At 40.0% G+C, this 72,089-nt stretch overlaps 2 protein-coding genes across 15 annotated transcripts in view; both read left to right on the forward strand.

Moving 5' to 3' along the window:
* LOC128689763 (uncharacterized) overlaps positions 1-13,455 on the forward strand; it is a 34,324-nt gene extending 20,869 nt beyond the window's left edge. For 4 of the 8 annotated variants that reach the window (XM_070084639.1, XM_070084666.1, XM_070084647.1 and 1 more), the window contains exons 2-4: positions 121-257; positions 8,667-8,850; positions 11,230-13,455. In XM_070084639.1, the coding sequence (XP_069940740.1) occupies positions 8,781-8,850; positions 11,230-12,536 (1,377 nt within the window). In that variant the 5' untranslated portion in view covers positions 121-257; positions 8,667-8,780 and the 3' untranslated portion in view covers positions 12,537-13,455. Of the gene's footprint in view, positions 1-120; positions 258-8,666; positions 8,851-9,133; positions 9,409-11,229 lie in introns of those variants that run through there. The other 4 variants (XM_070084635.1, XM_070084682.1, XM_070084675.1 and 1 more) reach the window with 3 other exon arrangements.
* Positions 13,456-35,216: 21,761 nt separating this feature from the next.
* LOC128689769 (protein NDUFAF4 homolog) lies at positions 35,217-58,827 on the forward strand. Of its 7 annotated transcripts, none has more exons than XM_053778239.2 (6): positions 35,217-35,363; positions 41,624-41,784; positions 42,550-42,644; positions 48,480-48,572; positions 52,765-52,891; positions 55,455-58,827. In XM_053778239.2, the coding sequence occupies exons 2-6, from the start codon at positions 41,628-41,630 to the stop codon at positions 55,628-55,630; spliced, it is 648 nt and encodes a 215-aa protein (XP_053634214.1). In that variant the 5' UTR covers positions 35,217-35,363; positions 41,624-41,627; the 3' UTR covers positions 55,631-58,827. The 7 variants fall into 7 exon arrangements, with proteins under 7 accessions (XP_053634214.1, XP_053634207.1, XP_053634222.1 ...); XM_053778232.2 differs by having other exon boundaries at positions 35,241-35,363; positions 41,627-41,784; XM_053778247.2 differs by lacking the exon at positions 35,217-35,363 and adding an exon at positions 35,654-35,754 and having other exon boundaries at positions 41,627-41,784.
* Positions 58,828-72,089: the final 13,262 nt, after the last annotated feature.

Here is a 72,089-nt window from a genome sequence, read left to right on the forward strand (position 1 = left end):
ATCAAGGAATGTGAAAGGCGAAGACAAACACCAATGATTTTTTGAGTACCTGTATATTCCCACCACCAATATTAGATACAAATGTGTACAATATTTACAATGTATTCATTAACTCGGCAGATATCATTTGATGGATTGTGTTACAAGAGCGAAAAAGAATGAGTACGCTTGCTGGCAGTAGTTCATATACAACGATAAATCTCAGCATGTGTTAATCAGCCAGCAGCTAATGAGAGACTGAATCTCCAGACCTGAGTGTAAGTATAAAACCAGCTAGTCTGGAGTTCAACCCTTCACCCTTATTGGTTGATACTTATAACTGTTAGTTTATCCTCGATATAGGGATGGGGTCCTGACACCTTAACGACAATAACTTTCGGCTGTTAAGTGACTATGGGGAGAAATGCAGAATGTGTCGTTGCGTGATAAACACAGAATAAAAGTGACTTAGTACACGCATGACACAAGACTTATATATATTTTTAAGTGAATGGTGATTTTCTGTAATAAATTGACCCCTCCATTTCTAAGTGTTCGACTCACATTTCTATGATTATCTCTTCCAGTACCTTGGGCAGTATACATGGCCTATAATTCAGTGCTTTTTGTCTGACTCCATCTTTATATACTGGGACCATATTTGTAGTTTCAGAGCTGTCTAGTTATTTTCTCCTTTCTAGTCATACGGAACAAATCTTTACAATAGACTCATTCAGGTCTTCCACTCCTTTTGGCATCCCTGGTGCCATCAGGCCCCCATGGCTCTTGATGTGCCGCCTTTTTTAGTAGTTTTACTTCTTCCTTCTTTGATGTGTAATTTCTGTCACATTTCTGTGGGTTAGCACTCTCAGCAGTGCTTTCTAGCACTAACTCCGTTTCTTCACTGAATAACTCCTTAAATATTTTGCTTAATTTCTAGCAAAAAGTTTTATTAACTTCTGTGAGTACTCCTCCCTTATTCAACCTTATTCATTGGTATTGTACAGTCCTTGCATAGTCATTCCTACGCATTTTGCGTACACTGTCCAGCCTGTGTTGTTCACTGTGTGTGTACTCACCTAATTGTGGTTTCAGGGGTCGATACTCAGCTCCTGGCCCGTGTGTGTGTGTGTGTGTGTGTGTGTGTGTGTGTGTGTGTGTGTGTGTGCGTGAGTGAGTGAGTATGTGTGTGTGTGCGTGTGTGTGTGTGTGTGTGTGTGTGTGTGTGTGTGTGTGTGTGTGTGTGTGTGTGTGTGTGTGTGTGTGTGTGTGAGTGAGTGAGTGTGTGTGTGTGTGTGTATGTACTCACCTAGTTGAGGTTGCGGGGGTCGAGTCCGAGCTCCTGGCCCCGCCTCTTCACTGATCGCTACTAGGTCACTCTCCCTGAGCCGTGAGCTTTATCATACCTCTGCTTAAAGCTATGTATGGATCCTGCCTCCACTACATCGCTTCCCAAACTATTCCACTTACTGACTACTCTGTGGCTGAAGAAATACTTCCTAACATCCCTGTGATTCATCTGTGTCTTCAGCTTCCAACTGTGTCCCCTTGTTACTGTGTCCAATCTCTGGAACATCCTGTCTTTGTCCACCTTGTCAATTCCTCTCAGTATTTTGTATGTCGTTATCATGTCCCCCCTATCTCTCCTGTCCTCCAGTGTCGTCAGGTTGATTTCCCTTAACCTCTCCTCGTAGGACATACCTCTTAGCTCTGGGACTAGTCTTGTTGCAAACCTTTGCACTTTCTCTAGTTTCTTCACGTGCTTGGCTAGGTGTGGGTTCCAAACTGGTGCCGCATACTCCAATATGGGCCTAACGTACACGGTGTACAGGGTCCTGAATGATTCCTTATTAAGATGTCGGAATGCTGTTCTGAGGTTTGCTAGGCGCCCATATGCTGCAGCAGTTATTTGGTTGATGTGCGCTTCAGGAGATGTGCCTGGTGTTATACTCACCCCAAGATCTTTTTTCTTGAGTGAGGTTTGTAGTCTCTGGCCCCCTAGACTGTACTCCATCTGCGGTCTTCTTTGCCCTTCCCCAATCTTCATGACTTTGCACTTGGTGGGGTTGAACTCCAGGAGCCAGTTGCTGGACCAGGTCTGCAGCCTGTCCAGATCCCTTTGTAGTTCCGCATGGTCTTCGATCGAATGAATTCTTCTCATCAACTTCACGTCATCTGCAAACAGGGACGTGTGTGTATGTGTGTGTATGTGTGTGTGTGTGTGTGTGTGTGTGTGTGTGTGTGTGTGTGTGTGTGTGTCTGTGTGTATGTGTATGTGTGTACTCACCTAGTTGTGGTTTCAGGGGTCGAGTCACAGCTCCTGTGTGTGTGTGTGTGTGTCTTATCTTCCTCAGGAAGTGTTTTCCTATTATTATCAAGAGATACATGCGGATATCCTGCAGCGTCACGTAAACAATTTAATCAGTGAGAACGACAAAAATACTTGCGTTTTTGAAGCCATGTGTGCACATCTTTGTTTCTAAAAATACTCTGGGTGCCGTAACGTCGACGATCCCGCACAGTGCCACACACATCACGGACTTACAGTACATTAGTTATTGTATTCTCCTTGTTCTCATTCTTGTATATTTGTATTAATTAATAATGTTGTATCGTCACTATAAATTTATTTTTCAAAAGTACTCAAAATACTTAACAGACTTGACATTAATATTGTATTCACCTGGAACCGCTAAACCAGTATGGGTTATACAATCCTTGGAAATTGCAGGTTTAATCCAAGGAAGGAGAGGGTCGCTTTAAGTATACTTCAAAAATCCTATTAATGACAGCGTTCTTCAATTCAATTCAAAGTTTATTCTCTATAAGGATTACAATGCTGAGTTTACAGAATTTGGTTATTGTGTGGTTTACATGTAGTAAAATAATAATTACAGAGTGTACCACTAGACCACCTAGCATGGCTAGGCATTTCGGGCAGACTTAGTTTAATTCTTAATTTTAAAATATTACAAATTATGAGGTAAGTTGGTATTATGGCTGAGTGACTAAATACTAGTTTGTGAGTTTAGCAATGTGAATGTTTTTGTTTTGGCACAGTACATAGTTTCAGTATTGGAGTATCACAGGATTCATTATTTTAAGACTGAGATTAATATTTCTGTTTATGGTCAAATGGGTGAGTGAGTGTAAGTGTGAACCACCAGGTGGTATTCGTGTAGTTAGTTGACGGGTGCGTGTGAAGTATGACCGCTGTTTCAAGTTGCCCCTTTTTAAACAGTACCTCTGTATGGTATATCTGTATGGTATATCTATATGGTATAGCTGTATGTTATATCTGTATAGTATATCTGTATGGTATACCTATATGGTATATCTGTATGGTATATCTGTATGGAATATCTGTATGGTATATCTGTATGGTATATCTGTATGGTATATCTGTATGGTATATCTATATGGCATATCTATATCGTATATCTGTATGGTATATCTGTATGGTATATCTATATGGTATATCTATATGGTGTATCTGTATGGTATATCTGTATGGTATACCTATATGGTATATCTATATGGTATATCTATATGGTATATCTGTATGGTATATCTGTATGGTATAGCTGCATGATATATCTATATGGCATAGCTGTATGGTATATCTGTATGGTATATCTGTATGGTATATCTATATGGTATATCTATATGGTATATCTGTATGGTATATCTTGTATACCTATATGGTATATCTGTATGGTATTTCTGTATGGTATATCTGTCTGGTATATCTATATGGTATATCTGTATGTTATATCTGTATGGTATAGCTGTATGGTATATCTATATGGTATATCTGTATGTTATATCTGTATGGTATAGCTGTATGGTATATCTATATGGTATATCTCTATGGTATATCTATATGGTATATCTATATGGTATATCTGTATGGTATATCTGTATGGTACACCTATATGGTATATCTGTAGGGTATATGTGTATGGTATATCTGTATGCTTGTATATTGCTCAAGGTACCACATTACTGCACTCTGCGTAACTTTGTAAAGAACATAATTATTGCACGATATTCGATTAATCTTTTAAAAGTGCTGAACGGGGCCTAGAAGCTTCCAGCACTACACTGCTAGACGTAATGAGTCAGAGAGGCAGGGTTGGTTGTTCTAGGTGGGTTGTCTAGGGTTGGTTGTTCTAGGTGGGTTGTCTAGGGTTGGTTGTTCTAGGTGGGTTGTCTTGGGTTGGTTGTTCTAGGTGGGTTGTCTTGGGTTGGTTGTTCTAGGTGGGTTGTCTTGGGTTGGTTGTTCTAGGTGGGTTGTCTAGGGTTGGTTGTCCTAGGTGGGTTGTCTAGGGTTGGTTGTTCTAGGTGGGTTGTCTTGGGTTGGTTGTTCTAGGTGGGTTGTCTTGGGTTGGTTGTTCTAGGTGGGTTGTCTAGGGTTGGTTGTCCTAGGTGGGTTGTCTAGGGTTGGTTGTCCTAGGTGGGATGTCTAGGGTTGGTTGTTCTAGGTGGGTTGTCTAGGGTTGGTTGTTCTAGGTGGGTTGTCTAGGGTTGGTTGTCCTAGGCGGGTTGTCTAGGGTTGGTTGTCCTAGGTGGGTTGTCTAGGGTTGGTTGTCCTAGGTAGGTTTTCTAGGGTTGGTTGTCCTAGGTGGGTTGTCTTGGGTGAGTTGCCCTAGGTGGTGTTTCTAGGGTTGGTTGTACTAGGTGGGTTGTCTTGGGTGGGTTGTCCTAGGTGGGTTGTCTTGGGTGGGTTGTCCTAGGTGGGTTGTCTTGGGTGGGTTGTCCTAGGTGGGTTGTCTTGGGTGGGTCGCCCTAGGTAGGCTGTCTAGGGTTTGTTGCCCTAGGTAAGCTGTCTTGGGTTGGTTGTCCTATGTGGGTTGTCTCAGGTGGGTTGTGTCCTAGGCAGGAGGGGAGAGTGGTAGAGCCTCACTGGAACACTCAGCTGTAATAACAGACATGAGGCTCCAAAACGTTTACTTCCTCTTTCTGGGAATCCCTTCGAGGGAGGAACTTGGACGCTGATGTGGTCATTTTCCAAGAAGTGGACATATCCTTCCCTTCCTTGAACTGAACCTGATTGCTCCTATTCCTTATGAACCACATGTATGACCCCTTTGACCTCAGCGTTTCTTCCATAGTAATAATAAGAATTTCTCTACGAGGTGCTTCATCCTTATTGTTTCTTTGTTTTTGAGAACTTATAAACCCATATTAGATATATATATATATATATATATATATATATATATATATATATATATATATATATATATATATATATATATATATATATATATATATATATATATATATATTTTTTTTTTTTTTCAACAAGTCGGCCGTCTCCCACCGAGGCAGGGTGACCCAAAAAAGAAAGAAAATCCCCAAAAAGAAAATACTTTCATCATCATTCAACACTTTCACCACACTCACACATTATCACTGTTTTTGCAGAGGTGCTCAGAATACAACAGTCTAGAAGCATACACATATAAAGATACACAACATATCCCTCCAAACTGCCAATATCCCAAACCCCTCCTTTAAAGTGCAGGCATTGTACTTCCCATTTCCAGGACTCAAGTCCGACTATATGAAAATAACCGGTTTCCCTGAATCCCTTCACTAAATATTACCCTGCTCACACTCCAACAGATCGTCAGGTCCCAAGTACCATTCGTCTCCATTCACTCCTATCTAACACGCTCACGCTCGCTTGCTGGAAGTTCAAGCCCCTTGCCCACAAAACCTCCTTTACCCCCTCTCTCCAACCCTTTCGAGGACGACCCCTACCCCGCCTTCCTTCCCCTATAGATTTATATGCTTTCCATGTCATTCTACTTTGATCCATTCTCTCTAAATGACCAAACCACCTCAACAACCCCTCTTCTGCCCTCTGACTAATACTTTTATTAACTCCACACCTTCTCCTAATTTCCACACTCCGAATTTTCTGCATGATATTTACACCACACATTGCCCTTAAACAAGACATCTCCACTGCCTCCAACCGTCTCTTCGCTGCTGCATTTACCACCCAAGCTTCACACCCATATAAGAGTGTTGGTACTACTATACTTTCATACATTCCCTTCTTTGCCTCCATAGATAACGTTTTTTGACTCCACATATACCTCAACGCACCACTCACCTTTTTTCCCTCATCAATTCTATGATTAACCTCATCCTTCATAAATCCATCCGCCGACACGTCAACTCCCAAGTATCTGAAAACATTCACTTCTTCCATACTCCTCCTCCCCAATTTGATATCCAATTTTTCTTTATCTAAATCATTTGACACCCTCATCACCTTACTATATATATATATATATATATATATATATATATATATATATATATATATATATATATATATATATATATATATATATATATATATATATATATATATATATATATATATATATATATATATTATTTTGACCAGGAATGAGTGGCTAAAGGGGGCTTTAGGAGCACTCAGCGCGAACGAAAAATTTTTGTCGAAAAAATTCACAAACTGAGTTAATCTTATAGAAAAATAGCTTAACTCTCTGGCAACACAATGGTACCAGAATCATTGTTCTACGACATTCCTACAAGGAATTATGGTCATTTAAATACACCTAGGGTGACGTCACCACCCGCGACAGGTGTGCTCACCTGTCGTCAATTTTTTTTTTTTTTTTCCGTTTTTTTTTCGTGTATTTACTGTATTATTCTTTCTAAGATAATAATTGACGATTTGGCATCATAATACAGTGGGTGGGACTTATACGTAGAGTTCCAACCAACCAGGAACCTCCCGACACCATTTTGCTGACGTCATGGAAAATTCCAGTCTCGGGGTGGCCGGGGAATATGGCTCAATATAACGCTATTATAGCTTCTACGGCTTATTTATCTATCACAATTGATCTAATATGACATAATAAACAATATAAATAACAAAGAAGTATGGTAAATACTCCAGAATGAATAATATATGGAATATTCCCAGAGCGCTCCATCGGGAATAATAGATTCCCATTCTCAGAGAGGGGCTTACATTCTCTTTCTCTCACCTCCAGGGTCCTTATATTAAAGAAAACTAACATGGTTAACTATGATATACACTCGTAATGCAGTATAAGACTGAGAAAAATGTTATTTTCTCGAAAAAAAAAAAAAAATGGTGGTCCGGCTGTTTCGCGGATTATCTCGGAAGTAAGTTATTCACATATATGAGCAAATGTGGACGTTACTAATAGCAGGAATATAATGAAATTCACAGAGAACATAAAGGAAAGATTGTTTTACAAGGAAATGGATCGCTTTTTGAGATATCATAATTTGTTTTTGATTTTTGTGAGGGCAAAAGTCAGATATTTGGCTGAAAGTCAAAAAACATACAAAATTTATTTTTTTTTAAGAATGAAGAAAGGATAAATTAAAGAAAGGCAATCCACTAGAAATACAGTTTAGCATTGTTTTATGCGTAGATAATGCCAAAACAGCTTCTTCAAGTCCCACTTCGACGGTACCTTGCAATATGTATGATTATTAGTAAATAATTTTTTTCTCAGTTGTTTTTTGAGCTATCTTATTGAAACTTGGTCACATTACTATTGAAAGGTGCTTCTTTACGTACAAAAAAAATGAAAGAAATCGAACGAAAAATAAAAAAAAAAAATTTTAGGCCTGAATTCCCCCTAAAGCTCCCGCTTCACACACGGAGGGCCCGGGTTCGATTCCCGGCGGGTGGAAATATTTCGACACGTTTCCTTACACCTGTTGCCCTGTTCACCTAGCAGCAAATAGGTACCTAGGTGTTAGTCGACTGGTGTGGGTCGCATCCTGGGGGACAAGATTGAGGACCCCAATGGAAATAAGTTAGACAATCCTCGATGACGCACTGACTTTCTTGGGTTATCCTGGGTGGCTAACCCTCCGGCGTTAAAAATCCGAACGAAATCTTATCTCTTATCTTAACACTGCACTAGCCAAGGACTTGAACCTATGCTGCTTTGGCCTGCCTTATGGTGGGCAAAAACACATGTCCTAATCCATTGGACCATACGATCCTTAAGAGTAGCGCATCCAGCGGAAATGGATGTTGTACGCGCTACCCAAGGACACACGATGGTGTGGATGACTCTAGGCTAATTTCATTCTAGTCCCTGTTTGGTGTACTAGTTCATCGACCTGACTTACATGATGTAAATCAGGTCGATGAGCTATGTATGAGGAACAAGATCAGGCTGAGGAAGCAATGTAGGTGCATATACAAAGACTTCAGGGCAACTGTATTTATTGTATTTGGTTTCTCCTGGCTTTGTGAGATGTTAAAATTGAGGTGGAACGGATTCACATTCAGTGCAAGAATTTTTCTCACGCACATGAATTTTGTAGTAAATCAAATGGAAGCAGTTTCCCAGTTAATTTTGTGATTATGCTTCTTGAGAAGCTGGATAATTGCTGAACTGTTTTGGGCGTATCTAACACACCATTTGTGTTCTATTTATTTAGCAAATAATTTGCTGTCTGTCCTGTTTGTGAAACATCATGAAACATGGAAATATGATGTATGTTTGGAGAAGGAGGAGGAGGAGAAGGAAGAGGAAGAGGAGGAGAAAAAGAAGTCAGCTAACACCAGGGCATCTACTTGCATATATCTTAACTAAATACAAAAGTTAACTATGCCTTTAACATTGTTTGTAAATATACAGTTGTCGCTAAGACTTCCGGCAAGTGTTCTGACGTCAAGGATTCTCTGGCAATATATTCCACCCCCCGCCAGGCCTTGACGGAGCCAGTGTGATGCTGTTACTCACCGCTCGAAGATGTGTATATCACATGCACCTCACTGCTCTCAAAACTCTTTCATCTTCATTTCACTTACCAAAATAAAAGGTAAGTTTAAACAGAAATAGCCATAGATGAAATAATTTAAAGTGATATATTTTATGAGAGACATTAAAAGGAAGGTTTTTATTCGAATTTACGAAATAATAACTACGTTGAAATCAATAACATATCGTGTATAGGTTGAAAAAATGGACAGGAGGGCAGACTATGATAACATTAAGAAAGAAAGCGAGTATGAAACTAATGCAAGTTTTTACTCAACTTCTCCATATACGTGGCATATATTATTATTTTCCTTATTAATTGTTGGTTTATCTGACTCGTGAAGAAAAATATACCCAGCAACTGTGGATACCTCCTTTAGCAAGATGGGACTGCAGGATAGTCATCTCTGTCTTGCAAGATATAGGTCCTCAAGAGGCAGCACCTTCAGCTTACAACTGAAGGTCCCAGTTGCACCAAGGAAAGGACTCTAGTAAGACAGTGGAAGACTGAGGGACTGATTACCTCAAATGCCTTCTCATCTTCACCATTCTTCTTTGTATTGGACTGATGAAGCCACTGTGTGGCGAAACGTTTCCACAATAAAGATACCCAAATGTTGCACATGTGTCTAATTTATCAACAACAACAGAAGGACATTTCGCACGTGCGTTTTACACGAAGCTACTACTGGGACTACTCAGGACATTCGAGACGTATGGGCAATTATTATTATAATCAAGGGGGAAGCGCTAAACCCAGAGGATTATACAGCGCCTAGGGGGGGATGTGGAAGGCATTCAGGCTTAATTCGGGGAACTGGAGCACAGATCCAATTCCCTAAATCAAGAGCCCCTCACCAACATCAAGGAACCTTCCTTGAGGGGACGTATGGGCAAGTCTACTCATACCTGCTGCACTTATTCTCCTATTAATAGGTACCTGGGTGTGTTAGCCAACTTTAGAGGGAGGTATTTTGAGGGGTGACTTCATGAATCCTCCTGGATGAAATGCAATCAAAAGAGTTCCCAAGTAACTGCATTTGTCTACGTTGTACAAGAAGGGCTACCGGTGTTGTTTGTAGTATTAGAATGTGATGGACGGTGGTTTTCAGTGGTGTACCACCGACATTAACGAAGATGTGACACACATTTTTGCTGGGACAATGTTACACTCTGTTTACTGCTTTATCGTGTCATAATAAACTTGGCAAAGCTCTACACAAAGTGACACGTTGTCTCAATCATAGCTTGTCCCGCACCGTGTCTCTATCCTGCACTGCTGTCGGCGTGGCTCTTGTTGATGGTGAGTGGAAAAACACGTAATACAGAGCAGTACTTTATTGTATATGACGTTTCGCTCAGGAATGAGCTTTAAGAGGTCACCACCCTGCTGGTGGCGTCAAGTTATAACATCAAAGTTATACAAAAAATATATAATTCAGTATGATACATACTCCTGAGATTTGTCTCTCCTGGTGTATATATATGCTGAGACAACTTAATTTCCTTTATTTTAGGTAGTCAAATATTCTTGATAATTGGTGAATAGGTGAAATGCAGCCTGAATGACCCTCATAAATAACAACAAAAAAAGGCACAATACCGTGACTGGAACGATACACAAATAACCCGCACATAAAAGAGAGAAACTTACGACGACGTTTCGGTCCGACTTGGACCATTTACGGCTATATATAGCCGTCCTGCTCCACTTCTGGTTAGTGTGACTTTGTAAATGGTCCGAGTAGGACCGAAACGTCGTCGTAAGCTTCTCTCTTTTATGTGATGACCCTCACTTAGTCGACAGTTTTTAAGCCCCATTAATCAAGCAACCAAGAAACTATGCAAAACTAAGATAAGCCATGTACTATCAGAATCCACTAGAGCGGTGTCTCGCTACATCTGAGAGGCTAGCTGGCCTTCACAATAAAAAGTAACTCTATTGCTTATAATACAGTAAATTAATAAGATTAACAAATGTCAATCAAGATTAAATTATCAGGAAATCCTAATAAAAGCGATAACATTGTGTGCCGTGTGACGGACCCCACACACCTACGATTACTGCGGACGAGATGCATGGAGCTTTACCCAGAGTAAATATTTTTATTTATTATTATTATTATTATTAATTATTATTATTATTATTATTATTATTATTATTATTATTATTATTATTATTATTATTATTATTATTATTATTAATGTTAATATTTATGCAGATATTTTCATCCTTGTGTCATCACAACAAATTTTGGACTTCGATCCATTAAGTTCTTTTATCATCCTGACGGATGTGTTTCTACTACCGTAAATATTATGGTCAACAGAGTAAATTAAGATGTCAAGACTTCCATGTTGAGTGTGACTGTCGACCTGAGTATGTCAGTACCTCTAACAAACTGACTAAGATTTTTAATTCTTGTTTCTTTGTCCTTAGGCATGGCGGTGGTGTACAAAATCCTTGCTGTTCTGGTGGTTGTAAATAACATGCTGGTCCCGACCTCTTGTGGCTCCATTAAACTGCATCAACTTACCAGGTATATGGTTGATGGTAACCATGATGGAGCCATCTGGCAGGCTCCAGTTATGTCGGAGATGGAGGATGTTACTGTGGACAGTGGATTCAGTGATTTTGGGACAAGTGGAGTCAGAGCCAGGTTTGAAGCAAATAGACTCGGTCCCACGGTCGAAGGTGAATTTCAGTCAAACTTCGTAGAAAATGAACTTGAATCCGGGGTTGAAGCAAATGGACTCGAATCCAGGATTGGAGCAAATGAATTCGAATCTAGGGTTGAAGCAAATGAATTTGAATCTAGGACTGAAGCAAATGAATTTGAATCTGGGGTTGAAGGAAATGGACTCGAATCCAGGATTGGAGCAAATGAATTCGAATCTGGGATTGAAGGAAATGGACTTGAATCTAGGGTTGAAGCAAACAGACTTGGATCCAGGGTTGAAGCAAATAGACTTGGATCCAGGCTGGAAGCAAAAGGTGTTGACTCAAGTGATTTGCGTAGACAAAGTCATACTGGAAGAGTGCGCACGAAGGCAGACCTTGAAGAAGACAGACATGTTAGATCTTTTTTTCTGCTGGGACGTGCTTATGCTGCCCCGGGCTGGAACTTCCCACTGATGGAACCCGTGGCTGGTAGGCTGGGAACCAGCTACCCTGAGACCGGAACATACCAGAGAGGAGACAAAAGTAGGGTCCAAAAACGCAGCTCGGTACGCGAGAGAACACACAATGGCAAGAAAAATTCAAAGATGAATAAAATTAAAATGTGCAACGTGAAACCGTGGAAAGTTAAACCCAAGCCATGTAAGGTTTCTAGCTTAATTACCCCTTCAACGACCTTCTTTAAGATTAACAATCTCCTAAGCCATCTCACGGGCGGTGAATGTGAAAGGAGTGTGATAGGGAGCCTCACATCACCAGAGCAACATAGCATCATTGACTCTATACCTGTGTCCAGGTGTGATCACAGTTTAAGTGGATGCAGCTTTGGTGAACCCTTTCCTAAAGTTCATAAACACATTGTCAAAGAAGCTAAAATACAAATCACCAACCAAACCTACTCTGGCTTTCTTATTTTTAAATACAAAGATGCCAAAAACTGCATGTGTACAAACTCAAACACTTCAGACAACCCCTATCCGAAAATTTATGATATGTATCTATTATTTGAAGGACAAAGGAAATATAAAGTGAATGACTCTTGCTACAGAAACTTTGTGTTGGGGTGAAGATCTCGTCTCTGATGATAATATTTTGTAAAACAACGATTTTTATAATTATATGAGATAGAACATTACTCTTCCTCATCTTATTTCAAATTAATCTGAGGGTAGCACTAAACCCATAGGGGTCATATAGCTCCTGGGTATCAAGGGCCCTTTGAGGGGAGGATGGCTCTTTCCCAATCCATGAAGCTGCGTTACCTTTATCTGGCGGGAAGACTCCATGGATTGGGTTTGAGTTATTAGCATTCAAAATCTCCGCTCCCTTGTCCCTCAAGATCTGTTTTTAGGCGACATATAGCTAAGTGGAGAGATTTTCTCACACCCGAAAGGTGCCGGGTTCGATTCCGGATCAACATAACACATGTATACGTTTATTTATGCTTGCTGTCCATGGTGACCTTGCAGTTGTGAAAACGGGTTTGTGAGTGTTAGCACTTTTATGACTTGTGAGTCGTCTCGAGGAAAGTTATTCTATGCAACTATTTAAAAAATTGCGTTCCTGTTGGTGTAACTCCCCTCAAGGAAGGTTCCTTGATGTTGGTGAGGGGCTCTTGATTTAGGGAATTGGATCTGTGCTCCAGTTCCCCGAATTAAGCCTGAATGCCTTCCACATCCCCCCCCCCAGGTGCTGTATAATCCTCCGGGTTTAGCGCTACCCCCTTGATTATAATAATAATAATGTTGGTGTAACTACTTCAGCCGTACCCATCCATTTATAAGGGAAGAGTAACGCCTGTTCCTTCATTATTAATGAGGGAGAGAAGACAGACAGAGGAGTCCAAGCCTTTGCAGTGAGTGGAACAACACATGAAAGTTTGTAAATGAACTGTAGAGAAAAAATAATTATTAGAGTACTTTTCAGCAGTACAGTTTGTATTCCCATGTCTCATAATTGTGTAATATATCATTGTAATATTCCCTATAGCATTATATTATTTTCCTCCCATTAACCTTGTATAAGCGGCACTACCAAAGTGTGGATCCCTATACTTTCAGTGTCTGTGTAATAATTGTAATCCTTCATATATTTGAATCTAATTTTCATCACTATAATTTCGCTTTTATATTATGTTTGGTGGAAGCATAGGGGTCCTACAGCGCCTGGGGAATGGAAGATATTCAGGTTCGAAGAAAAATATTAGTTTCTCCCTGAAGCCATTTGAATAGTCCATTTTCTCTACTACTCAATCCATTATGCCTGAACAAATAACAATAATATCTTTATTTCTACAAGTACATGTACAAGGTATACAAGCCTAGCTGACATCAGCGACATACTACTATATAGAAAGTTGCTTGTTATGATGAGCATTTCGGGCAAATTAGGTCAGTTTTGTCCCAGGATACGACCCACACCAGTCGACTAGCACCCAGGTACCCATTTTATACTGATGGGTGAACAGGAGCAGCAGGTATCGTATGGAAACACGTCCCTAATGTTTTCCAGCAGTACCGTAGGTTTATACATTGATGGTACAAAGAAGTTTCAGTATGCCATACATAAGGTCTGAGGGATACATTGCAAATATATGTATACGTGTTTGTCAAAAATTACATTACATATAACTCATCCAGCTCCTCAAAGATGGGGCGCATAACCAGGATACGACAGTCATTACCTCTCTGAACTCAAGAATTGAGCCACCGGAACAGAAAATTAGCTGCCCTGGTATCCTTAGTTACCCTGATGAATCTATTGTCTAGCTCCTTAAGGAGCTTGGATGCACTCTTTACCCACGGGCCATGGGTCTCTGAATCTAATACATAATAAGGAGCACGCTCACCATATTTTCTAAACTTTTGGGGCTCCCTGAAACTGGCAGCTGCCTTTCCTTCCTCCCTGCAGTACTGATATAGGTATCAGTCAATGTGGATGCACATGTGTAGCCCCACACCACTTACCGCCTGTCCACGCTTGCTAGGTAGTAATTCCATCTGGACGATTTTGGGTGCCATTGGATCTGCATAGTTGGGGTAACTCCTTTATTACTTGGGATTAGGCTGTTGCAAAACTTCTCTTGGTATTATTAACGTCTTCATGAATTGCAATATTTAACTTGGATCTACGGTAAACAAAACCATGATATCCGAACTGGTCTGTCAATGTACTGCCGCAGATACATCTGTGTTCGGCGAGAATGGGGGCGGAAAAGCGAAGAGCAACACCAACGCTGATGGCCCGCTGGTCGAGGCATGTGGTGTGGGACCTGGAGTTTACCTGGAGAGAGTTCCGGGGGTCAACGCCCCCGCGGCCCGGTCTGTGACCAGGCCTCCTGGTGGATCAGAGCCTGATCAACCAGGCTGTTGCTGCTGGCTGCACGCAAACCAACGTACGAGCCACAGCCCGGCTGGTCAGGAACCGACTTTAGGTGCTTGTCCAGTGCCAGCTTGAAGACTGCCAGGGGTCTGTTGGTAATCCCCCTTATGTATGCTGGGAGGCAGTTGAACAGTCTCGGGCCCCTGACACTTATTGTATGGTCTCTTAACGTGCTAGTGACACCCCTGCTTTTCATTGGGGGGATGTTGCATCGTCTGCCAAGTCTTTTGCTTTCGTAGTGAGTGATTTTTGTGTGCAAGTTCGGTACTAGTCCCTCTAGGATTTTCCAGGTGTATATAATCATGTATCTCTCCCGCCTGCGTTCCAGGGAATACAGTTTTAGGAACCTCAAGTGCTCCCAGTAATTGAGGTGTTTTATCTCCGTTATGCGTGCTGTGAAGGTTCTCTGTACATTTTCTAGGTCAGCAATTTCACCTGCCTTGAAAGGTGCTGTTAGTGTGCAGCAATATTCCAGCCTAGATAGAACAAGTGACCTGAAGAGTGTCATCATGGGCTTGGCCTCCCTAGTTTTGAAGGTTCTCATTATCCATCCTGTCATTTTTCTAGCAGATGCGATTGATACAATGTTATGGTCCTTGAAGGTGAGATCCTCCGACATGATCACTCCCAGGTCTTTGATGTTGGTGTTTCGCTCTATTTTGTGGCCAGAATTTGTTTTGTACTCTGATGAAGATATAATTTCCTCGTGTTTACCATATCTGAGTAATTGAAATTTCTCATCGTTGAACTTCATATTGTTTTCTGCAGCCCACTGAAAGATTCGGTTGATGTCCGCCTGGAGCCTTGCAGTGTCTGCAATGGAAGACACTGTCATGCAGATTCGGGTGTCATCTGCAAAGGAAGACACGGTGCTGTGGCTGACATCCTTGTCTATGTCGGATATGAGGATGAGGAACAAGATGGGAGCGTGTACTGTGCCTTGTGGAACAGAGCTTTTCACCGTAGCTGCCTCGGACTTTACTTCTGTTGACTACTACTCTCTGTGTTCTGTTAGTGAGGAAATTATAGATCCATCGACCGACTTTTCCTGTTATTCCTTTAGCACGCATTTTGTGCGCTATTACGCCATGGTCACACTTGTCAAAGGCTTTTGCAAAGTCTGTATATATTACATCTGCATTCTTTTTATCTTCTAGTGCATTTAGGACCTTGTCGTAGTGATCCAATAGTTGAGACAGACAGGAGCGACCTGTTCTAAACCCATGTTGCCCTGGGTTGTGTAACTGATGGGTTTCTAGATGGGTGGTGATCTTGCTTCTTAGGACCCTTTCAAAGATTTTTATGATATGGGATGTTAGTGCTATCGGTCTGTAGTTCTTTGCTGTTGCTTTACTGCCCCCTTTGTGGAGTGGGGCTATGTCTGTTGTTTTTAGTAACTGTGGGGACGACCCCCGTGTCCATGCTCCCTCTCCATAGGATGGAAAAGGCTCGTGATAGGGGCTTCTTGCGGTTTTTGATGAACACGGAGTTCCATGAGTCTGGCCCTGGGGCAGAGTGCATGGGCATGTCATTTATCGCCTGTTTGAAGTCATTTGGCGTCAGGATAACATCGGACAGGCTTGTGTTAACCAAATTTTGTGGCTCTCTCATAAAAAATTCATTTTGATCTTCGACTCTCAGTCTGGTTAGCGGCTTGCTAAAAACTGAGTCATATTGGGACTTGAGTAGCTCACTCATTTCCTTGCTGTCATCTGTGTAGGACCCATCTTGTTTAAGTAGGGGCCCAATACTGGACGTTGTTCTCGACTTTGATTTGGCATAGGAGAAGAAATACTTTGGGTTTCTTTCGATTTCATTTATGGCTTTTAGTTCTTCCCGCGATTCCTGACTCCTATAAGATTCCTTTAGCTTAAGTTCGATGCTTGCTATTTCTCTGACCAGTGTCTCCCTACGCATTTCAGATATATTGACCTCTTTTAGCCACTCTGTTATTCTTTTCCGTCGCCTGAAAAGGGAGCGCCTGTCTCTTTCTATTTTACATCTACTCCTCCTTTTTCTTAGAGGAATAAGCCTTGTGCATACATCGAGTGCCACCAAGTTAATCTGTTCTAGGCATAAGTTGGGGTCTGTGTTGCTTAGTATATCTTCCCAGCTTATATCGGTTAGGACTTGGTTTACTTGGTCCCACTTTATGTTTTTGTTATTGAAGTTGAATTTGGTGAATGCTCCCTCGTGACTAGTCTCATTATGTCGGTCTGGGGCTCCACGCATACATGTCTGAACCTCAATTATGTTGTGATCTGAGTATATTGTTTTTGATATGGTGACATTTCTTATCAGATCATCATTGTTAGTGAAGATGAGGTCTAGTGTATTCCCCTGTCTAGTAGGCTCTATTATTTGCTGGTTTAAATTGAATTTTGTGCAGAGATTTAAAAGCTCGTGTGAGTGTGAGTTTTCATCAGAGCTGCCTCCTGGTGTTATTACTGCAACAATATTATTTGCTATATTACTCCATTTTAGGTGCCTTAAGTTGAAATCCCCCTGGAGCAAGATGTTGGGTGCAGGAGCTGGAAGATTTTCCAGACAGTGGTCAATTTTTAACAGCTGTTCCTGGAATTGCTGGGATGTTGCATCCCGAGGCTTGTAGACTACCACAATGACTAGGTTTTGGTTCTCGACCTTTACTGCTAAAACTTCCACTACATCATTTGAGGCATTTAGCAGTTCTGTGCAAACAAGTGACTCTGCAATGTACAGGCCAACCCCCCCCCTTTTGCCTGTTCACTCTGTCACATCTGTATAGGTTGTAACCTGGGATCCATATTTCGTTGTCCAAGTGATCCTTTATGTGGGTCTCAGTGAAAGCCGCGAACATTGCCTTTGCCTCTGCAAGCAGTCATCGGATGAAAGGTATTGTGTTGTTTGTTGCTGGCTTTAGACCCTGTATATTTGCAAAGAAGAATGTCATCGGACTGGTGGTATTGTTGGTACTGGGGGGGGAATTTTTTTTTCCGGCATTAGTATCTGTATCTGTTGGTTTGGAGTGGAGGCCATCGACTGTGGTTCCACTCCAGGAATGACTGGATTTGGTGTACGATTTCTGCCATTTCCTGCCAGTTTTTTTTTTCCTTCCTGGCACTAAAAACCTCTCCCTCTTGAGTGGCTGTGGCTACCCAGGTTTTCCCATGGCCTGGATGTTTTGTATCTTTTTGTACCCTTTAGATGGTGTGCCTGGCAATTTAAGTTATGGCACAGTCTTTCCTGTACTGAAGAGGTACACATTTCAGGGTGAAAAAGCTTACAGGAAGGGAGTTTGCATTTTCCTGTTGTCATATGGGCATGGCATTTTCTAGGGTGGTCATAGTTGCACGTCCCGTCTGCTTTTCCAGATTTCCCATGTCTGCAGATACCAAGTGCATAGTATGTGCACAGGCTTGGTTTCCGTTTGCCTTGGGTTCCTGTGACTGTATTCCCTGTTGGTGCATGTTTCCCTGTCTTATTCCTATCCTCCCTAGCACCAACAATGGAGCTCCCACCAGTTGTTTTTGGTAATATATCCTCACTATTGCTAGTGGAGTCCTCTTGTTTGCTGTTTCCTGTGGTATTTCTGGTTTGCAATATTGGTTTTATCTTATCTTTGACTACACTTGTTTCCCCACTACGGCTCCTGTCCCCTATGAGGTCATTTATATGTATTCCTTCCTGCGTATAATTCCCGACTACCTGGACAAAATCTCCAGCTTCACCATTATTGTCTCCCAGGACAGCACCTCCAGCTTCACCATTACTGTCTCCCAGGACAGCACCTCCAGCTTCACCATTACTGTCTCCCAGGACAGCACCTCCAGCTTCACCATTACTGTCTCCCAGGACAGCACCTCCAGCTTCACCATTATTGTCTCCCAGGACAGCACCTCCAGCTTCACCATTACTGTCTCCCAGGACAGCACCTCCAGCTTCACCATTACTGTCTCACAGGACAGCACTATCAGCCCCACATTTACTGACTACCAGGACATCACCTCCAGCCTTACAGTTTCTGACTACATGGCCAGTATCAAGGGCAGTACCATTCAGCCCAGACTTTTTATGTTCCCATCTGTTGTAGAAAGCTTGCAGGTTGTCTATGAAAGCAGCTTTGATGTTATCCTCTTTTAATACCCTTGTGATTTTAGTCCACAGATTTTCCTCATTTGGGCATACCCAAAAACACTTCCCTGTTTTAATACCGCTTGTAGCTAGTTCTTGGATATCTGCACAAGGGAAGTGACACCAATTTCCACAAAAATGACAATTTATCCATGTGGAAGCCCGTTTGTTTGATTGACTGCAGACTATACAGAGCTTCATAATGATTTGAATGGTTGATTTACTGTAATTCTACTAGCAACCTTTTGAATACTCTATTAATAATCTCCTTAAATGAAGCTCTAGATATTTGTATTTGTATTTCTAACTGTATTTGTATATTGGTCAGCTTACCGTGTACGTTCCTGATTTATATTTATTGTTTGTGTTTGATAAGGGCGCCTACAACCCCATCCGTTTACAGTCTGCTTTATTGTCTAACGAATCCGTTTGAAACCAGTCAAGGGTTCGGACCATCAAGGGTTCGGACCAGTCGAGGGTTCAGACCAGTCGGTCTGATCTGATCAGTGGGTCACTTATTTAAAACCTACTAGTCGGCGATTTGGGCTAACACATGAAGGATCGACTTGAAATTATCTACCCGAGTAATATGTGATTTGATTGATACAAAAGTATAACTTGCGTGTTGAAGAACCGGTGATTTCTGGCAGCTCCTACAATGACGAACGGTCGAGCCTCAACCCTTGTTTATCAATCGCTGTATCTAGCTTTTCTAGTTTTTTTTTCGTCTCCACCACAATAAATGCTATATTATTACTATAGTTGACTGGTGGAAATTTTGGAGGAAGGACGCTTTTTCTGTAGTAATAATTGCTTCTCGTTGTGCATATTGCGACCGCTGGTAACTACAGGTTATATGAAATTCACAGTATACGTCTGGTATTTCAAGAAAAAAGAAACTAATGAAAGTCACTCCACTTCACTAAGTACCATTTTAATACTGGTTAGTTGCTACTACAACACTGTATTCTGCTATTCACTGGTATCACTAGATTATATGCGAGTACACTAGCAGGCCAGGAAGATTATTAAAACAGCTGACCACTGTGGTAAGATTCTGGCGACTTCTGGCACCTGCCTCTATAGGCTTATCACTTCATTTACATATTCACCTGTTTTCAAATGACACTTTAGCCTTTATCATTTATATACTAGGGAGCCACTGTAGTATACACTATACACTATGTATACACAATGTTATCAGGGAGACTTTCTTTCCTCTGACAAAGAAAAGTTCTATTATTATTATTTTGCACACGGAACACAGGTCTATGATTCCCCTCTGGCAGTAAACTCTGCTAGGTAGTGCACACTAATTCTCCTTTTTTGACTCAGTATATAATATTTTCCGCCCAAGATTGGTTCCAGGCGCTAGAGGGATATATCGTATAGGATTGATGGCACAAATTAAAGTTCTAGCATGTAAGAGCGACCGTGAAAACACGAGAAATCCCGGAGCACAACGAGGCACGCTGACACTCTGACACGCTCACATCAGTGAGGTGTATTTTCACATTTTCGTTATCTGACGCTATATCAGTATTAGGGCTCATTTTCTGTTAATCACTCTACCTGTTAAATATATTAACATTACCCTGCAGGAATTCACATTGTAATAGCATATTTGTTCTTAAATATCTGTTACACGAGTAGAACTATGCTCAGTGTCCCATCTCCTTTGAGTCCAAAACAGTCATTATTACCACTTATGAGCGACTGGGAACTACCCTCTCCCGAGTCTAGAACTACACATTACTTCGCATCTCACCTTCTCACTCGCCACAAGAAGGAGTTATGTCTCTGACTGAGTCCCTGGGAAAGACAAAGACTATTGCTATTGACTAGAGGCAACGCAATTTATTTCATGCTTCATGATAAGGCTCTGGAGACTATCAAAGAGTAAGTCCCCATTGGGCTATAAGAATGACAAAGTGTAAGTAATTCAGTATTGAATCCTGTCTATGTCTTCGAGCAGAAGAGCTGCATGACCTGTAAGGGTTAAGCGCTTGTTTTTAAAATATAATAACAGTAACATGTTTTGGGACAAATGTAGGTAGAGTAATATTACATTTTCTACGATAGTGCCACTGTAGTTGCTAACTGTATGGCAACCATGATAATTTTGACACTGAATATTACCAAGAATGTCTGATAGTCATATTAGAGGGAGCATTCGTTTTTCACCCCCTGGTCAAGAGGAGAAGGGTACTTTATTTAATGTCAGTGGCTTTCTGAACTCCCACGAAAAGTCAGTTAAAAAAATAAGTAAGATTCAGTATACAGACAGCCCATGATAATCTTGGACTTATAATTTCTGTAGAGAACGCTTAATAGACACATCGGTAACTGAAGGTTAAATGTCAGATCTATTGCTTATGTGTGATGTGAATATCTAGTTATTCCTGTTCCACGTTGCGAATAAAATTAACCAAAAATGCAAAACTTGACTTAAATTCTCCAGTAAGTAATCTGATTCAAACGATTTAAATATTTTTGACTTTGTAAAATTTCAAATTTGCACCCACTCAGATCAAAGTTTAAAGTTCTCAGCAATGTTACAAGGTATAATCACAAACATGGTGCAGATGTTAGAATTGCAAAAATGATGTACTTAGCATACATAACATTGTTGAAATATTATCATGTACCAGTTTTAGTCCTGCAACGTAGCAAAACCAAAAGAAAGACTTGTCACTTATGACCACCAAATTACTTATTGAGGAAAGAATTCTGTATACCTGGTGTTGATGACAGAATATCTGAAACCACTGTCATGCTAATACTGAAGCTGCTGCTTGATCAAAACAATATTGTCTAGACTCTAGAGAATTACTAGAAAGTATGACTCAAGGGACAAGTGAATCAAGATGGATTCACATAACAGCCACACACATTAAAATGCTTGGATTACATGAACTACATCATGCTAGGAAACAACAGCATTTCCCACCACACTGGCAGATACATCTTTTGATGTCACTATGCCCTCCTAGCCTCCCAAGAAACTATTGCACAATCCTCGTCTTCGACTACTTTCTAAACGTAGTTCCCTGGAACACATGACCTGCAGACAAAAATTCATATCACTCAAACTATCTGCGTTGATGGTTCCTGTGGAAAATACTGTATATATTTTCCGGAAATACGGTAATTTATAGATAAATAGATGGCCTATATTGTATTTAATAAAATTTGTGATGGAAAATGGGAAACTGAGCCTGCGCCTGCGCAGAAGGACAGTCGCCATTGTTTGTTTGAATTGAGAGTAACAGATATTAGTAATGGGAAGAATTTTTCGTGCTCTAGAGGTTAAATTTGGGCTGACACCTCTCAAATAGGAGGCGAAATTGTTGGATGTGCATTCCTGCATAATTTGAGTATCAGGCGACAGGACAGGACAACTCCAGGAACCTCAGATAAGCTGTCTAATTTATGTTTAAATTCTGGCCAGTAAATTTTTCATAAATGTAGACAAAAGGGGGGGTCCTGTACATGACACATTAATCTCCAGTCAAATTGGTGAGTGATATTAAGATATTTTCCTTCTGTTAAGTAAATGTGTTTATATATAATCATTTTTTAATTTAATATACAGTCCACAAATTTATATATTTACCAGAATTCCTGGTGATGTAGCTTTTATTTATAATTAATAGGTCCAGAGCAACTTGTGGATATGACAGTGGTAGGTATCGAAGGGGGACATTTTTTGCGACCTAGGTGTCCCAAATTCCTACTTGTCTAACTGATAAATAATAATTATCTTTGTTCATTTACTGTTATGTACATAATGATACATTCAGATATATGTAATTTTCCACAGTTCCCTTTACCTTGACAGCGGGAGGACGTGAGGTGGTTACCGTAAACCAGCTTGGTAGTACTATAATACAGAGGCACATTAGAATTAATAACTGGGCTTCCGCCATGCAAATGAACTGTTTCCCACACTCGTTGCTGTTAAGCTTATGGAAACTACGATCTCAGACAGTTTAATTGTAACTAACTCTCTTTCCTGTTTGCACTCAATAGCCTGAGACCTTAATGTAGCATACCTGTGTACGAAACTGGGCACAGATGATACACAAATTATTAAGCAAGGGATTATAGTTAAGTTCTTGTAGATTCTCTCTCACATAACCCCCCGGAGCATGATAAAGTTTATAGCTTAGCTAAGCAAGCATTAAATAAAGAGTTCAGAAAGGAACTAGCAAAGGAGCTTGAAGAAAGTAAAACAGTACAAATAGGAACTAGCAGATCAATTGTGAATCATTAAGAAATGTGTCAGGTGAAGCATACTACTTATGGAGAAAATAACAAGGTCAGTAAATTGCAAAATGTTGTTACGCTTGTCTAAGGCTAAGCTATAATTATCTCCGGCTATAAAGAGATGCCAGTAACATCAAGTGTAAGGTGTGTGGGCGGAGACAGGGCCATACACTGCAACACTATGTCTTAGTGTCTAAATATTCAACCTTTCAGAGACATCCTTGCAAACCCTACAGAATATGGCAAAGTATTTCATTGTTAATGAAAAGATATTTAAAATCTTGAGACTAGATGAAGTGTTTCTGAAGAGACTACAACCCAATGGCTCTGTTAACAAATCCACTGGTGCAGCTGGTAGTGCCGCGTCATGCAGAATGATGGCTCTCATATAGAAATTAAAACATGCATCAATAACTGGGCATCTCTTCAAACTGAACTGTTTGTCATACTCCTCGCACTCAAATCCATCCAAGAACCAAAGGTTGATAATTTGGTTGTAACATTCTTTACAATCCATAAATGATGCTCTTGACTCCTCAATTGTGGCAAGCTTGTGTCAGAAGCCAGACACAGGTATAGTAGGACTGTGGACAGTGGAGTCAGAGTACGTGTGTGGATTCCATCTCACACTGTCTTCAGCTGCATGACAGAACTGATGAATTGGCTAAGTCATATGCCGTCAAAGAGGGAGTAGATTACAATTTTGGGCTGTCAGTAGTTTGAGAACAATAATACGAAAAGAACTTCAACTAAACTTCATTGACTTGAGACTGAGGACATTGACACTAGTCAATCATCATTGTATCATACAAGAGGAACCACCTGTCTATGGCGCATTCAACAAATAAGCAGATTCTTCGTGTCACTACCGCCCGGCTCCGGCTGGGTTACCAGTATCTCTGGGAGATTCAATCACCACCACCAGATGTAGACCAAACAAAATGTAAGCTTTACCATATGGACAATTATCATACCTTGCGTCATTATGTACTGGAATGCAATAAAATTAATGAGTTCGAAGACAACTCACTCAGAAATGTCCAAGAAATATCAGTGTTTTATCCACAAAGGTATATTATCAACCATTCTGGAAAAATACTTAATTTTGCACATTGTAAATAATACATTCTAACTTAAACTTGTTCTGTGTGTGTGACCTAATTCATGCCTGCATAAATAACTCACTACGGCTGTAATCAGATATAAACATGCAAATAGTTCAATACCACTAAAATTTGTTCAGCTATCAAATCTCAATGGCCCAATCCCTGGACCCATTATGTACTTGTGTAATCTCTTGGCTACAGCCCACACCATGGATATGGGCTATGACCCTTGTAGGTTTAGCCCTTCTTTTTGATAATAATAATAATAATAATAATAATAATAATAGGTATGGGCTGTATAATGAAGATATTAAACTAAACTCCACCACAAAAATGACTGAGTAGTAATAACATACATAAATATTTTGATTTTGTAACTTCATACTGTACCGTATTCATTAGCTATATGAAGAAACTGTAATATATTTGGAGAGGGTTTCGGGGGTCAACGCCCCCGCTGCCCAGTCTGTGACCAGGCCTTGCGGTGGATCAGGACCTGATCAACCAGGCTGTTACTGCTGGCCACACGTAGACTGACGTACGAACCACAGCCCGGTTGGTTATGTACTGACTTTTCATGCCTGTCCAGCGCCTTCTTGAAGACAGCCAGGGGTCTATTGGTAATCCCTCTTATGTATGCTGGCAGGCAGTGCATATATATATATATATATATATATATATATATATATATATATATATATATATATATATATATATATGTCGTGCCGAATATGTAAAACTGGTCAATTAGCAAGAACTCATTTAAAATTAAGTCCTTTCTAAAATTTTCTCTTATACCTTTAAAGATATATTTTTTTCATTGATGTTAATGTAAAAATTTTTAATTTTGCTCCAAAAGAATCTTAAAAAACTTACCTAACCTTATTACAACAAGCGCAATTTATTTTAGCCTAACCCAACAAAATATATTTTAGATTTGTTTACAATAATTTAATACTAAACAAACACAGTGAAATATATTTTTTCTTTAGGTTCAGAATGATTTTGGCGAAATTATTGCATACACAAATTTTCGCTTGTCCTATATGGCGAGATGAACGTTGCTATTTAAGCCAAGATCGCAAGTTCTGCCTATTCGGCACGACACACACACACACACACACACACACACACATATATATATATATATATATATATATATATATATATATATATATATATATATATATATATATATATATATATATATATATATATATATATACACAATGTCGTGCCGAATAGGTGAAACATGTGGTTAGGATCGGGCACAGGCCCATCACATAGTGAGTCGAGTTCTCAGTAACTGCCCCGTAAATCTCAGACCAGAACTAGTATCCCTCTGTGAATATAAATATTGATTAGGGAATACCCATTGATTTCAGGGATCCTAAAGATGAGTTGGCTGGGGATATTAACACCCTTTGAAAATTTGTAGGAATCAGTCCTTCTGTGCACATAGCATCTTGAAGTGAAAGAGAGGTTATAAAAACTTAGATTAACCTTAGAGAAACAGGGAGTTTCTAGCTAGAGATACCCCACAAACAAGTAAATCTCTTCTAGTTTGTACATGCAGATAAGAATTTCCTGTAAGTCAGATTAATTCTTGAAAAGTATATCTCAAGGGTCACTTGTGAGGACGGAACTCAAGTAGTGTTGCATTGTCTATGTCAACAGCTATTGCCAGTGTGAGCATATCACAGATTACCACAATTTATGTAATTGTATTTGTGTACCAGTACCTCAATAAACTTATTTGCCTCGTAGGGTCGGATACAAATCCATTGTGAACTCCATAATCTTTTGTTGTTGTTGCAACTACTACGTACTCACAGTAAGTTTATTTAGCTACCAGTACACTTGAGTACAATATTTATGTATTTTTTATTTATTTATGTCTTTGCAAATAGTACATTGAGATTTTGTATTTACAATAGTGGGTTTCAATGCAAAGAGAGCCTCTATTATGCCTAGGCATTATGGGCCGACTTAACATTATTGGCTTACAGTTTTTATTATTATTAAAGATTAGCCGGTATTCTCCCGGCCCGGGCATTTTCCAAGTGGTGGCCATGCCTTGGCTCCCTTTTTAGGGAGTGGCTGAGACCTAAGTCTTCCATGGGAGGAGGCACAAGTACCTCCTCATCTTTGGGACCAACTGTCCCCAGGCCTAGCCACAAGCTAGGCCTCTCTGGTCTGCCATCCCCGCCCCAAGGGGGCAAATGGGAATGACAGTCTTATGAGCTAAAAGCTCGGGCTCAGGCACCTACCCAACCCTAGAAGGGTTAGGCATGGTATCGATGGCTTACAGTCTACTTAACATTAAGAATTATATCATAGTTGTACAGTAGAATATTAATTATAAGTGAATCTAATTTATATAAGACAAAAGATATATTCATATATTCAAAAATGCTTTTTGTGAAAACAATGATTCAATTATATTCCTGTCAACAATGGATAAAAGGTTCAAAGTAATTGTTGAAATTATGATGTGGGAATACATAAGTATGGGTGTACTGAGTATTTAGCATTTAGTCTAGAGTGATTAAGTGGCTTTTGAAAAGAGTCTTAAATTGATTTTCCGACCGGGTTACTTTAGTATCTTCTGGTAATGAATGCCATATTCTGGGGCCCTTTATGTGCAAAGAGTTTTTACACAATGTGATATGGACACGGGGTACACCAAAAAGAGATCTGTGTCTTGTGTTATGGTCATGTGTTCTGTTAAGGTTGGTGAGGAGAAGATTGAGTGGTGGGTTTATATATGCATGTATTGTTCTGTGTACGTAGTAGGCACACGAATAAGTATGGATGCTCTTAATGGCGAGCAGATTCAGACTTTTGAAAATTGGTGGAGTATGCTGGCGGGAGTGAGAATTTGTTATCATTCTGACTGCTGCCTTTTTCTGGGATAATTATTAGAGGTCTTAGGTGATTGAATGTTGTTGATCCCTATGCACAAATTCCATAGGTGAGATAAGGGTATATGAGTGAATGGTACAGTGCCAGGAGAGCTGATTGTGGAACGTAGTACCTTATCTTTGATAGTATGCCTACAGTCTTAGAGATTTTCTTGGTGATTTGTTGTATGTGTGTCTGGAACTTAAGGCTACTGTCAAGGTGGATACCTAGGAATTTTCCCTCTGTGAGTCTTGTGACTGATGATCCGTTTAGCGTTAAGATAATTGGATCATTTGCAGCTTTGTTTCCAAACTGAACGAAATAGGTTTTATCAGTATTCAGATATTTTAGATTTTGCCACCGAAGTGGCTAGTTTATTGTGCACCCCATATCCATCCTGTGGACGGTAGCGCGAGAGCATATGGATACACAAAAGGCCCAGGAACTAGGCCCCAAAGGGCTAACAGGAATACATATGGATTTATATCTACATATCTATAGTTCACTCATCTGTTACAAGCAAATTTAGGAAATTTGCTTAGTATATCTGATATCTTATTTTCATTAATAAGATATCTTGACATGTCACATAGGTTATTATACTGTCTGTCTCTGTATTCCTCAGTAAGTGGACAATTAAGCACATAGTGTTCAAGAGAGTCAGTATTCAGGGTAAGTTTATTAGTCATTATCCAGGCAGATATTTTCTGCAATTCGGCACACAGTGTGAGAACAGAGCAGCCGCTAAAGCGGTGCAATTATATTATATACAGTCCGCTGCTCAACTGGTCAGGGAAAGGGGCGAATACATTAGCTTATTGTTTCCACTCTGCGATTTTTTTTTTTTTTTTTTAGGTTTTGGGGAATGTGGTTGCTGACTCAGTTCAGTGTGGAAGTCTGGCTCGACTGGGGTTTCGGCGTGAGGTGTAACTGACTTGATTGGGAACTTTTTATTCCTCTTCTGGAACTCGAAGATCAGTCACCTCCACGTTGAGTTTTGGGTATTGTGGATTACTGTAGATAGTCATGCAAAATACCTGAGAGCTGTACATATATTGTCTTTGTCTGGACAAAATTTACCTATATGGAAACAAATCTGATTAAAAACAATTCCACAGACTTGTATGTATCATACGAATTTAAGAATATAATTGTTCCACTTGTTACCTTCCCTATTCCCACCCTGATTTGATTACTATTCCTGCCCCAGAAGCTGAGAAGCTGAACTCAGTACAACATAAGCTGTGCTGGCCCCTCAGTACCCCAGATAACAACAAATTATAATAGAAAAGAAGCGCTAAACCTACAAGGGTCATAAAGTGCAGAAATAACAACAAAACATAATTAACTAAGACGGTCTTCAGCACCGGCGTTGGTGGGACTTCTGCGCCAGCCCTCGTCGGGTGTGGACAACTCTCTCTCACCTGAGTATCCGCGACAAATCTTCCCCGTTCTCTCAGGACGCTTGTCCTCAGCTGCTTTATCTGCCGGGCACATTACAGGAGAGACACCTATCATCGGCTTACTTTTAGCCATCTCCATTCTTCGGCTATGCGGATAATTCTTGAAGGGTGGAAAGCCGGTTACTGAACTCGAGTGCGGATGTGGGCGTCTGGCTCTGCTGGGGCTTGGCAAGGAGGTCCACCTGATCTAATTGGGAACTTATAGTTTCTGTTTCTGTTTACAAACGAACTTTTTTCTTCTTTTTCTTTTATCGCCCAGCTTTTGGCAACATAACTTCTCCATACATAGCATGAGCCAGTTCAAGAGAGCCAAAAGGTACCTAATGAATGTAGCCTGGAGACCTGGAGTTTACCTGGAGAGAGTTCCGGGGGTCAACAGAAAGGGGAGAATGATTTTTTATATTTTTAACTAACATATATAAATATAAATAACTCAATTTACCTTATTCCTAGTATATCTCTTCTACAGTATAATGATAAGACATTACCTCCTTTATACCTGGAGTTTACCTGGAGGTAAACTCCAGGTAATATATAGTATAACCAGGTAATATATAGTATAACCTGGAGTTTACCTGGAGAGAGTTCCGGGGGTCAACGCCCCCGCGGCCCGGTCTGTGACTAGGCCTCCTGGTGGATCAGAGCCTGATCAACCAGGCTGTTGCTGCTGGCTGCACGCAAACCAACGTACGAGCCACAGCCCGGCTGGTCAGGAACCGACTTTAGGTGCTTGTCCAGTGCCAGCTTGAAGACTGCCAGGGGTCTGTTGGTAATCCCCCTTATGTATGCTGGGAGGCAGTTGAACAGTCTCGGGCCCCTGACACTTATTGTATGGTCTCTTAACGTGCTAGTGACACCCCTGCTTTTCATTGGGGGGATGTTGCATCGTCTGCCAAGTCTTTTGCTTTCGTAGTAAGTGATTTTCGTGTGCAAGTTCGGTACTAGTCCCTCTAGGATTTTCCAGGTGTATATAATCATATATCTCTCCCGCCTGCGTTCCAGGGAATACAGGTTCAGGAACCTCAAGCGCTCCCAGTAATTGAGGTGTTTTATCTCCGTTATGCGCGCCGTGAAGGTTCTCTGTACATTTTCTAGGTCAGCAATTTCACCTGCCTTGAAAGGTGCTGTTAGTGTGCAGCAATATTCCAGCCTAGATAGAACAAGTGACCTGAAGAGTGTCATCATGGGCTTGGCCTCCCTAGTTTTGAAGGTTCTCATTATCCATCCTGTCATTTTTCTAGCAGATGCGATTGATACAATGTTATGGTCCTTGAAGGTGAGATCCTCCGACATGATCACTCCCAGGTCTTTGACGTTGGTGTTTCGCTCTATTTTGTGGCCAGAATTTGTTTTGTACTCTGATGAAGATTTAATTTCCTCGTGTTTACCATATCTGAGTAATTGAAATTTCTCATCGTTGAACTTCATATTGTTTTCTGCAGCCCACTGAAAGAATCGGTTGATGTCCGCCTGGAGCCTTGCAGTGTCTGCAATGGAAGACACTGTCATGCAGATTCGGGTGTCATCTGCAAAGGAAGACACAGTGCTGTGGCTGACATCCTTGTCTATGTCGGATATGAGGATGAGGAACAAGATGGGAGCGAGTACTGTGCCTTGTGGAACAGAGCTTTTCACCGTAGCTGCCTTGGACTTTACTCTGTTGACGACTACTCTCTGTGTTCTGTTAGTGAGGAAATTATAGATCCATCGACCGACTTTTCCTGTTATCCCTTTAGCACGCATTTTGTGCGCTATTACGCCATGGTCACACTTGTCGAAGGCTTTTGCAAAGTCTGTATATATTACATCTGCATTCTTTTTATCTTCTAGTGCATTTAGGACCTTGTCGTAGTGATCCAATAGTTGAGACAGACAGGAGCGACCTGTTCTAAACCCATGTTGCCCTGGGTTGTGTAACTGATGGGTTTCTAGATGGGTGGTGATCTTGCTTCTTAGGACCCTTTCAAAGATTTTTATGATATGGGATGTTAGTGCTATTGGTCTGTAGTTCTTTGCTGTTGCTTTACTGCCCCCTTTGTGGAGTGGGGCTATGTCTGTTGTTTTTAGTAACTGTGGGACAACCCCCGTGTCCATGCTCCCTCTCCATAGGATGGAAAAGGCTCGTGATAGGGGCTTCTTGCAGTTCTTGATGAACACGGAGTTCCATGAGTCTGGCCCTGAGGCAGAGTGCATGGGCATGTCATTTATCGCCTTTTCGAAGTCATTTGGCGTCAGGATAACATCGGATAGGCTTGTGTTAACCAAATTTTGTGGCTTTCTCATAAAAAATTCGTTTTGATCTTCGACTCTCAGTCTGGTTAGCGGCTTGCTAAAAACTGAGTCATATTGGGACTTGAGTAGCTCACTCATTTCCTTGCTGTCATCTGTGTAGGACCCATCTTGTTTAAGTAGGGGCCCAATACTGGATGTTGTTCTCGACTTTGATTTGGCATAGGAGAAGAAATACTTTGGGTTTCTTTCGATTTCATTTATGGCTTTTAGTTCTTCCCGCGATTCCTGACTTCTATAAGATTCCTTTAGCTTGAGTTCGATGCTTGCTATTTCTCTGACCAGTGTTTCCCTACGCATTTCAGATATATTGACCTCTTTTAGCCGCTCTGTTATTCTTTTCCATCGCCTGTAAAGGGAGCGCCTGTCTCTTTCTATTTTACATCTACTCCTCCTTTTTCTTAGAGGAATAAGCCTTGTGCATACATCGAGTGCCACCAAGTTAATCTGTTCTAGGCATACGTTGGGGTCTGTGTTGCTTAGTATATCTTCCCAGCTTATATCGGTTAGGACTTGGTTTACTTGGTCCCACTTTATGTTTTTGTTATTGAAGTTGAATTTGGTGAATGCTCCCTCGTGACTAGTCTCATTATGTCGGTCTGGGGCTCCACGCATACATGTCTGAACCTCAATTATGTTGTGATCTGAGTATATTGTTTTTGATATGGTGACATTTCTTATCAGATCATCATTGTTAGTGAAGATGAGGTCTAGTGTATTCTCCAGTCTAGTAGGCTCTATTATTTGCTGGTTTAAATTGAATTTTGTGCAGAGATTTAAAAGCTCGTGTGAGTGTGAGTTTTCATCAGAGCTGCCTCCTGGTGTTATTACTGCAACAATATTATTTGCTATATTCCTCCATTTTAGGTGCCTTAAGTTGAAATCCCCCAGGAGCAAGATGTTGGGTGCAGGAGCTGGAAGATTTTCCAGACAGTGGTCAATTTTTAACAGCTATTCCTGGAATTGCTGGGATGTTGCATCCGGAGGCTTGTAGACTACCACAATGACTAGGTTTTGGTTCTCGACCTTTACTGCTAAAACTTCCACTACATCATTTGAGGCATTTAGCAGTTCTGTGCAAACAAGTGACTCAGCAATGTACAGGCCAACCCCCCCCTTTTGCCTGTTCACTCTGTCACATCTGTATAGGTTGTAACCTGGGATCCATATTTCGTTGTCCAAGTGATCCTTTATGTGGTTCTCAGTGAAAGCCGCAAACATTGCCTTTGCCTCTGCAAGCAGTCCACGGATGAAAGGTATTTTGTTGTTTGTTGCTGGCTTTAGACCCTGTATATTTGCAAAGAAGAGTGTCATCGGACTGGTGGTATTGTTGGTACTGGAAGGGGGGATTTTTTTTCCGGCATTAGTATCTGTATCTGTTGGTTTGGAGTGGAGGCCATCGACTGTGGTTCCACTCCAGGAATGACTGGATTTGGTGTACGATTTCTGCCATTTCCTGCCAGTTTTTTTTCCTTCCTGGCACTAAAAAACCTCTCCCTCTTGAGTGGCTGTGGCTACCCAGGTTTTCCCATGGCCTGGATGTTTTGTATCTTTTTGTACCCTTTAGATGGTGTGCCTGGCAATTTAAGTTATAGCACAGTCTTTCCTGTACTGAAGAGGTACACATTTCAGGGTGAAAAAGCTTACAGGAAGGGAGTTTGCATTTTCCTGTTGTCATATGGGCATGGCATTTTCTAGGGTGGTCATAGTTGCACGTCCCGTCTGTTTTTCCAGATTTCCCATGTCTGCAGATACCAAGTGCATAGTATGTGCACAGGCTTGGTTTCCGTTTGCCTTGGGTTTCTGTGACTGTATTCCCTGTTGGTGCATGTTTCCCTGTCTTATTCCTATCCTCCCTAGCACCAACAATGGAGATCCCACCAGTTGTTTTTGGTAATATATCCTCACTATAGCTAGTGGAGTCCTCTTGTTTGCTATTTCCTGTGGCATTTCTAGTTTGCAATATTGGTTTTATCTTATCTTTGACTACACTTGTTTCCCCAGTACGGCTCCTGTCCCCTATGAGGTCATTTATATGTATTCCTTCCTGCGTATAATTCCCGACTACCTGGACAAAATCTCCAGCTTCACCATTACTGTCTCCCAGGACAGCACCTCCAGCTTCACCATTACTGTCTCCCAGGACAGCACCTCCAGCTTCACCATTACTGTCTCCCAGGACAGCACCTCCAGCTTCACCATTACTGTCTCCCAGGACAGCACCTCCAGCTTCACCATTACTGTCTCCCAGGACAGCACCTCCAGCTTCACCATTACTGTCTCCCAGGACAGCACCTCCAGCTTCACCATTACTGTCTCCCAGGACAGGACTATCAGCCCATTTACTGACTACCAGGACTTCACCTCCAGCCTTACAGTTTCTGACTACATGGCCAGTATCAAGGGTAGTACCATTCAGCCCAGACTTTTTATGTTCCCATCTGTTGTAGAAAGCTTCCAGGTTGTCTATGAAAGCAGCTTTGATGTTATCCTCTTTTAATACCCTTGTGATTTTAGTCCACAGATTTTCCTCATTTGGGCATACCCAAAAACACTTCCCTGTTTTAATACTGCTTGTAGCTAGTTCTTGGATATCTGCACAAGGGGCGTGACACCAATTTCCACAAAAATGACAATTTATCCATGTGGAAGCCCGTTTGTTTGATTGACTGCAGACTATACAGAGCTTCATAATGATTTGAGTGGTTGATTTACTGTAATTCTACTAGCAACCTCTTGAATACTCTATTAATAACCTCCTTAAATGAAGCTCTAGCTATTTGTATTTCTATTTGTAACTAATTAGACAGCTTACCGTGTACGTTCCTGATTTATATTTATTGTTTGTGTTTGATAAGGGCGCCTACAACCCCATCCGTTTACAGTCTGCTTTATTGTCCAACGAAACCGTTTGAAACCAGTCCAGGGTTCGGACCAGTCGAGGGTTCGGACCAGTCGATCTGATCTGATCAGTGCGTCACTTATTTAAAACATACTAGTCGGTGATTTGGGCTAACACATGAAGGATCTACTTGAAATTATCTACCCGAGTAATATGTGATTTGATTGATACAAAAGTATAACTTGCGTGTTGAAGAGCCGGTGATTTCTGGCAGCTCCTACAGTGACGAACGGTCGAGCCTCAACCCTTGTTTATCAATCGCTGTATCTAGCTTTTTTAGTTTTTTTTTTCGTCTCCACCACAATAAATGCTATATTATCACTATAGTTGACTGGTGGCAATTTTGGAGGAAGGACGCTTTTTCTGTAGTAATAATTGCTTCTCGTTGTGCATATTGCGACCGCTGGTAACTACAGGTTATATGAAATTCACAGTATACGTCTGGTATTTCAAGAAAAAAGAAACTAATGAAAGTCACTCCACTCCACTAAGTACCATTATAATACTGGTTAGTTGCTACTACAACACTGTATTCTGCTATTCACTGGTATCACTAGATTATATGCTAGTAAACTAGCAGGCCAGGAAGATTATTAAAACAGCTGACCACTGTGGTAAGTTTCTGGCGACTTCTGGCACCTGCCTCTATAGGCTTATCACTTCATTTACAAATTCACCTGTTTTCAAATGACACTTTAGCCTTTATCATCTATATACTAGGGAGCCACTGTAGTATACACTATACACTATGTATACACAATGTTATCAGGGAGACTTTCTTTCCTCTGGCAAAGAAAAGTTCTATTATTATTATTTTGCACACGGAACACAGGCCTATGATTCCCCTCTGGCAGTAAACTCTGCTAGGTAGTGCACACTAATTCTCCTTTTTTGACTCAGTATATAATGTTTTCCGCCCAAGATTGGTTCCAGGCGCTAGAGGGATGTATCGTATAGGATTGATGGCACAAATTAAAGTTCTAGCACGTAAGAGCGACCGTGAAAACACCAGAAAACCCGGAGCACAACGAGGCACGGTTATGTTAGCTAAAAAAAAAAATCCTGTGACCCCAATGGAAATAAGTCACTCTGACTTTTTTGGGGTTATCCTAGGTTCTCTATGCATATGCTGCTATATGTGATTATTATTATAATCATGGGGAAGCGCTAAACCCGTAGGATTATACAGCGCCTGTGGGGGAGATGGAAGATATTCAGGCTTAATTCAGGGGACTGGAGCACAGATCCAATTCCCTTGATCAAGAGCCCCTTACCAGCACCTCCCTTGAGGGGTGCTATGTATGATAATCAATGTAACTGTATTTGTGTATACCTGAACAAACTTACATCAGGAAGCCGGGCTCCAGACGGCATGAAAGCTGTCACTGCCCTGATAAACCCAACAAACAACAACAAACCGGCGTTGGTGTGAAGGAGCTTGTATTCTAGCTACTGTGTTAAGCCCTGGTACTATTTCTACCTCTCATAACCTTCCTCTCACCAATCTATTCTTTCCCTGTCCCCACTTCCCCGCTCACCTCAAAAGGGTCTTACCTAAACTCCCTTTCCTTAACTTACCTTGCGTGTTTGGTCAGGGAGTAAGACAACTCTCTCCTCTCTCTCTCTCTCTCTTGTTTAAACCTAGGGTCCACCTGATCTAAGTTGGGAATTTCATGTTTCCATTTCTCTTTCCAGAGGAAACCTTATTTCATTTCTCATTCTCGCTCAGATTTGTGAAATATCCTTTCCCCGGACTCGAGGAGGTAGGGCTTAATAAAGCGTCAGCTTTGGTAGCTCTGAATAACCCCAACAACAACTTAAGTTAAAATTGGGGCTCTTCAATTCCATTGGGGTTCTCGTAAGATTTTATTTTTGACAATCAATACTTATTAATTTAATTTAAGTTGTCTAAGGCACACGGATGATATCACTTGTATATATATTTATTAATTATGTAGATTTAACCCAGGATGATTTATGAGTCAAATTGATTAGTACATATTTTAATATAGATATTTTATACATTATTGCATCACCCCTGAGGGAATTAATTGCCTTGATGTTAATGATGCGCTCCTGAGCAAAGGACTTGGCCTGCCCTATTCTTCTTTTAGTCTAATCTAGTTAAGCATGACTCGTGACTAAGTGCCTCTGGCTAACATCTGACCCAGCACCAAAGAAATCATTGTTTCTTGCACCTGTTCACCAAGCAATAAGTAGGTACCTGGGTATTAGCAGACTATTGGGGGTTACATCTTGGGTAAGGAGGATCAGATTACCTTAATGGCAAAAAAGTCAGAATGGCCTACCGATTATCTTGAGTTACTAGGCCACTGAGTTAAAAATCTGGAGAAGTTTCCTATCTTATCTCAAGACCATTAAAAAAAATGCTCTTGTATGTTAAGTAATCAAAGCCTAAATAAAAGCTTGCCTCCCATTCCCCACTTCCAAGGCACTGAATGACCCCTATGGATTCAGTGCTTTCCCAGGACTAATATTTAACTGGCAGTCAGGTAGAAACTAGTTTATAGATCAGGTTTCGTTAGTATGTGTTAGATCAGATTACATAAACCTATAAAACCAAATAATTAAAGTGAAAATAATTATGATTTTTCTAGCAGCACAGCTCAATGTCTGTCTGTTGGGGCACTGAACTGCCAATCAGATAGCCTTGATCTAGCAATTATTTACCATAATTTTGTTGAGTGACTTATATTGCATAGTGTATAAAATTTGAGTTTTTGATTTCAGATCTACCCAAATGTTGTGCAAACTATTGTAATAGTAGCCCACAAATCACTCAGTGTCAGAGATTACAGGTGGTCAAATTTCCAGTGATGGGGTGGGCAAAGTTCACAATGTGCATTGCATAATTCAAAACTCTTTTTAAATAAAAAACTATTGAGTCCTCCCTGGAAAGAAGGAACTAAAACCCTTCTAGTATGTATCTCAAATGAAAAGTCCCTTACCTATGGCAAGGGGCCTGTTTTGAAGGGTGTACGATACCATACTGACTTCTGTTGGCATCAGTCTCATTTGTTTTTTAAACTTTTTTTAACACATCAGCCCTCTCCCACTGAGGCAGGTGACCCAAAAAAGAAAGAAACACTTTTACCATCATTCGTACACAACCACCATCATTCATACAATATCACTGTCTTTGCAGAGGTGCCCAGATATGACTGCAGATGATTTCACTCTGAACAGCTAATATTCCAAACTCCTCCTTTAAAGTGCAGGCACTGTATTTCCCACCTCCAGGACTCAAGTCTGGCTAACCAGCTTCCCTGAATCCCTTCACAGAATATTACCCTGCTCACATTCCAACAGCTCGTCAGGTCCCAAAAGCCATTCATCTCCATTCACTTCTATCTAACATGCTCACACATGACTGCTGAATGTCCAGGCCCCTTGCACAAAAAACCTCCTTTAACCCTGCCCTCCATCCTTTCCTGGGATGACCCCTACCCCTTTCCCCCTCCATAACAGATTTATACAGCCTCCAAGTCAACCTATTTTGCTCCATCATCTGTAAATGACCAAATCACCCCTTTGAATAATACTCTTAGTAACTTCACACTACCTAATTTCCACACTACAAATTCTCTGCATAATATTTACACCACACATTGCCTTTAGACACGGCTTATCCATTGCCTCCAGCCTCTTTCTCACTGCAGCATTCATAACCTATGCTTCACACCCACATAAGTGTTGGTACCACTATACTCTTGTACATTTCCTTCTTTGCCTCCATGGATAACTTTTTTTGTCTCCACAGATACCTCAATACACCACTCGCCTTTTTTCCTTTATCAGTTCCATGGTTAATCTCATCCTTCATAAACCCATCTGACAAATATACTCCCAAATATCTGAACACTTTCACTTTTTCCGTACTCCCTCCCTACAATGTGATATCCAATTTTTCTTTACCTAATTTGTTTGATACCCTCATCACCTACTCTTATCTATGTTCACTTTTAACTTTCTTTACACACCCTCCCAAACTTGTCCACTAACCTTTGCAGCTTTTTTACAATCTCCCAAAAGCACAGTATCGTCAGCAAAAAGTAACTGTCAACTCCCATTTTGTATTTGATTCCCCATAATTTAATCCCACCCCTTCCCCAATACTCTAACATTTACTTCTTTTACACTCCATCTATAAATATATTAAACAACCATGGTGACATTACACCTCCCTGTCTGAGGCCTACTTTTACTGGAAACTAATCTCCCTCTCTCCTACATACTCTAACCTGAGCCTTACTATCCTCATAAAAACTCTTTATAGCATTTTGTAACTTACTACCTGTTCCATACACTTGCAACATCTGCCACATTGCTCCCCTATCCACCCTATCATGAACCTTATCTAAATCCATAAATGCAATGAAAACTTCCCTACCTTTATCTAAATATTTTTCACTTATATGCTTCAGTGTGAACACTTGAATCTACACCTCCCCTACCTTTTCTTATAAAGCCTCCATATTCATGTGCAGTCCTGCTCTCTGTCTTACCTCTAATTCTTTCAGTAATAACCTTACCATACACTTTAACTGGTATACTGGAGGCAGTTGAACAGTCTCGGGCCCCTGACACTTATTGTATGGTCTCTTAACATGCTAGTGACACCCCTGCTTTTCATTGGGGGATGGTGCATCGTCTGCCAAGTCTTTTGCTTTCGTAGTGAGTGATTTTCGTGTGCAAGTTCGGTACTAGTCCCTCTAGGATTTTCCAGGTGTATATAATCATGTATCTCTCCCTCCTGCATTCCAGGGAATACAGGTTTAGGAACCTCAAGTGCTCCCAGTAATTGAGGTGTTTTATCTCCGTTATGCGTGCCGTGAAGGTTCTCTGTACATTTTCTAGGTCGGCAATTTCACCTGCCTTGAAAGGTGCTGTTAGTGTGCAGCAATATTCCAGCCTAGATAGAACAAGTGACCTGAAGAGTGTCATCATGGGCTTGGCCTCCCTAGTTTTGAAGGTTCTCATTATCCATCCTGTCATTTTTCTAGCAGATGCGATTGATACAATGTTATGGTCCTTGAAGGTGAGATCCTCCGACATGATCACTCCCAGGTCTTTGACGTTGGTGTTTCGCTCTATTTTGTGGCCAGAATTTGTTTTGTACTCTGATGAAGATTTAATTTCCTCATGTTTACCATATCTGAGTAATTGAAATTTCTCATCGTTGAACTTCATATTGTTTTCTGCAGCCCACTGAAAGATTTGGTTGATGTCCGCCTGGAGCCTTGCAGTGTCTGCAATGGAAGACACTGTCATGCAGATTCGGGTGTCATCTGCAAAGGAAGACACGGTGCTGTGGCTGACATCCTTGTCTATGTTGGATATGAGGATGAGGAACAAGATAGTAATAGTAATAGTAATAGTAATCTTTATTTACTACAAGTACATGTACATGGTATACAGTCCTAGCTGACAACAATGACATACTACTACATAGAAAGCCACTTGTTATGCTGAGCATCTCGGGCAAATTAGGTCAGTGTCCCAGGATGCGACCCACACCAGTCGACTAACACCCAGGTACCCATTTTACTGATGGTGAACATAGACAACAGGTGGAAAGAAACACGCCCAATGTTTCTACTCTGGCTGGGAATCGAACCCAGGCCCTCGCCGTGTGAAGCGAGAGCGTTAACCACCAGGCCACCAGATGGGAGCGAGTACTGTGCCTTGTGGAACAGAGCTTTTCACCGTAGCTGCCTCGGACTTTACTCTGTTGACGACTACTCTCTGTGTTCTGTTAGTGAGGAAATTATAGATCCATCGACCGACTTTTCCTGTTATTCCTTTAGCACGCATTTTGTGCGCTATTACGCCATGGTCACACTTGTCGAAGGCTTTTGCAAAGTCTGTATATATTACATCTGCATTCTTTTTGTCTTCTAGTGCATTTGGGACCTTGTCATAGTGATCCAATAGTTGAGACAGACAGGAGCGACCTGTTCTAAACCCATGTTGCCCTGGGTTGTGTAACTGATGGGTTTCTAGATGGGTGGTGATCTTGCTTCTTAGGACCCTTTCAAAGATTTTTATGATATAGGATGTTAGTGCTATTGGTCTGTAGTTCTTTGCTGTTGCTTTACTGCCCCCTTTGTGGAGTGGGGCTATGTCTGTTGTTTTTAGTAACTGTGGGACGACCCCCGGGTCCATGCTCCCTCTCCACAGGATGGAAAAGGCTCGTGATAGGGGCTTCTTGCAGTTCTTGATGAACACAGAGTTCCATGAGTCTGGCCCTGGGGCAGAGTGCATGGGCATGTCATTTATCGCCTGTTCGAAGTCATTTGGCGTCAGGATAACATCGGATAGGCTTGTGTTAATCAAATTTTGTGGCTCTCTCATAAAAAAATTAATTTTGATCTTCGACTCTGTCTGGTTAGCGGCTTGCTAAAAACTGAGTCATATTGGGACTTGAGTAGCTCACTCATTTCCTTGCTGTCATCTGTGTAGGACCCATCTTGTTTAAGTAGGGGCCCAATACTGGACGTTGTTCTCGATTTTGATTTGGCATAGGAGAAGAAATACTTTGGGTTTCTTTTGATTTCATTTATGGCTTTTAGGTCTTCCCGCGATTCCTGACTCCTAAAGGATTCTTTTAGCTTAAGTTCGATGCTTGCTATTTTTCTGACCAGTGTCTCCCTACGCATTTCAGATATATTGACCTCTTTTAGCCGCTCTGTTATTCTTTTCCGTCGCCTGTAAAGGGAGCACCTGTCTCTTTCTATTTTACATCTACTCCTCCTTTTTCTTAGAGGAATAAGCCTTGTGCATACATCGAGTGCCACCGAGTTAATCTGTTCTAGGCATAAGTTGGGGTCTGTGTTGCTTAGTATATCTTCCCAGCTTATATCGGTTAGGACTTGGTTTACTTGGTCCCACTTTATGTTTTTGTTATTGAAGTTGAATTTGGTGAATGCTCCCTCGTGACTAGTCTCATTATGCCGGTCTGGGGCTCCACGCATACATGTCTGAACCTCAATTATGTTGTGATCTGAGTATATTGTTTTTGATATGGTGACATTTCTTATCAGATCATCATTGTTAGTGAAGATGAGGTCTAGTGTATTCTCCAGTCTAGTAGGCTCTATTATTTGCTGGTTTAAATTGAATTTTGTGCAGAGATTTAAAAGCTCGTATGAGTGTGAGTTTTCATCAGAGCTGCCTCCTGGTGTTATTACTGCAACAATATTAAATGCTATATTCCTCCATTTTAGGTGCCTTAAGTTGAAATCCCCCAGGAGCAAGATGTTGGGTGCAGGAGCTGGAAGATTTTCCAGACAGTGGTCAATTTTTAACAGCTGTTCCTGGAATTGCTGGGATGTTGCATCCGGAGGCTTGTAGACTACCACAATGACTAGGTTTTGGTTCTCGACCTTTACTGCTAAAACTTCCACTACATCATTTGAGGCATTAAGCAGTTCTGTGCAAACAAGTGACTCTGCAATGTACAATGTACTCAGTAAACTTATTCCCCTATAATTTTTACAGTCTCTTTTGTCCCCCTTCCCTTTATGTATATGCTTATGCAGCTTATTTTCTTAGCTTTGCTGATAATCTTAAGTAAACATTAATTTTTTAGCACAACAGTGATAGAATTTTATTTCAAATTTGTTATAAATGTATTTGTAATTTTATTATTATAAAGGTACAGTAGTGTACTATCAAAATATTATCTTAAAATTAATTTTTTTCAGTAGAATGGGCAAAGTAATGTCTTTATTGGGCAGAAGAGCCATCAAGCCTTTCAAAGAATTCAACTTTGAGTCAAGAGTTAACAGGGAAATTACAAAAGAGAAGCGCCAGGCAGCACCTTGGCATCAGTCAACTGTAAAACTCATAGAAAAATCTATTGAAGGTAAGTACTACTGGCACTGTTTGATTTTTATGGGTTTAGTGCTTCCTCCTCAGTCAAATAACAATCAAGATAGTTATTAGGGTGACCCAAAAAATTAAGTTAGAAATGTCTTTCTCCACATTTTAATAGACCTTGATTAAACAGCCTTCAGAAATACTGTATACTATATGGTCATTCGATTCATAAACAAAGGCCAAAGTTATTATGATCACAGCAAAACATTCTTATCTCTATCCACCACAATCACAATAACAGGAACCCACTTTCCCCTTAATCCAGTATTTGCTTGCCTTGACTGGTAGGAGAGACCTATTTATTTATTGATGATTTACATTTGCATACCAGTAGGTAATCTATAGAAGTAAATATGTTTTCAGGGAGAAAAAATTCCAAATGGTAGAAATTCTGAGATTATGAAAAATGTTCACATGTTTAGAGTTTGAAGTGCTGTATTGATTCACTATATTGTGGAAAGTATAAAATACAGACTGACTTTAAATGCTTTTCCTAGCTGATAGTAAATTTCATGGATGCTCCTAGCTGATAGTAAATTTCAAGGATATTCTTTGTAACACAGTATATATTTTTTTCATTTTAAAATCACTTTCATGACTGTAGTTGCTGGAGTTTTTGTTACTGCTTTGCAGAAGCAAGAATAGCTGATCTTTTAGCATATTATCTACCATGTATTTTAGCTAAATGAGTGGATATGCTTTGACTCGTCTTGTATAACTGTAATCACATTGATTTATTTCATATTTGCAGACCAGCCTGAAGATGTTTTGAGAAGTTTGAAGGAAAGAGATGATCTCTTACTTGACAGACTCAAACAGGTTTATGTTACATCAGATGATTCAGAGGTATGTATAGTACAGTAGGGCCCCACTTATACAGCAGGTTAGGTTCCAGGCTACTGCCGGAAAGCAGACATCACTGGAAAGCAGAACACCAGTTTTTCACTTATAAATGCATATAAATGAGAAACAACAAGTTTACACTAACTTATATTAAGTTAGTAATAGAACTAGACATTAAAAAATACAATAAAAAGTAAAATACATACACAGTACATTCATTACTTGTCTTAAAATATTTGTAGTCTTAATGTTAGGTGAGAGATGAGTAGTACAGTGGACCCTCAACCAACGGCATTAATCCATTCCAGAGGGCTTGCCGTTGGTTGAAATTGCCGTTGGTCAAGTTAATTTTCCCCATAAGAAATAATGGAAATAGAATTAATCTGTTCCTGACACCCCAAAGTCTTAAAAAAAACAATTTTTTTTACATGAAATATACATTTCGTTATATGGAAAGGAATGGGACATGCAGAATAAGCAATAATTAATTGCCACTTACCTTTATTGTGGAGTTGTTGATGAGTGATGTGCCAGCAGCAGGGGAGATTCAGGATTGTCTATTGCTTTGAAGGAGAATCCCCTTCCATAAAGACTTCAGGTACCAAGTCCTTTGGTGGGGTTACATACCTTCTTGGTTTTTTAATGCCACTGGGACCAGCTTGAGAATCACTGGACCACCCTCTACCACCATCACTACCACCCTCTACCACCATCACTACCACCCTCTACCACCATCACTACCACCCTATACCATCACAACCAGTACCACCCTCTACCACCATCACTACTACCTACCACCATCACAGCCAGTACCACCCTCTACCACCATCACTACCACCCTGTACCACTACCACTTTCGTATTTTTCTGCAAACTTTTTCTTGAATTCTATCGTGTTTCTCACATCCTTTACCAAAGGGCTGGCTCTAGAAGCTTTCTTGGGGCCCATGGTGGCTTATTTAGCACTTACAAGCACTAGAAACAGTGGAATAATCCAAAATGTATGGGAGGCACACATGGAAATCGACCGCAACAGCTTGTAAACAATGGCACACTGAGTCCTGGAGTGGCTGGGCCCACTCAGGCCATGTTCCGGACGAACGTCATTGGTTAAGTTTTTCGCCATTGGTTAAGGCATTTTTTCTACGGCAAAAAGCGCTGTTAGACGAAATTGCCGTTACTTAATGCCGCCGTTAGTTGAGGGTCGACTGTACTTATGTATTTGTAGGAAGTCAGATGTAGGTATGTACCCCTCAAGGAAAGTTCCTTGATGCTGGTGAGGGGCTCTTGATCTAGGGAATTGGATCTGTGCTCCAGTTCCCTGAATTAAACCTGAATACCTTCCACATCTCCCCACAGGCACTGTATAATCCTATGGGTTTAGCTCTTCCCCCTTGATTATTATTATAATAATAATGTAGGTATGTAGTCTGCCTGGGCTACATACCTGCACCTCAGAGGCGTCGCTAGGATTGGTGTCCCGGGGCGGAATCTTTGGTATCACCCAGGGCGGCATCTTTGGTGTCGCCCCATGAAATCCAAGGGCTGGGGCATGGGGGTAGTAAACTCCAGTTACATCACTACTGCATGACCAATGACTAATGTTTAGCAATGAGTATGTTTAAGGCCCATAAACTGAATGGGAGAATACCTCTCAACTTTATTAATGATAAAATAAATAATCGTAGTAATACTGAAGAAACATAAATACCACTTTGAGTACAGGCAACAGATCCTAAATTTATTCATCTTCAACAATGCCAAAAAAAAAAAAAAACTTGAAAAATAAAGAAAAAATTGCAATATCAGAGAAACACTAGTTCCAATTTGACCTTGAGTACAGGTAACATCTCATTGACTCTGATCTTACATTTCCTTGCCTTTAATCCTGAAAAATCATCTATCACATCATCAAAATCAATGATTTTTCCCTATATAGGCCTATTTGTACTCTGTAATCATATACTATTAGGCTATATAGAAATAAAGGATTTTTCTCTTATGTTGCTGCAGCACTGTTTTGTGTATTAGTGTCACCTTTTTTAGAGGCTCTATGGTGTCACCCCCTAAAATGGTGTCACCCGGGGCAGCCTGCCCCCCGTCCCTTACGACGCCACTGCTGCACCTACTTACATAGCTACATGATATTTAAATGTGGCCCATAGCCATATTATTACTATCAACATACCACGCTCACTGAGTTTAATCGTTTCTAGCAATTACCTTTAGATGCCATCATAAACAAAGGGAGAAATAATGAATAATTCATGCCAAGAACTGTAAACAAGAGCGTTTTGTATTAAGGGGAGTGACTGGGCCAACACAGATTCATACACATTTTCTCTGATGCTGGACCAGAGAAAACGTAATGTTTTCCCTCCACCTGACCACCCCTCCATAGCATATAACTTTAGCATGTTTACATGCTATGTAACGTGTTTCTTATATAATTTTGAAGAAAATATCGTAGATGGATTAATGAAAATGTCTATATTAACGTAAAATAAGAGTGATTATTATTACGTACTATTAATACAGTGGACCCCCGCTTAACGATCACCTCCCAATGCGACCAATTATGTAAGTGTATTTATGCAAGTGCGTTTGTACGTGTATGTTTGGGGGTCTGAAATGGGCTAATCTACTTCACAATATTCCTTATGGGAACAAATTCGGTCAGTACTGGCACCTGAACATACTTCTGGAATGAAAAAATATCATTAACCGGGGGTCCACTGTATTACTATGGCGTTAAGACTAGAGTGATTTTAATGTGTACCGGCAGGCCAGCACAGTGTGTAAGTATATTTACGTACAGGTACACATAAGTATAATTATCAGAGTACATATAAAATATGCAACAACTTTAAAACACTTGAAATTTTGGAAAGTTTCCAGAGATAATAGAGAAATGATTTCACGGAGAATGTAAACAAACCGGGTGGTGCACGCTGTATTAGAAATACCGCTTGCTGTATAGAGAGTTTTAGTCATAATTTGAAATCGCCGTATTAGTAGAACGCCGTAAAGCAGGGCCCTACTGTATATGCAACTGGTTGTGAATTTGTTTTACAACATTCAGCAAAGTAAAGGTCATTATAATTCACCTAATGTAAAATACAGTTACAGTATAAAAAATTAATGAACTATATTGACTGGGTAAGTACGTACAATACTGTAACTGGGTGATTGTTTAAACATGAGCAGAGTGAATGTTAATTCTATACCTGATCATCTTTATGATTGTATGTGAAGTCATTCAGTCAAGTTAAGTCGTGTAACTGATCAGTGACCACATGAGCATATCTTGCCTTCTGCTGTTAGACTTTAGGAACTTACAGGCCTCCCTGTTCTTTGTGAAAAGTGCTAAACTTTAGGCCATTTAGTGCTGCATCAATGTGGTACTGTTTACATATACAGTACCATACTCTTTGGAAATGGATGTATAGCTAGGTAGCAAGTAAATTGGAACTGTATAATGGGAGGAGCCAATCCTTGTGATGTTTCCATTAGGTTAGCAGTTTCTGAAGTTTAAGATATGGTTATTTTAAGGAAAGGTTTTGCAGTGGTTAAGTCAAGGTAAACAGTGTCACATGTATACACTAAAAATTTAAGAGACAAATGTAGCAGTGTGTAACAAACTTTATTAAATATAATTTACTTTCAGTATATTACTATATATATACAGAATGTCTAGTTATATTAGTTAAAGGACTGACCATTATTACTCATATGTAGTGTATTAATAGAAAATATATCATACCAGGTATGGAGCATATTTTTCCTACCATACTAATTCTTCGCCTTACTAACCAGTAGTGATGAAACCGTTTTAAGTGATGGCTTTTATTATTGGACTTGTACTTCATGTATCCCTTAATGTGAAACTCTTATCTGTCTGTGGCTAATATTTGTTAGTTCTCAGACTTTTACTGATTCTTCCTGTTTAATTTATATCTTTTTGTCTCCCTATAATTGCTTCTCTTTATCTATATTCAACTATATATATAACAACCTACATAGTAGGTTGGTAGGCAGCAACTGCCCAGGGAGGTACTACCGTAATGCCAGGTGAGTGTAAAACGGAAGCTTGTAATTGTTTTACACGATGGTAGGATTGCTGGTGTCTTTTTTTTTCTGTCTCATACACATGCAAGATTTCAGGTACGTTTTGCTACTTCTACTTACACTTAGGTCACACTACACATACATGTACGAGCATATATATACACACCCCTCTGGGTTTTCTTCTATTTTCTTTCTAGTTCTTGTTCTTGTTTATGTCCTCTTATCTCCATGGGGAAGTGGAACAGAATTCTTCCTCCGTAAGCCATGTGTGTTGTAAGAGGCGACTAAAATGCTGGGAGCAAGGGCCTTGTAACCCCTTCTCCTGTATAAATTACTAAATTTAAAAAGAGAAACTTTCGTTTTTCTTTTTGAGCCACCCTGCCTTGGTGGGATACAGCCGGTGTGTTGAAAGGATATATAACAACAAATTCTGTTATCTTTATACATTCCTTTGTATATTCTTTTCCCCTCGACACTTCCATCCTTCTTCCTCGACCATCTTTCTCATCTCTGCTGTTTAGTACAGAAGGACTCATATACATATGTTTAGCACTTTTTAGGAATATAATAATAATAATAATAACAATAATAATAATAATAATAATAATAATAATGTAATAGTGATGCATTAGTAATCATATACAGTACATTCTCAGACTTGAAATTGCTGCTTGACACAGTAAAACAATTACTAGGGTATTGGGGAGAGGGGTAGGATTAAATTAAGGGGAATCAAATACAAAATGGGAGTTGACAGAGTTACTTTTTCCTGATGATACTGTTCTTATGGGAGATTCTAAAGAAAAATTGCAAAGGTTAATGGATGAGTTTGGGAGGGTAAGTAAAGGTAGAAAGTTGAAATTGAGCATAGATAAGAGTAAGGTGATGAGGGGTATCAAATGATTTAGGTAAAGAAAAATTGGATATCACATTGGAGAGAGGGAGTATGGAAGAAGTGAATGCTTTCAGATATTTGGGAGTTGACATGTCAGCGGATGGGTTTATGAAAGATGAGGTTAAGCATAGAATTGATGAAGGAAAAAAGGTGAGTGGTGCATTGAGGTATATGTGGAGACAAAAAAACGTTATCAATGGAGGCAAAGAAGGGAATGTATGAAAGTATAGTGGTACCAACACTCTTATGTGAGTGTGAAGCTTGGGTTGTAAATGCAGCAGTGAGGAGGAGGTTGGAGGCAGTGGAGATGTCCTGTCTCAGGGCAATGTGTGGTGCAAATATTATGCAGAGAATTCGGAGTGTTGAAGTTAGGAAAGGTGTGGAGTTAATAAAAGTATTAGTCAGAGGGCTGAAGAGGGGTTGTTGAGGTGGTTTGGTCATTTAGAGAGAATGGATCAAAGTAGAATGACATGGAGAACATATAAATCTGTAGGGGAAGGAAAGTGGGGTAGGGGTTGTCCTCGAAAAGGTTGGAAGGAGGGGGTAAAGGAGGTTTTGTGGACAAGGGGCTTGGACTTCCAGCAAGAGTGTTAGATAGGAGTAAAGGGATTCAGGGAAACCAGTTATTTTTATATAACTTGAGTACTGGATTTTAAAGGAGGGGTTCTGGATATTGGCAGTTTGGAGGGATATTATACATCTTTATATATGCTTGTAAACTGTTGTTTCTGGGCGCCTCTGCAAATGTATGAGTGAGGTGAAAGTGTTGGGGATTTTCTTTCTTTTTTGGGTCACCCTGCCTTGGTGGGAGATGGCTGACTGTTGTAAAAAAAAAAATATTAATATGAAAACTGAATGTGTATTTATAATCTGCAGCCACAACAAAAAATTGCTGAGAATCCAGATAGACCACTGCCAACAAATCGCACCTTTGTCTCCGACATGGTTTTTGGATACACTGAACCAAAGGTAAGCTGGCAGTTAAAATACATCTTAAAAGTGATTTGCAGACCTCAGATCTCACACAGAGCATATAGCATTCAGCAGTTTTTTCATTATAGTTACAGTATTTACATTCATATCATCATTTCAATGTGTGCCTGTCAAAGGAGAAAAATGTTTCCAGTCCAAACTTGAGTACATATATTATATCCCAAAATGGCATTGCTGCCTTTCATTACTACTAAATACCAATATGTTAGACATCCAACATACTGGTATTTAGAATGTGTTGGCAAAAACTAAAACTAATGAAAATTAAAATTGATGAAGAGTGAAAAGAATGGAAATGCAGTATAGTAATTGTGAAAAAAAAAATGGCTTGAAGATAAAAACAAATTTGAGAGATGAAGATTGAGACACTCATGCAACATATGGGAATCTTTATTGAGGAAACGTTTCGCCACACAGTGGCTACATCAGTCCAATACTACAAGATTGATGGACTGAACACATCTACTCCAGGCTGAGGGACTGATTACCTCAAACTCCTTCTCTACTTACACCTTTCTGCTTTGTATTGGACTGATGAAGCCAGTGTGTGGCAAAACGTTTCCTCAATAAAGATTCCCATATGTTGCATAAGTGTCTCAATCTTCAATTTGTTGGTTTTTAACCCTTTTACTGTCGTGGCCGTATATATACGTCTTACGAGGTACTGTGTTTGACATATACAGTGGACCCTCGCCTAATGAACGCATCACATAACGTTAAATCCGCCTAGCGATACATTTTAACGCAAAAATTTTGCTTCGGCTAGTGCTAAAAAACTCGCTCAACGCGATTCGTTCGAGACGCATCCACGTGCGGCCTGAGCCTGCCTCACTTGTTCCGTGGGTACCAGTGTTTATAAGCCAGCCACCGCGGTCGCTTCCAAGCATGCAATCGGAACATTTCATATTATCACAGCCTTTTTAGTGATTGCACCTGCAAAATAAGTCACCATGGGCCCCAAGAAAGCTTCTAGTGCCAACCCTACAGCAAAAAGGGTGAGAATTACTATGGATATGAAGAAGGGGATCATTGCTAAGTATGAAAGTGGAGTGTGTGTCTCCGAGCTGGCCAGGTTGTACATGAAACTTCAAACAACCATTGCTACTATTGTGGCCAAGAAAACGGCAATCAAGGAAGCTGTTCTTGCCAAAGGTGCAACTTTGTTTTCGAAACAGAGATCGCAAGTGATAGAAGATGTTGAGAGACTGTTACTGGTGTGGATAAACGAAAAACAGATAGCAGGAGATAGCATCTCTCAAGCGATCATTTGTGAAAAGGCTAGGAAGTTGCATGACGATTTAATTAGAAAAATGACTGCAACTAGTGGTGATGTGAGTGAATTTAAGGCCAGCAAAGGTTGGTTTGAGAGATTTAAGAATCGTAGTGGCATACATAGTGTGATAAGGTATGGTGAGGCTGCCAGTTCGGACCACAAAGCGGCTGAAAAATATGTGCAGGAATTCAAGGAGTACATAGACAGTGAAGGACTGAAACCTGAACAAGTGTTTAATTGTGACAAAACAGGCCTGTTTTGGAAGAAAATGCCAAGCAGGACCTACATTACTCAGGAGGAAAAGGCACTCCCAGGACATAAGCCTATGAAAGACAGGCTTACTCTGTTGATGTGTGCTAATGCTAATGGTGATTGCAAAGTGAAGCCTTTATTGGTGTATCACTCTGAAACTCCCAGTGTGTTCAGGAAAAACAATGTCATCAAGGCTAATTTGTGTGTGCTGTGGAGGGCAAACAGTAAGGCATGGGTCACTAGGGACTTTTTCTATGACTGGTTACACCATGCATTTGCCCCCACTGTGAAAAATTACCTAATTGAAAAGAAATTAGACCTTAAGTGCCTCCTGGTATTAGACAATGCTCTTGGTCATCCTTCAGACGTGGCAGAGCGACTTTCTGCGGAAATGAGCTTCATTAAGGTCAAGTTTTTGCCTCCTAATACCACTCCTCTCCTGCAGCCCATGGACCAGCAGGTCATTTCCAACTTCAAGAAACTACACAAAAGCTATGTTTGAAAGGTGCTTTGTAGTGACCTCAGAAACTCAATTGACTCTAAGAGAGTTTTGGAGAGATCACTTTAGCATCCTCAATTGTGTAAACATTATAGGTAAGGCTTGGGAGGAAGTGACTAAGAGGACCTTGAACTCTGCTTGGAAGAAACTGTGGCCAGAATGTGCAGACAAAAGGGATTTTGAAGGATTTGAGGCTAACCCTGGAATCCTATGCCAGTTGAGGAATCCATTGTGGCATTGGGGAAGTCCTTGGGGTTGGAGGTTAGTGGGGAGGATGTGGAAGAGTTGGTGGAGGAGGACAATGAAGAACTAACCACTGATGAGCTGCTAGATCATCTTCAACAGAAAGAGGCCACACCTGAGGAAACTGCTTTGGAGGAGGGGATAGAGAAATTGAAGAAGTTGCCTACTTCAAAGATTAAGGAAATGTGTGCAATGTGGCTTAAAGTGCAAACCTTTTTTGATGAAAATCACCCTAACACAGCTATTGCAAGCTGTGCTGGTGACTATTACACTGACAATGTTGTGAAACACTTTAGGAATGTCATAAAGGAACGGGAGGTACAGGCCTCTATGGACAGATATGTTGTGCGACAGAGGTCCAGTGACTCTCAAGGTGGTCCTAGTGGCATTAAAAGAAGAAGGGAAGTAACCCCGGAAAAGGACTTGCCACCTTAAGTCCTAATGGAAGGGGATTCCCCTTCTAAACATTAACACCATCCACAGTCTCCTCTCCTCCCATCCCATCAATCATCACCAGATCTTCAATAAAGGTAAGTGTCATGTAACTGTGCATGTCTTCTTCAGTTTGTGTGTATTAAAATTAATATTTCACGTGGTAAAATTTTTTTTTTGTTCATACTTTGGGGTGTCAGGATCGGATTAATTTTATTTCCATTATTTCTTATGGGGAAAATTAATTCGGCTAACGATAATTTCGCCTAACGTTGAGCTCTCAGGAATGGATTAATAGCGTTAGGCGAGGGTCCACTGTATATACTCATAAATTCTAGCGGCTTCAAATCAAGCAGGAGAAAGCTGGTAGGCCCACATGTGAGAGAATGGGTCTGTATGGTCAGTGTGCACCATATAAAAAAATCCTGGAGCACGCAGTGCATAATGAGAAAAAAAAACTCCCACCGTTTTTTTAATTAAAATGCCGACTTTGTGGTCTATTTTCATATAGTATTTATGGTTGTATTCTCGTTTTCATGGTCTCACTTGATAGAATGGAAAACATATTATAGAAATAGAGGTGATTTTGATTGATTGTATTATAAAAAGAACCTGGAAATGGAGCTCAAAGTAGGGGAAATGTTTGATTTTTGCCGATGTTCAAAAGTAAACAAATGATGTCATTGTCGAATAAATGTCCAACTAGCCATTCTAATATGCAGTCATGAATGGGTTGATGTTAGTTATACAATTATTACAGTATTGCAGTAGTCTGCATAATAGTAAATCTTCTATTTTTTGTTTGAATAAAAATTCAAAATAGAAAGCAAGAGTAATATCAGAGGGGCCTGGAGACATGACTGATGAACAAAGAAAATGTTATTTTAGAGCCAGGAATGTCTGCATTGTTCATTCTGGACCTTATTTTGAAATTGTCATATTTTTTAATTTTCGTGAAATTGGCCAAATTGCACATTTCTGACCACGTTATTGGGTAGTTGAAATCGGTAAATGGGCAGTGTCTTGTACTCAATCGATAGAAAAAATGGAGTTCTAAAGAAATAGCCATGAGTTTGGTCGACTGGAACAATGGAATTAGCCGAAAATAGGGCTCAAAGTGGGCGAAATCACCGATTTGTAAATATCGCTGAGGTTGCTAACTTTGCGAGAGCGTAATTTCGTCAGTTTTCCATCAAATTTCGTTTTTTTGGTGTCATTACAATCGGAAAAAGATTCTATCATTTCGTAAAAAAAAAAATTTTTTTTTTTGAAATTTTGCGACACCAGGAGACACCTCAGGATTAGGAGTTGCGACAGTCAAGGGGTTAAACCATTTATCACACACAAAAATTTGAGAGATTTTGGTTGTAAAAATGAAATTTTCAGATTAGTAGATTACAGAATAGGAATGATCAATTGATTACAGTCTCATTTTATTTATTTAATAATAACTGAAATTTTTCTCCTAGTGTGTACCTTATGGGAAGATAACCTTGAAAGATGTTTTACAAGCCATATCAAAGCACCAGGAAGATCCAGAGTTTTGGACACCAAAGAAAATTTCGTCTGAATTTAAATTAGATCCAGGTTTGACAGGTAAGGGGTTTTATATTTTTTATATTAAGATTTAGAAAGTGTGTGGTTGAAGTGGAGATATTTATATGTACTTATTTTCTTTTGCCTAGTAATAAGGACTTTATTATAATGCCACATGAAGTACAGTTATCTGCTCATTACATTATAGTTGTTGCATGTTGATATTAAAATGTGTGGATGGTTAATGTGACCCTGTACAATACCTGTACAAGCATATGACAGTTCCACAATTATCACTAGCTTTCACCATAATCACCATCTCCTGGAAATACCAATAAAATTACCATATATTATCAGCCATAAGACAATATTTTTTACTAAATAAATATACCCAGAACAATACCCACCATAGTATGAATGCAAGCTAGTCCAAAAAGTAGGAAAACCTGAACAAAATAATGAAGAAACCTTCTAAGGTTATCACTATGTCCTGTTGTTATTGTCGAGTGACCCAGTTGTCTGTATCCATATTACTGCTTTTGTTATTGTTGGTTTTAACCCTTAAACTGTCCAGACAGATTTATGTTCACATGTGTAGTACTCCAAAAGTAGATCTACGTTTTTTTACATATTTTCAGATATAACAAAAAAAAGTAGATCAAAGTTTTTATACACGTTTTCAAATGTAAAAATACAAAAGAAAGATAACGTTTTTTTACATACTTTCAAATGTTGAAAAAACGTAGATCTACGTTTGGACAGTTTAAGGGTTAAAGATTGCAAGGGCCTGAGGGGTCTATGTCTATCTCAGTGTATGGCAAAACCTCGATTAGTATGAATATTGAATTCCACTAAATGATCGCATTAATCTAGTTTGTGCTATTCGAAGCTGTTATAACACATACAGTATGGTAATTGTCTGACTCCAGTGAAAATACAGTATGCATTGAAAATTTTTAATATATTACCAAAGTATGATAAAATGATTTCTTTTTCAAGTTTATTATAAACTAAATGAAAAAGTTATTATAATTTGATGTTGATCTAAATTAAGGTCTCTCTCTGAGTGTGATTCAAGCAGTTACAGACATTGGTGAGTCCAGCTCATTGAAACCAAGCTGCCTTCCAGTGTCTGTTATTTCTTCAACAACAGCTTGCGGTTGCAGCAACTTCTTTATCTGTACTGGCAGACTCGCTATTAATTTTAACATTATGCAATTGAATTTGATTTCTAAAATGGTTAAATGAACCATTGCTTGCAATAAAAGTTTCTCCAGTTTCTGAAAGAGCTCTGTTTTCTTTCACTGCTGTAAATAGACTCAAAGCTTTTGTTTGATAGGAGATGCTCCATTTTTATCATTGTAATGCTTCTATTTGTAGTAGTTGTTTACAAGCCACAAAAAGCTGATGCAACTGTACCTTTTTTTTTTATTTCATTTGCATATTTTATAATATTCCGTACCGTAGATTCATGCACTCCAACATCTTGGCCTGTTTCAGCAGGCAGGGTGGCCAGCAGACCCAAACCGGCTGAATTTTGACTCGTATTAAATGAGGTCTTATAATTCTTACTAAATTGAATTTGATACTATTCAAATTTGTATTAGCCGAGGCTTTGCTGTATACTGTGGTGGCCTTATTAACTTCAAACAAAAACATTTACTATCATGGCAGTGCCACAAGATCAGCCCTTCACTTAACTTGTTTAATTATTGTACTTTTCACACTTTATTGATAGTCACTAACATATTCAGCATTTGTATAAATACACCTAGGGTAAATAAATGACTGCTAAATGCACAGGAATAAGTTGTTTTGGTGAAATTATTGGGTACTAGCTTTTGTGTGTACTGCCTTTTAGCTATTTTTCCCTAAATTTACTCTATGCCACACGTTACACTGAAAGTGCTAATAGAGCGTGTGTTTACTGATGGTCTACTGTATGTAAAAAATCAATAATAATGATAGCAACACAACAAATTACGTATAATCACTCACGTGGCCTCGAAAAATACTTTACGTATCCCTGGGATTATGCCTACCCCAGTTTGGGAACTCCTGCTTTTGACAGTACACCTAAAATATGTATTTAAAGGATTTCGTATATTAATTTGGTTATAAAAATGATCCGTTTTGTACCTAAAAAATATGGTACTGCCACTGGTGTGGAAAGAGTTTTGGAAAGCCTGTGGAAATAATAAAGATTTGTCCTAGGCAAATGCAGGCACATGGGAGATTAGAAAGACAAACTTGCAAAGGGACAAGGATAAAAAAAATTAGACAATGATTGAGTAAACTGCATTTATTTGAATGACATTGTGGAGGTGAAGGAAATGTAACAGACTGCGTTGCAGTGCGAGTGACAAAGAATTATCATAGATTAAAGTTTACTTATTATGGTTCCCTCAGTAATGCTTCCATGGATAGTTGAGATCACCTAATCCATTATCTAGTTATTGAAAAGTGTAATGAATAAGCTTTTATCTGTACTGGAAAACCAGTTGCTTAAAAGTAATTAATTTCTGAAAATCATTTTGTACTTTATTTCATCAAAGTTTGTCATCACCTCAACATATGATGTACAATACAGTATTTCTAAAAATAATTTTATGATATATTCCAGAAAAAGTTCTTCATCACTTCCGCACATTTGTACTAATAATCCCAAAGGATTATAAACGAACTCAAATTACTCAAGAGACTCTGAAGAACACAGCACTTACTGCTCCGATCACCCTAAAACAACCTGTCAGTAGTGACAATGAAGATGAAAGTATTACAAGTAAAGAAAAAAGTTAATTATTGCTTTCATTTTTGTATTGTAGATATATACTGTACTATATTATATAGAATGTGTTAAAGAAGTGACATACAACTGACTGTTAAGAACTGTAGTAAGAAAAACAGGCAAGAAGTATTGAAAATTTAGACAGCTAAACGTGCAGGAAGTGAAAAAAAAAACTGTTGTACTTTCTTTTTTCACTATTTTCACCACCTGAGGCAGTTTGAGTGGAAGATGAAGAAACTGTAACTAACAATCTAGTTTACTCCTCCATCTCCACCATCATACTTATCCTCACCAAGTTCCTCTGATTTTGGAAATACAGTGGACCCCCAGTTAACGATATTTTTTCATTCCAGAAGTATGTTCAGGTGCCAGTACTGACCGAATTTGTTCCCATAAGGAATATTGTGAAGTAGATTAGTCCATTTCAGACCCCCAAACATACACATACAAACGCACTTACATAAATGCACTTATATAATTGGTCGCATTGGGAGGTGATCGTTAAGCGGGGGTCCACTGTACTCTGTGAAATTTTTTCTTTTGATGGTCCAGTTTAATGAATTAAGAGTGAAAGAAAAAAATTATGCATTTCTGTAGTGAACACTTGTCTTTTTATTCAAAATATGTACAGAAATGTAATATAACCACAGTGAAAAGTGCTGTGAATGTCATTTTTCACTGTCGTTACATTACATATTAAGATACAGTTGACCATCGCTAATCTGGCTCCATCAGGACCTGTAGGTTGCTGGATTAGTGATTTTGCCAGATTACAGAGTGGTTAGATTAGAATACACTACCCAACGGCGATATTTACATCGGCGATTTCACCCACTTTACGCCCCATTTTTGGCGCATTCCATAATTCAAGTCTACCAAACTCATAGCTATTTTGCTAGTATTCCTTCTATTCTGTCGACTGAGTACAAGAAACTGCCCATTTACCTATTTCAACTACCCAATAAAGTGGTCAGAAATTTGTAATTTGGCCAATTTCACACAAATTTCAAGAGATGCCAGTTTCAAAATAGGGTCCAGAATAAACAATGCAGACATTCCTGGCACTAAAACAACATTTTCTCTGTTCATTAGTAACATCTCCAGGCCCCTCTTATATTACACTTGCTTTCCGGTTTGAATTTTTATTCACACACAAAAAAAATAGAAGATTTACAGTTATGTAGACTACTGCATTATTGTAATAATTGTATAAATAATGTCAAGCCATTTGTGACTGCATATCAGACCAGCCAATTGGACATGTATTGGACGGTGACATCATTTGTTTGCTCTTGAACATCAGTGAAAATTGAACAATTTCGCTAGTTTGAGCTTGATTTCAAGGTACTTTCTGTCGTGAAAAAATCAAAATCATATCTCTTTCTGTAATATATCTTCCATTCTATCAAATGAGACCAAGAAAATGAGAATACAACCATAAAACCATACGAAAATTCACTGCAAAGTTAGTTTTACACCATAAACACGGTCGCAGTTTTTTCTCATTATGCACTGTGTGCTGCAGGATTTTTTTTATATAGTGCACACTTACCACACAGACCTATTCTCTCATATGTAGGCCCAGATTTACTGGTCACAGCTTATCTGAATGAGCTGAGCTCATGGCAACTGACTGGCTTCAAAGTCACCTTATCTTTTATGGACAGTGTGCAGTGCCTTTGACACAATGAGAAGCATTTCTTTTATTCATTGGAACCATGGCTAGGGCTTAATGTGAGCAGGTTATAACAGTAAATGGAAAAAAAGAAATTGGAATGACTTATGCAGTAAGTAGTGCCACTAAACAGTAGCGGCAGGTTGGTGTGGCAACCCCGGAAATTTGAAATTATGCTAGCCGAAATTAGTATCAGATTACTGACTGCCGGATTAGTGATGGCCGACCTGTATCGCCTATTTCCTGTGATCTTATTACATATAAATAAATATTTTGTTGTTAATTTATATTTAACCCGTTGACTGTTTTGGTCGTATATATACGTCTTATGAGCCAGTGTTTTTGATATACTTATACACCAAAATTCTAGCAGCTTCAAATCAAGCGGGAGAAAGCTGGTAGGCCCACATGTGAGAGAATGGGTCTGTGTCGTCAGTGTGCGCAGTATAAAAAAATCCTGCAGCACGCAGTGCATAATGAGAAAAAAAAATCCAACCGAGTTAGGGGATTAAAATGCCGACTTTGAGGTGTATTTTCATATAGTATTTATGGTTGTATTCTCTAGAATGGAAGGCATATTACAGAAATGGAGATGACTTTGATTAGTTTCACGATGAAAAGGACCTTGAAATTGAGCTCAAATTAGCGGAAACATTCTATTTTTGCTGATGTTCAAGAATAAATAAATCATGCCATGCATCCAATACACATCAACTGGCGAGTCTGATATTCTTTCACGAGTGCACTGATATTATTTATACCATTTTTACAATAATGCAGTAGTCTGCATAACAGTAAATCTTCTATTTTTTGTGTGAATATTAACTTAAAATAGAAAGCAAGAGTAATATAAGAGGGGCCTGGAGACATGACTAATGAACAGAGAAAATGTTATTTTAGTGCTAGGACTGTCTGCATTGTTTATTCTAGACCCTATTTTGAAATTTGCATCTTTTTTAATTTGCATGAAATTGGCCAAATTGCCAATTTCTGACCACTTTATTCGGTAGTTGAAATCAGTAAATGGACGGTTTCTTGTGCTCAATCCATAGAACAAATGGAGTTCCAAAGAAATAGCTATGAGCTTGGTCAACTGGAACAATGGAATTGGCCGAAAATAGGGCTCAAAGTGGGCGAAATCGCCAATGTGTATATATCGCCAAGATCGCTAACGTCGTGAGAGTGTAATTCCGTAAGTTTTCCATCAAATTTTTTACTTTTGCTATTATTACCATTGGGAAAAGATTCTCTGTCATTTCATAAGAAATATTTTTTTTTTTTTTTTCGAATATTTTGCGACAGATACACTTCAGGATTTGGGGTCGTGACAGTCAAAGGGTTAAATATTGTAATAATTTGTCATTATATGCAATCCAAGTGTCATAAATCTGTTAATAGAGTCTTTTAGGCATGGACTAGTATGACAGTTACCACTCCATATTCATCAATCTATTTTAGTCTGATCAATGTTCACAGCTAATAATTATGGTATGTTCTTTTTGGAAAAATGTACAGTGTTGACTGTTCCATAAATCTGTATACTACATGTATATATGACAATTTGTGATAAAAGCTGTTTTATTTTCATAGCTTGAATGTACAATAACTGCTACGGAAAAATGTTTTCTATTGATTCCTTGTTTGGGTTACCAGCTGAAAACCTCCCTAAAGCATTTCAGCAACTACAGTAAACCTATCATACTTTGGGGTTGGTGAAAGGCTTTTTTTTGATCAACCAGACTACCTCCAGTTCCTAGGTGCTGTATGAAACTTGTGAGTTCAGCAATTCATGAATATATTGATAACTGCATTAATGTTTTTATGCTGAGATGTTACTGTGGTTGTATGCCACTGTATGACCCCTACTGGGTTAATGCTTCCCATTGAATACATTGTAATAATAATGCAGTTGTACATAAATATTTTTTCCATTGCGTTTAAAATAATTCTTTATTTATTGAATTTCCACCTTTAATGGTGGTTTGAAACAGCACACTTAAAAGATTTAAGCACAGTATGCCTAGTATGCCACAGTAAGCCTAGTATGGGCCAACAGGCCTGCTGCAGTGTTCCTCCTTTCTTATGTTCTTATGTTAAATAATTTATAAGAAGTGCAACATAAGTTAAATAATGTGAAATAAACACGAGTTTTTTCCTTCTTCTCCACAAGGCAGTGTAGAATTTGTTGGAAATTATATAGGTAAGTACTTTTCACTCCGATTCCTATAGATGGAAAACTCTCTGAAACAGAATAAAAAACAAAGACCTACATGAATGAATACCCTATTATTTATTAAAAGAATTATAATTTAAAAAATAACCTCTACATAGCATTTAAGAAAATATTTGGAGGGGTTTGGGATATTGGAACTTTGGAGGGACTTCTAAACTGTCGTATCTGAGCACCTCTGCATATCAGATCAAATCAAATCAAATCAAATCAAGTTCATTCTCTATAAGGATTACAATGCTGAGTTTAAAGAATTTGGTTATTGTGTGGTTTACATGTAGTAAAATACTTATTACAGAGGGGGCCACTAGAACACCTAGCATGGCTAGGCATTTCGGGCAGACTTAGATTAATTCTTAACTTTAAAATATTACAAATTATGAGGTAAGTTGGTATTATGGCTAAGTGACTAAATGCTAGTTTGTGAGTTTAGCAATGTGAATGCTTTTGTTTTGGCATAATACATAGTTTCAGTATTGGAGTATCACAGGCCAACTTATGACTAGTTAGGATTCATTATTTAAAGATTAAGATTGAGATTTCTGTGTTTATGGTCAAATGCGTGAGTGAGTGTAAGTGTGAACCACCAGGTGGTATTCATGTAATTAGTTGACGGGGTGTATCAGGGAGATAAGATATTTTCTAATGGTAGTTTTGAAGGTGATGAATGTGTCTGCAGTTCTAGAGTTTTCAGGTAGAGTGTTCCAGATTTTAGGGCCTTTGACATACATTGAATTTTTGTAAAGGTTTAGTCAGACACGGGGAATGTCATAGAGATGTTTGTGTCTAGTGTTATGCCTGTGGGTTCTGTCACTACTATCAAGAAAGCATTTTAGGTCAAGGTTAATATTGGAATTTAAGGTCCTGTAGATGTAGATTGCACAGTAGTAAGTGTGGATGTACTGAACAGGGAGTAAGTTTAGATCTATGAAGAGTGAGGGGGTGTGTTGCCAGGGATGGGATTTAGTGATTATTCTTACTGCGGCTTTTTGTTGGGTTATTATTGGCTTTAGGTGTGCTGCTTCAGTTTATCCCCAAGCACAAATAGCATAGGTGAGGTATGGATAAATAATTGTGTGGTATAGTGTGAGAAGGGCATTTTGCGGCACATAGTATCGTATCTTGGAGAGGATCCCAACCATTTTGGATACTTTTTTGGTTATGTGTTGGATATAGGTGCTGAAATTCAAGTTGTTGTCGAGGTATAGGCCTAGGAATTTGCCCTCATTATGTATGAGTGAGGGAGGTGAAAGTGTTGAATGATGATGAAAGTATTTTATTTTTGGGGATTTTCTTTCTTTTTTGGGTTACCCTGCCTCGGTGGGAGATGGCTGACTTGTTTAAAAAAAAAAATAGGGGTGCATATGACTGGACACACATGACCCATATGAGTTTAGTGCTTTCCCTTAAATATAATAATTAGTAGGTTGATAAACAGCAACCATCTACTACCATCTGTCAATTGTGTGGGGGAAACCTGTTAATTGTTTTTTACTCTAGTAAGAATGCTAATTTCTTTTTTGTTACATAAACACACAAGGATGAGGTTAATCATAGAATTGATGAGGGAAAAAAGGTGAGTGGTGCATTGAGGTATACATGGAGACAAAAAATCGTTATCTATTGAGGCAAAGTAGGGAATGTATGAAAGTATAGTAGTACCAACACACACATATGGGTGTGAAGCTTGGGTTGTGAATGCAGCAGCGAGGAGACGGTTGGAGGCAGTGGAGATGTCCTGTCTAAGGGCAATGTGTGGTGTAAATATTATGCAGAAAATTCGGAGTGTGGAAATTAGGAGAAGGTCTGGAGTTAATAAAAGCATTAGTCAGAGGGAAGAAGAGGGGTTGTTGAGGTGGTTTGGTCATTTAGAGAGAATGGATCAAAGTAGAATGACATGGAAAGCATATAAATCTATAGGGGAAGGAAGGAGGGGTAGGGGGTCGTCATCGAAAGGGTTGGAAAGAGGGGGTAAAGGAGGTTTTGTGGGCAAGGGGCTTGGACTTCCAGCAAGCGTGCATGAGCGTGTTAGATAGGAGTGAATGGAGACGAATGATACTTGGGACCTGACGATCTGTTGGAGTGTGAGCAGGGTAATATTTAGTGAAGGGATTCAGGGAAACTGGTTATTTTCATATAGTAGGACTTGAGTCCTGGAAATTGGAAGTACAATGCCTGCACTTTAAAGGAGGGGTTTGGGATATTGGCAGTTTGGAGGGATATGTTGTGAATCTTTATACGTATATGCTTCTAAACTGTTGTATTCTGAGCACCTCTGCAAAAGCAGTGATAATGTGTGAGTGTGGTGAAAGTGTTGAATGATGATGAAAGTATTTTCTTTTTGGGGATTTTTTCTTTTTTGGGTCACCCTGCCTCCGTGGGAGACGGCCGACTTGTTGAAAAAAAAAAAATAAAAAAAAAATATATATATATATATATATATATATATATATTATGTATATATATATATATATATATATATATATATATATATATATATATATATATATATATATATATATATATATATATATATATATATATATATATATATATTATATTATGGTGCCAGGAGTGTCTGCCTTGTTTGTTCTGGACCCTATTTTGAAATTGGCATCTTCTGAAATTTGTGAAATTCTCAAAATTGCCAATTTCTGGCCACTTTGTTGGATACTTGAAATTGCTGAGTGCAGGAAACCTCCCATTTGCCAATTTAGACTACCCAATCTTGAGCGGAAAACATTATATATTGAGTCAAAAAAGGAGAATTAGTGTGCACTACCTAGCAGAGTTTACTGCCAGAGGGGAATCATAGGCCTGTGTCCCGTGTGAAAAAAATAATAATATTTGAACTTTGTGTCAGAGGAAAGAAAGTCTCCCTGAAAACATTGAGTATACATAGTGTATACTACAGTGGCTCCCTAGTATATTGATGATAAAGGCTAAAGTGTCATTTGAAAACAGGTGAATTTGTAAATGAAGTGATAAGCCTATAGAGGCAGGTGCCAGAAGTCGCCAGAAACTTACCACAGTGGTCAGCTGTTTTTAATAATCCTGGCCTGCTAGTGTACTAGCATATAATCTAGTGATACCAGTGAAGAGCAGAATACAGTGTTGTAGTAGCAACTAACCAGTATTATAATGGTACTTAGTGGAGTGGAGTGACTTTCATTAGTTTATTTTTCTTGAAATACCAGACGTTACTGTGAATTTCATATAACCTGTAGTTACCAGCGGTCGCAATATACACAACGAGAAGCAATTATTACTACAGAAAAAGCGTCCTTCCTCCAAAATTTGCACCAGTCAACTATAGTGATAATATAGCATTTATTGTGGTGGAGACGGAAAAAAAAATAGATTAGATTTTGCCACCGAAGTGGCTAGTTTATTGTGCACCCCATATCCATCCTGTGGACGGTAGCGCGAGAGCATATGGATACACAAAAGGCCTAGGAACTAGGCCCCAAAGGGTTAACAGGAATACATATGGATTTATATCTACATATCTATAGTTCACTTATCTGTTACAAGCAAATTTAGGAAATTTGCTTAGTATATCTGGTATCTTATTTTCATTAATAAGATATCTTGACATGTCACATAGGTTATTATACTGTCTGTCTCATAGAGAACCTAGATACAGCGATTGATAAACAAGGGTGGAGGTCGACCGTTCGTCATTGTAGGAGTGCCAGCAGTCGCCGGCTCTTCAACACGCAAGTTATACTTTTGTATCAATCAAATCACATATTACTCGGGTAGATAATTTCCAGTAGATCCTTCATGTGTTAGCTCAAATCACCGACCAGTGTGGTTTAAATAAGTGACCCACTGATCAGATCAGATCGACTGGTCCGAACCCTGGACTGGTTTCAAACGGTTTCGTTGTGCAGCAGGTTATTAATAGAATATTCAAGAGGTTGCTAGTAGAATTGCAGTAAATCAACCATTCAAATCATTATGAAGCTGTGTGTAGTCTGTGGTCAGTCAAACAAACGGGCTTCCACATGCATAAATTGTCATTTTTGTGGAAATTGGTGTCACGCCCCTTGTGCAGATATCCAAGAACTAGCTACAAGCAGTATTAAAACAGGGAAGTGTTTTTGGGTATGCCCAAATGAGATAAATATGTGGACTAAAATCACAAAGGTATTAAAAGAGGTCAACATCAACGCTGCTTTCATAGAAAACCTGGAAGCTTTCTACAACAGATGGGAACAAAATGTCTGGGCTGAATGGTACTGCCCTTGATACTGGCCATGTAGTCAGAAACTGGAAGGCTGGAGATGATGTCCTGGTAGTCAGTAAATGGGGGGCTGATAGTGCTGTCCTGGGAGACAGTAATGGTGAAGCTGGAGGTGCTTCCTGGGAGACAGTAATGGTGAAGCTGGAGGTGCTGTCCTGGGAGACAGTAATGGTGAAGCTGGAGATGCTGTCCTGGGAGACAGTAATGGTGAAGTTGGAGATTTTGTCCAGGTAGTCGGGAATTATACGCAGGAAGGAATACATATAAATGACCTCATAGGGGACAGGAGCCATAGTAGGGAAACAAGTGTAGTCAAAGATAAGATAAAACCAATATTGCAAACTAGAAATACCGCAGGAAATAGCAAACAAGAGGACTCCACTAGCAATAGTGAGGATATATTACCCAAAACAACTGGTGGGAGCTCCATTGTTGGTGCTAGGGAGGATAGAAGTAAGACAGGGAAACATGCACCAACAGGGAATACAGTCACAGAAACCCAAGGCAAACGGAAACCAAGCCTGTGCACATACTATGCACTCGGTATCTGCTGGCATGGGAAATCTGGAAAAACAGATGGGACGTGCAACTATGACCACCCTAGAAAATGCCATGCCCATATGACAACAGGAAAATGCAAACTCCCTTCCTGTAAGCTTTTTCACCCTGAACTGTGTACCTCTTCAGTACAGGAAAGACTGTGCTATAACTTAAATTGCCAGGCATACCATCTAAAGGGGACAAAAAGATACAAAACATCCAGGCCATGGGAAAACCTGGGTAGCCACAGCCACTCAAGAGGGAGAGGTTTTTTAGTGCCAGGAAGGAAAAAAAATTGGCAGGAAATGGCAGAAATCGTACACCAAATCCAATCATTCCTGGAGTGGAACCACAGTCGATGGCCTCCACTCCAAACCAACAGATACAGATACTAATGCCGGAAAAAAAATCCCCCCCCCCAGTACCAACAATAACACCAGTCCGATAACATTCTTCTTTGCAAATATTCAGGGTCTAAAGCCAGCAACAAACAACAAAATACCTTTCATCCGTGGACTGCTTGCAGAGGCAAAGGCAATGTTCGCGGCTTTCACTGAGACCCACATAAAGGATCACTTGGACAACGAAATATGGATCCCAGGTTACAACCTATACAGATGTGACAGAGTGAACAGGCAAAAGGGGGGGGTTGGCCTGTACATTGCAGAGTCACTTGTTTGCACAGAACTGCTAAATGCCTCAAATGATGTAGTGGAAGTTTTAGCAGTAAAGGTCGAGAACCAAAACCTAGTCATTGTGATAGTCTACAAGCCTCCGGATGCAACATCCCAGCAATTCCAGGAACAGCTGTTAAAAATTGACCACTGTCTGGAAAACCTTCCAGCTCCTGCACCCAACATCTTGCTCCAGGGGGATTTCAACTTAAGGCACCTAAAATGGAGGAATATAGCAAATAATATTGTTGCAGTAATAACACCAGGAGGCAGCTCTGATGAAAACTCACAGTGTGTGTCTTGTAAGACTGTAGTGTGTCTTGTAAGACTCACGCGAGCTTCTAAATCTCTGCACAAAATTCAATTTAAACCAGCAAATAATAGAGCCTACTAGACTGGAGAATACACTAGACCTCATCTTCACTAACAATGATGATCTGATAAGAAATGTCACCATATCAAAAACAATATACTCAGATCACAACATAATTGAGGTTCAGTCATGTATGCGCGGAGCCCCAGACCGACATAATGAGATTAGTCACGAGGGAGCATTCACCAAATTCAACTTCAATAACAAAAACATAAAGTGGGACCAAGTAAACCAAGTCCTAACCGATATAAGCTGGGAAGATATACTAAGCAACACAGACCCCAACTTATGCCTAGAACAGATTAACTCGGTGGCACTCGATGTATGCACAAGGCTTATTCCTCTAAGAAAAAGGAGGAGTAGATGTAAAACAGAAAGAGATAGGCGCTCCCTTTACAGGCGACGGAAAAGAATAACAGAGCGGCTAAAAGAGGTCAATATATCTGAAATGCGTAGGGAGACACTGGTCAGAGAAATAGCAAGCATCGAACTTAAGCTAAAAGAATCCTTTAGGAGTCAGGAATCGCGGGAAGAACTAAAAGCCATAAATGAAATCGAAAGAAACCCAAAGTATTTCTTCTCCTATGCCAAATCAAAATCGAGAACAACGTCCAGTATTGGGCCCCTACTTAAACAAGATGGGTCCTACACAGATGACAGCAAGGAAATGAGTGAGCTACTCAAGTCCCTATCCGATGTTATCCTGACGCCAATTGACTTCGAACAGGCGATAAATGACATGCCCATGCACTCTGCCCCAGGGCCAGACTCATGGAACTCCGTGTTCATCAAGAACTGCAAGAAGCCCCTATCACGAGCCTTTACCATCCTATGGAGAGGGAGCATGGACACGGGGGTCGTCCCACAGATACTAAAAACAACAGACATAGCCCCACTCCACAAAGGGGGCAGTAAAGCAACAGCAAAGAACTACAGACCGATAGCACTAACATCCCATATCATAAAAATCTTTGAAAGAGTCCTAAGAAGCAAGATCACCACCCATCTAGAAACCCATCAGTTACACAACCCAGGGCAACATGGGTTTATTACAGGTCGCTCCTGTCTGTCTCAACTATTGGATCACTACGACAAGGTCCTAGATGCACTAGAAGACAAAAATAATGCAGATGTAATATATACAGACTTTGCAAAAGCCTTCGACAAGTATGACCATGGCGTAATAGCGCACAAAATGCGTGCTAAAGGAATAACAGGAAAAGTCAGTCGATGGATCTATAATTTCCTCACTAACAGAACACAGAGAGTAGTCGTCAACAGAGTAAAGTCCGAGGCAGCTGCGGTGAAAAGTTCTGTTCCACAAGGCACAGTACTCGCTCCCATCTTGTTCCTCATCCTCATATCTGACATAGACAAGGATGTCAGCCACAGCACCGTGTCTTCCTTTGCAGATGACACCCGAATCTGCATGACAGTGTCTTCCATTGCAGACACTGCAAAGCTCCAGGCAGACATCAACCAAATCTTTCAGTGGGCTGCAGAAAACAATATGAAGTTCAACGATGAGAAATTTCAATTACTCAGATATGGTAAACATGAGGAAATTAAATCTTCATCAGAGTACAAAACAAATTCTGGCCACAAAATAGAGCGAAACACCAACGTCAAAGACCTGGGAGTGATCATGTCGGAGGATCTCACCTTCAAGGACCATAACATTGTATCAATCGCATCTGCTAGAAAAATGACAGGATGGATAATGAGAACCTTCAAAACTAGGGAGGCCAAGCCCATGATGACACTCTTCAGGTCACTTGTTCTATCTAGGCTGGAATATTGCTGCACACTAACAGCACCTTTCAAGGCAGGTGAAATTGCCGACCTAGAAAATGTACAGAGAACTTTCACGGCGCGCATAACGGAGATAAAACACCTCAATTATTGGGAGCGCTTGAGGTTCCTAAACCTGTATTCCCTGGAACGCAGGAGGGAGAGATACATGATTATATACACCTGGAAAATCCTAGAGGGACTAGTACCGAACTTGCACACGAAAATCACCCACTACGAAAGCAAAAGACTTGGCAGACGATGCACCATCCCCCCAATGAAAAGCAGGGGTGTCACTAGCACGTTAAGAGACCATACAATAAGTGTCAGGGGCCCGAGACTGTTCAACTGCCTCCCAGCACACATAAGGGGGATTACCAACAGACCCCTGGCAGTCTTCAAGCTGGCACTGGACAAGCACCTAAAGTCAGTTCCGGATCAGCCGGGCTGTGGCTCGTATGTTGGTTTGCGTGCAGCCAGCAGCAACAGCCTGGTTGATCAGGCTCTGATCCACCAGGAGGCCTGGTCTCAGACCGGGCCGCGGGGGCGTTGACCCCCGGAACTCTCTCCAGGTAAACTCCAGGTAATATGTGTAGAGAACCTAGGATAACCCAAAAAAGTCAGACAGAGTGACTTATTTCCATTGAGGTCCTTTTACCTTATTATAATATAAAGGTAATAATATTTTCTTATTATTCTATAATGAAGATAACATCTTATTATCATACTAAAAAGACTATCTACTACACGAGGGTCATTAAGACTATCTACAATACGAGGGTCATTACTAGGAATAAGGTAAAATTTACACGTATGTTAGATAAAAAATAGAAAATCATTCCCCTCCCTTTCTGTAGCTACATTCATCAGACACCTTTTGGCACTCTTCTTGAACTGGTTCATGCTATGACTGGCTTTGACATGTGCGGGTAGTCTGTTCCATTCCTTTATTGCTGTACAATAAAAGGTGTTTGAAGCCTGGCCAATGACTGTGGGTACTACAAAGTTGTGCTCTCTGCCCCTAGTACTATGATTGCTTTGGTTCCCAACCTTGACAAAATTGACAGCAAGATATTCTGGACACTGTTTGTGAGCAATTTTATAAACATGATTTAGCTTCAGTTGTTTTACTCTGTCTTCAACATTCAGCATATCCAACTGCTGTAATTCATCCTGGCCTACATGTTCTCTTGGTCCCAGCCCCAGGATGAATCTTACGATTTTGTTCTGGGTGATTTGCAGTCTATCTTTCAGTTTTTTTGTCAAGGCAGAGTACCAAGAAGAGCAAGCGTAATCCATATGGCATTGTATAAGGGCTAGACATAGGGTCCTGCGAGCCTCAGTAGGTAGACACTGTGCTTGTCTATACAGGAACTTCAGTCTGGCATTCGCTTTCTTTACTACACTGTTCCCTATCAATTCTCCTGACATGCATGGGTCAAAGGGGATTCCCAAATATTTTACTGATGAAACCAAAGTGATGGGCTCCCCATTACATTGAACATTAAAGTTATTTACCCTTCTCAGTTTATGTTTCGTGCCAAAGAGAATGGCTTCAGTTTTCCATAGGTGTTATGATAGTTTGTTGTCTACTAACCATTTGCTGCAGGACTCCAGTTCCAGTGTTAAAACATTAGCAATATCTTGTGGGTCTTTACCTGACACTAACAGAGCACTGTCATCTGCATACAGTAGGAGTTTGCACTTGACACTGATAGGCATATCATTGACATAACATAAGAATAATAAGGGACCCAGAATACTACCTTGGGGAACTCCACATGTTATTACCTGGAGTTTACCTGGAGAGAGTTCCTGGGGTCAACGCCCCCGCGGCCCGGTCTGTGACCAGGCCTCCTGGTGGATCAGAGCCTGATCAACCAGGCTGTTGCTGCTGGCTGCACGCAAACCAACGTACGAGCCACAGCCCGGCTGATCAGGAACTGACTTTAGGTGCTTGTCCAGTGCCAGCTTGAAGACTGCCAGGGGTCTGTTGGTAATCCCCCTTATGTGTGCTGGGAGGCAGTTGAACAGTCTCGGGCCCCTGACACTTATTGTATGGTCTCTTAACGTGCTAGTGACACCCCTGCTTTTCATTGGGGGGATGGTGCATCGTCTGCCAAGTCTTTTGCTTTCGTAGTGAGTGATTTTCGTGTGCAAGTTCGGTACTAGTCCCTCTAGGATTTTCCAGGTGTATATAATCATGTATCTCTCCCTCCTGCGTTCCAGGGAATACAGGTTTAGGAACCTCAAGCGCTCCCAGTAATTGAGGTGTTTTATCTCCGTTATGCGCGCCGTGAAAGTTCTCTGTACATTTTCTAGGTCGGCAATTTCACCTGCCTTGAAAGGTGCTGTTAGTGTGCAGCAATATTCCAGCCTAGATAGAACAAGTGACCTGAAGAGTGTCATCATGGGCTTGGCCTCCCTAGTTTTGAAGGTTCTCATTATCCATCCTGTCATTTTTCTAGCAGATGCGATTGATACAATGTTATGGTCCTTGAAGGTGAGATCCTCCGACATGATCACTCCCAGGTCTTTGACGTTGGTGTTTCGCTCTATTTTGTGGCCAGAATTTTTGTACTCTGATGAAGATTTAATTTCCTCATGTTTACCATATCTGAGTAATTGAAAATTCTCATCGTTGAACTTCATATTGTTTTCTGCAGCCCACTGAAAGATTTGGTTGATGTCCGCCTGGAGCTTTGCAGTGTCTGCAATGGAAGACACTGTCATGCAGATTCGGGTGTCATCTGCAAAGGAAGACACGGTGCTGTGGCTGACATCCTTGTCTATGTCGGATATGAGGATGAGGAACAAGATGGGAGCGAGTACTGTGCCTTGTGGAACAGAGCTTTTCACCGTAGCTGCCTTGGACTTTACTCTGTTGACGACTACTCTCTGTGTTCTGTTAGTGAGGAAATTATAGATCCATCGACCGACTTTTCCTGTTATTCCTTTAGCACGCATTTTGTGCGCTATTACGCCATGGTCACACTTGTCGAAGGCTTTTGCAAAGTCTGTATATATTACATCTGCATTCTTTTTGTCTTCTAGTGCATTTAGGACCTTGTCGTAGTGATCCAATAGTTGAGGCAGACAGGAGCGACCTGTTCTAAACCCATGTTGCCCTGGGTTGTGTAACTGATGGGTTTCTAGATGAGTGGTGATCTTGCTTCTTAGGACCCTTTCAAAGATTTTTATGATATGGGATGTTAGTGCTATCGGTCTGTAGTTCTTTGCTGTTGCTTTACTGCCCCCTTTGTGGAGTGGGGCTATGTCTGTTGTTTTTAGTAACTGGGACGACCCCCGTGTCCATGCTCCCTCTCCATAGGATGGAAAAGGCTCGTGATAGGGGCTTCTTGCAGTTCTTGATGAACACAGAGTTCCATGAGTCTGTCCCTGGGGCAGAGTGCATGGGCATGTCATTTATCGCCTGTTCGAAGTCATTTGGCGTCAGGATAACATCGGATAGGCTTGTGTTAATCAAATTTTGTGGCTCTCTCATAAAAAATTAATTTTGATCTTCGACTCTGAGTCTGGTTAGCGGCTTGCTAAAAACTGAGTCATATTGGGACTTGAGTAGCTCACTCATTTCCTTGCTGTCATCTGTGTAGGACCCATCTTGTTTAAGTAGGGGCCCAATACTGGACGTTGTTCTCGATTTTGATTTGGCAGGGGTTCTGATTCTGTTTTGTTGATTTTGACTATTTGTCTCCTGTTGCTAAGGTAGGACTTAAACCAGTCTACAGAACCTATACCGATAGCTTGAAGTTTATTACGTAATATATTGTGGTTGACAGTATCGAAGGCCTTTTGCAGGTCTAAGGTTACCATACCTATGAGGTTCCCCTTTGACATTTCAGTTCTCAGGTAATCCATCAGATTAATAAGGGAGGTGTCGGTTGAGTAGGATCTTCTAAAGCCCGATTGATAGCTATGGAGAATGTTGTTGTCATTAAGGTACTTAACTACTTGAGAATACACCGCCCTCTCTAGAATTTTAGATATTATACTGAGTATACTAACAGGCCTATAGTTGCTTACATCAGACCTACTATTTTTCTTGAAGATAGAAGTAACTCTGGCCTCCTTGAACCCCTCTGGTACGGTATTAGTGGTGATTGATAGATTTATTATGTGAGCAATAGGGATTGACAGTTCAGAAGCACCATCTTTTAGGAACTTAGACGGGATGTTATCAGGGCCTGTGCTCTTAGTTGGGTTTAACCTGCTTAGTTCTTTTTGAATAAAGTCATGAGATACACTTACTAGTTGACAACTGTTTGGGGTTACCCCTTTATTGGTATAGTATGTTTGAAAGTTATCAGAGTCTGTGTTAAAGGTATTTGATGCAGCTGGTAGTTTACTTACTAGTGTTGATGCAACAGACGTGTAGTATGAATTAAAGCAATTTGCCACCTTAGATGTTTCATGGCATACCTCATTATCGATAGTGAGTACTATGTTAGACCTATCTACTGGCTTATGGCTGTACCTCAAATGTTTTAGTTGTTGCCAGAGCTTTCTGGGGTTATGCTTATACTCTTCAATTTTTGAGCAGTAGTGCTTCAACGATGAGAAATTTCAATTACTCAGATATGGTAAACATGAGGAAATTAAATCTTCATCAGAGTACAAAACAAATTCTGGCCACAAAATAGAGCGAAACACCAACGTCAAAGACCTGGGAGTGATCATGTCGGAGGATCTCACCTTCAAGGACCATAACATTGTATCAATCGCATCTGCTAGAAAAATGACAGGATGGATAATGAGAACCTTCAAAACTAGGGAGGCCAAGCCCATGATGACACTCTTCAGGTCACTTGTTCTATCTAGGCTGGAATATTGCTGCACACTAACAGCATCTTTCAAGGCAGGTGAAATTGCCGACCTAGAAAATGTACAGAGAACTTTCATGGCACGCATAACGGAGAT

This window comes from Cherax quadricarinatus, chromosome 1 (assembly GCF_038502225.1).
Source record: "Cherax quadricarinatus isolate ZL_2023a chromosome 1, ASM3850222v1, whole genome shotgun sequence".
NCBI lineage: Eukaryota > Metazoa > Arthropoda > Malacostraca > Decapoda > Parastacidae > Cherax > Cherax quadricarinatus.

What these genes read in the sequence shown, in the direction of transcription:
- LOC128689769 (XM_053778239.2), top strand. Translation starts at nt 41,628, where the DNA reads ATGGGCAAAGTAATGTCTTTATTGGGCAGAAGAGCCATCAAGCCTTTC. An exon ending in CATAGAAAAATCTATTGAAG is followed by an intron (nt 41,785 to 42,549) that starts GTAAGTACTACT and finishes TCATATTTGCAG; the next exon opens with ACCAGCCTGAAGATGTTTTG. An exon ending in TTGGATACACTGAACCAAAG is followed by an intron (nt 48,573 to 52,764) that starts GTAAGCTGGCAG and finishes TTTTTCTCCTAG; the next exon opens with TGTGTACCTTATGGGAAGAT.